Source organism: Ursus arctos, unplaced genomic scaffold (assembly GCF_023065955.2).
Source record: "Ursus arctos isolate Adak ecotype North America unplaced genomic scaffold, UrsArc2.0 scaffold_24, whole genome shotgun sequence".
Classification (NCBI taxonomy): Eukaryota; Metazoa; Chordata; class Mammalia; order Carnivora; family Ursidae; genus Ursus; species Ursus arctos.
Window position 1 is genome coordinate 32,057,808 of NW_026622919.1, and position 72,089 is coordinate 32,129,896.

At 37.9% G+C, this 72,089-nt stretch overlaps 1 protein-coding gene across 1 annotated transcript; it reads left to right on the forward strand.

The window, feature by feature from the left end:
• The first annotated feature begins 3,975 nt into the window (after positions 1-3,975).
• Positions 3,976-56,075, forward strand: GDPD1 (glycerophosphodiester phosphodiesterase domain containing 1). The gene is made up of 10 exons (XM_026517467.3): positions 3,976-4,226; positions 17,399-17,441; positions 34,241-34,376; positions 36,620-36,665; positions 42,197-42,315; positions 42,838-42,927; positions 48,094-48,227; positions 52,700-52,759; positions 54,272-54,323; positions 54,724-56,075. The coding sequence occupies exons 1-10, from the start codon at positions 4,085-4,087 to the stop codon at positions 54,844-54,846; spliced, it is 945 nt and encodes a 314-aa protein (XP_026373252.1). The 5' UTR covers positions 3,976-4,084; the 3' UTR covers positions 54,847-56,075.
• Positions 56,076-72,089: the final 16,014 nt, after the last annotated feature.

Genomic DNA, 72,089 nt, shown 5'->3' on the forward strand with positions numbered 1-72,089 from the left:
ATAAGACAAATTTCTAAAGAGTAAATTATATGCTATGGTTCCCTTTTATTCCAGTCTTAGAGGACTGTCTTAAAACAGTTGATTATTACTTCCTTTCTCCAAAGTTATATACTTGAATTTCCAGTAATTTTTATCTTTGATTTTATCCTAGCTGTTTTCTCAATATAAATGTAAGAGTACCTAGTTTATAATCCCATTTAAAACATTGGTTTTGTTTATGAACATACCTTTGTTGTTTTTGTAAAACGAATATATAGTTAACTATATCTGTAATTTTGGGGAAGAAGGCACCTGGGTGGTGCAGTCTGTCAAGTGGCCGATTCTTGGTTTTGAGTCAGGTTATGATCTCAGGGTCCTGGGATTGAGCACCAAGTAGGGCTCTGCACTCAGTGTGGAGTCCAATTGGGATTCACTTTCTCCCTCTCCCTCTGCCCCTCCCCCACCTCATTCGAGAGTGTGTGTGCTCTTTCTCTCTCTCTCAAATAAACCTTTTAAAAAGAATTTTTTTAAAGATAAGAGTAAGTTACTTGAGATTCCACTGCTTTGCCAGTACTCTGCCAACCACTTAGAACATTTTAGTGAATATCCTACTAGATATCTGTATGCATATATGTACATGAAGATATGTATTCAATTTTACATAATTGCAATCATAGAATACAAGAATACACTTGTAATGTACATTTTTTCATTCAACAACATGTGGTAGACATTTTTCCTGTCAATAAATAAAAGTCTGTTATTAATGGCCACATCATTTTCCCATATCATTTACACAATCTGTTTTTTATTATTTGATATTTGGGTTCTTTCCAATTTAGGGTTCCTACAATGATGGAACACCATGATGCTTACATATGTCTTTTTCCTTTTTTCTGGATTTTTTAAAAGATTTTATTTATTTGAGAGAAAGAGAGTGAGCATGAGTAGGGGGGAGGAGTCAAGGGAGTGGGACAGGCAGACTCCCCCCTGAGCACAAAGCCTGACATGGAGCTGGATCCCAGGACCCTGAAATCATGACCTGAGCCAAAGTCAGATGCTTGACTAACTGAGTCACCCAGGTGCCCCACATGCGTATGCCTTTTATTAATAGTTGTGAACTTTTCTTTGCAGAATAAATGGTTAGATTTTGAATTGATGGGGTAAGGGATATATACATTTTGCATTTTGACACATATTGCTAAATTGCCCTACAGAAAGTTGAGCCATGCTCTAGCCTGATATCAGATTCCCATTGTCATAGTTAGGAATCCTGATGGCAGTCCATTAATCCAATCAGCACCAGTTTTCTTATTTTGAATAATATCTCAATTTAATTTATTAATTCCTTCAGAAGTCTTGGGTAATTATCTCTGACCCCAGTGTTATATATTCCTACGCAGTTGCATCTGCTATCTAGAGCACTCATGATTTGGGCAATGCAGTTGTAGATGGGATTTAAATGACAACCTAACGAATCATTAATTAATCTTTTATTTTTCAGAAGATCAATACTATCTTCTCCAACCAATCCCTTGAACTGACTTAAAATTGGTGACCTTGTTATAACACCAGCTACTAGCTATGTAGATTTGGGCAAAGTACTTAACCTCTGCAGACATCAGTTTTTTCTTTACAGTGGAACAGGCCAGCGATCTCTGATACACTTTCTTTTTTAACATTTTTTCTCCCTATGATGATTGTACTAAATTCCATTCCTGGTTTAAATAATGTCATATTAACTTTGGTGGCTCTTATAAATTTGACTCCTTCATCCTCGAAGACAACTCTGGTCATATTGGTGTAATTAAAAAAAAATGCTTTTCTATAATCATTGCTTGCCTGTTTTTGCAGTGGTTTCAATTTTCTTGGACCTCCAATAAGGTATATGTGGTCCTTCTTGGTTACTTATTTTGATAATTATGTATACTTTTCCAAATTTGTTGGTGATACTTTTAATGCTTTCATTTTACTTCATTAGATCCTCAAAATGCCCCTGTGAGGTTAGATACTGTTATCCTCATTTTACAGATATAGAAACTGAGGCTTAAACTAAGTAATATGCCCAAAGTCACTCAGTTTGTAAATGGAATAGCTGTATCTATGAGTTCTAACTTCAGAGCTCTATCTACTAAGCCACAGGTACCTCTATTTTTGAAGTTTAAATATTCTTAGTTACATAGATTTTTTTCCCAGGTAATATTTATCATATACATGTTTTTATTCCCATTATAAATAGTAGTCACTGAATTTAGAAAACAGTGGCTATCAGGGGAGCTTTTGGTAAAGGGAAGCAGAACCATGCACACCAGCTGACACATGGGATATAATTTGACAGCCCTAAACAGATACTTTCCTTAAGGCCTAACAAGGCAACATTTTTCTACTCATGGGTTTCCTTAAAATGTTTTAATTTAAAAAGTGTGGTTATATTTGGGAATTTTTATACTTAGTTCTTTTTCTTCTATAAAGGCTTTACCATTTCTCTGGATATTTTGATATTAGATCAAGAAATAGACTTACTGTGGTGGTAAAGTGATTCAAAAGTGTTTTTCAGCTACTTTTTAAATTTAATTTTTATTTTTAAAAAGATTTATTTATTAGAGAGAGAGTGAGCAAGAGAGAGAGCACAAGCAGTAGGAGGGGCAGAGGGAGAGGGAGAAGCAGGCTCCCCGCTGAGCAGGGACCCCCCCCCCCATGTGGGACTCGATCCCAGGATCCTGGGATCATGACCTGAGCCCAAAGCAAATATTTAACTGACTAAGCCACTCGGGGACCCCTCAGCTACTTTAAAATATATATATATATATATAATTTATTTATTTTTATTTTAGAGAGAGAGCACACAAGCAGGGGGAGGAGCAGAGGGGGATAGAAAGGGGGAAAGAATCCCAAGCAGATTCCTGCTGAGCTCGGAGCCCAATGCAGGGCTCTATCCCACAACCCTGAGATCACGACCTGAGCTGAAACCAAGAGTCCAACGCTCAACCCACCAAGCTACCCAGGTGCCCCTTTTTCAGCTACTTTAAAAAATATAACGTAGGCCACCGTTTTCTAGAATCTTCATTGGAAAGAGGACTTCAACTATCTCTATTTTGACCTCAAACTTTCTAATTGATAAATTCTTTCCAGCTTATCTCTTAACTCAGGCGAAAGATCCTGAAGGCAAAGCATAACCTGATGGGAACTGAAATTACCCCCTTAAGCAATAAGGACTCCCCTGAACCAGCAATACCCCACCCATGATTGACTTTAAGACAGTGATCAATTTGACCTTCACGGCCCTCCTCCTGCGTGTAGCCACCCACGTTTGTCCCACATTTTCCTTATGTAAACCTGCAAGTATGGATGAAAGGAAAACTAGTTCGGCCTTCTGGGATTCAGTTACCTATCTAAGACTTTAAGTAATAACCTATAACCTTGTCAACAAATATTTCTTGACCGCCTATCTTGTATAAGGTGTGGGATTGCATTTTCACAGTGAAACGAGAGAGGAGTTTGTCCCTCAAATATTTGACTGATAAACTAGTACCTCTTATGGTATGTATAACAATTGGGAAAACTCTATCTTGGCTAGACAAATAGATGGGTTTATTATTTGTTTTAGCAACCTTAGCTCCTTCATTGGTAACAGTTCTTTGTACTTCCTAGAGTAGGGGCTAAGATGTGCCCTGGAATCTCTCCTTTTTTGATTTCCAATTATGTCAGGCCTTCCTGAATTCAGGCTATCTTCGAATAGCCTTTTCTGCCTGAGTGATGGCAAAGGCACTGGCAGGTTTCCCAGCTTTCGCCTCAGTTTGGAGCTTTTCTGAACCACTGCGGGTTCTACCACAGAGCTAGGTGAAAAACGCTCACTACCGGACCTCTGCAGGCTCCTACCCAGCAGCCAGAGCGCGCCTGCGTACCGCAGCCCCTTTGTTGCTCAGACGCTTGGGGTCTGGCTGCGCCTGCGTGGAGGGCTGGCGCCGACAAGTGCGCTGCACCGCTGGCACCGGCTGGGGGCGAGCAGACCTCGAGCTGCTGCCGCCGCCGCCGCAGCCGTTGCGACCGCCGCAGCGGAGTTCAGAGGGCCCGGAGGTGGGAGACTTGCCACACGGTGGCTGAGATGTCGTCCACCGCGGCTTTTTACCTTCTCTCCACCCTGGGAGGGTACTTGGTGACCTCATTCTTGTTGCTCAAATACCCGACCTTGCTGCACCCGAGAAAGAAGCAGCGATTCCTCAGTAAACACATCTCTCACCGCGGAGGTGAGAGGGGTCCCCAGATCCCGATGGCGGAGGTGGGGGAGGCTTTTTTCCCCCACTAGAGCTGAGGGTCCTTTAGAGCCCTACAAAAGGCTGGCGGGTGGAAATGCGTGAGAGTTTGAGGAAGAATGGTGTATGCGAAAGAGGGCTCCCTGGAGGTGAAGGCGATGTGAAGGGGAGGTCTCCTGAGGGGAAGATAAGGGGTCTTGAGACAGAGCCATGGTGGGGATCTGTCGAGTGCACTGGTGTCAGGTATTCTCTGAAGGAGGAAGGACTAGGGTGAAAATTAAGGGTAGATGGAGCGTTTCTCGGCAGATGGAAGGATGATCGCGAGGTCCCTTCCTAGCAGCGAGACACAGACGGGTGGGGGGAGCGCGGAGCAGAGCTGGGGTACCCCGCGGGGGAACCGGAACAGACTGCTCTGAGCGGAGCCACTGGCTGAGCTTGTAGGGAGATCCGGGGCGACGAGCATCGAGGGTTGAGGAACTGCGTGAACCTGGAGCGTGCTGTAGCCTGGTAGTCTGCAGTCCCTGGGGGCTAGTTCCCCCACCCCGTCCCCCTCTCTGAGCACTGATAATTGAGAAGAGAGGGAAACCTGGTCACTGACCTGGGGACACTTCCCAAGGTCACAGTTAGAGCTTGGGCTGGATTGGGACAGAAATTGGAGCGTCCGGGTTCTTAAGGCAGCAAACCTTGCACCTGCTTTTTTTTTTTTTTTTCTTTTTTAGCTCCACCTGCACCTCAACAATGACACTTGGTTTTCCTAAAGACAAAAAGATGATATAGTTTATGACAGGACTGTATTGTTTAAAGAAAACAAAGAAGTTATTTCTTGGAAAAGTATCTTACTAAAAGGAGCCTAGATAGTCCACCCTGTAATTTCCCTTTATTTCATTTCAAGCATGATGCACAAAATGCTGTGAAATTGAATTAAGTCAATCAATTTAACTGTTCTATACAGATGAATGTTAAATTAGGTTAAAACTGCTTGGAATTTATAGTCTAATTCTAATACTTGGTAAATTCTAGGAGTTTACACTCTAAAACTTGATTTAGTGCCATGACACCTTTTCCGACAAGAATTGGCCAGGAATACAGTTTTAAATATGACAGAAATACATTAGTATTCTTCTGTATAATTTGTACAATTTTATGTTAAACATAGTTCTACAGCGTGACTTCAGTAGTTACGCTAGTCTTACTCATGAAAAGAATCAAGGGTCTTAAGAGGTCTCCGGCTAAATGCCATGTAAATGCTTATTTGATACATAGATACTTGTTTGGTATTTTTTTTTAAGCTTTTTTATTTATTTTTTTTATTTATTTAAGTAATCTCTACGCCTGAATTCACCACCCTGAGATGAGGAGTTGCAAACTCTTCTGACTGAGCCAGCCAGGAGCCCTGTGTTTACTGATTTAAAAAAAAAAAAAGAAAAATGTGCTTACTAAAAACCCAAACCAAAACAAAACTAGATCCTCTAAAGAGCTATCTAAACTGTCATTGTGGATGATCTCAATTTTATTTTAGAAGAAATACATGTTAATTTTTGAATTTTTGTGACACTCCACAGGTGAAAAAAAAACTGCTACTCCATAGAGTTTAAAAAATGTGTGCTAGATCAATGTAGCCAGTATCAAAACCAGGATAAGCTGTATCTTCAGTTCTCACTTACTGTCAGAAATACTTTAAAAATATTTTTCCCTAGATATAAAGTCATTTTCAGTTGTTTCACTTTCACCCCTTATATAAAAATAACCATTTGCTATTTGCAGATATGGGATCAGTATTTGTATATTCAAAGATACATAACAAACAGTCATAAGAATCTTGTTAAATAGACTTGACTCTATTTACTTGTATGATGGTCCTAATGCACCTATGTTCCTATGTTGTTAGTGCTTACTATGCATTTGTTGAGTATGTGCACCAAATAATACAATTAAATCCAGAGTAATCGAGGATATATTTACTAAAAATACTTTGTAACTCAAGATACTAAGTCTCTGGAAAATAATAGTCGAGGAAGGAGTTATCTCCTTGCTTACTTTTTATTTTTGTCTTGGACACTGCCAACAGCAGCCACTAGTCTCTCTGTGTATATTACTAACATTTGGGCTAATTCTCTATTGCCCTAACTTCGAATACCTGATACTTCGCGTAAACCAGGTGTATGACCATTCCAAGACCGAAACATTGATCAATGTGACAAAGTATATACACCAGCATTGCTGTAACTGTATGATGTCTGCATTACCACCTGGGTCAGATTCTGGACCACTAGTTAGCCTTGGGAAGAAGACTTAGTTTTCTTATCTTATAAATGGGGTCTGTTTGCCTTGCTTGTCTTTGAGTTATTAGGAGGATTAGGTATATAAAATGCACTTTGAAACTGTAAAATTGTTTAGAAATATAAGCATGGCGGGCGCCTGGGTGGCGCAGTCTTAAGCGTCTGCCTTTGGCTCAGGGCGTGATCCCGGCGTTCTGGGATCGAGCCCCACATCAGGCTTCTCGGCTAGGAGCCTGCTTCTTCCTCTCCCACTCCCCCTGCTTGTGTTCCCTCTCTCACTGGCTGTCTCTCTCTGTCAAATAAATAAATAAAATCTTTAAAAAAAAAAAAAAGAAATATGAGCATGGATACAGGGATCCACATATGTATTTTATAGAACTTTGAGTTGATTGAGAAGGAATAAGATCACCCTATACTTAATGTTTTCAAAATTTTAATTAACATATTGGCTTTTGCTAAGATTGATTGTCCTTGAAAGAGGAAATTAATGTTTCAAAAATTAAATGCTGTAGTTTTGTTCTTGCCTCTTTTGAGCACACATTGTATTACATTATATTGTAATAGGATATGTTAATACATCTGCTTCCCTTACTAGACTGTGAGTTCCTTAAGGGGAGGTTTCAGATTTTATTAATGCTTCTGTCTCTAGCTTCTAGTGCAGATCCTAACATAATTAAAATAATAAATTATTGTCTGCTAATACTGCATGCTAGATCCCTCCCATGTATTTCCTAAATTTATTTGACCAAGAACATCTTTTATAACTATAATGTATTGATGGAACACCAATCAGATCAAAGATATACCCTATGAATCAAATGGAGAGCAAGCAATATTCTCAAAGGCCATTTTCTTAATTTCTCTCTGAAAGCATGAATTTTATTAATACTTTTTCCAATGGCATAAGTAACTCATGTTCATTGTAGAAATTTGGAAAATATAGAAATGAAAAAAGAAAAAAATAGTTCCTAAAACTTTACTATCCAGACATAATCTCTGTTAACATTTTGAAGTATATCCTTTAAATACCTATTTTCTGATATTTGGAATCATAGTGTATATAAAGATTTTATTTATTTATTTATTTATTTATTTAAGACACACAGAGAGAGAAAGACAGAGACGGAGCATGAGCAGGGGGAAGGGGCAGAAGCGGGGAAGGGGCAGAAGCAGGCTCCTCGCTGAGCAGGGACCCCAATGCAGGACTCCATCCCAGGGCCCTGGGATCATGACCTGAGCTGAAGGTAGATGCTTAACCAACTGAGCCACCCAAGCACCTCCTGGAATCATAGTGTACATACATTTATTTCAGATGCCAACTGAGTTGGCTAGAGGTACGATTGCAGGGAAATACGGAAATAACATACTCTAATACTCCTTAATCTATCTCCATGAGCCGAACGGTAGTAAGCAACAGGCTTAAAAAAAAAAAAAAAAAAAAAAAAGTCTATGTGTTAGGGTTCAGTGGCCAAAGAATAAAAAAAATCTCCAACCCATGAAATCCCCACCTTCCCTCTTAATCGTTAACCCTTGATCTTGAGACAGAGTATTGTCACAATCTGGGTATCCTACCACAGAATGATTTGGTAAGTAATAAGTTTGAGGCTAAGTTTGCCATTGGACATTGGCTGCTTCTGGGTCCTGAACTTTAATTGGATGTTCAAGGAAGAAATTGAAGCATCAGTTTAAGTCCCAGAAGTGTCACTCTGCAGTTGCATCCTGAAACATGTTCCATGTCAGGGTAGCAGTTCTTTCTCTTCTTGTTCCCTCACTCCTCTTTTCAGGGAACTCTTCCTCACTTTTCAATGAGGACTTTTTTTCTCTTCTTTTCTTTCTTTCTTTCTTTTCTTTTTTTTTTTTTTTTTTAAGTAATCCCTACAGCCTAAAGGGGCTCAAACTCACAACCCCAAGTTCAAGAGTCTCAAGCTTGGGGCACCTGGGTGGCTCAGTCGGCTGGGTGTCTGCCTTTGGCTCAGGTCATGATCCTGGGGTCCTGGGATCGAGCCCCTCATCAGGCTCCCTGATCAGCGGGGAGTTTGCTTCTCCCTCTTTCTCTGCCTCTCCCCCTGCTCATGCTCTCTCTCTCTCTGTCAAATAAATAAATAAAATCTTTATTAAAAAATAAAACAGTCACATGCTCTTCCGACTGAGGCAGCCAGGTGCCCTTTCAACAAGGACTTTTCTTCATTCATTTCCTCAAGTGATCCACTCATTCCTACTGACACCTTATTAGCAATGAAATAGTTTATCATTTTTTTAATAGTACTTTCCTGCTTAAGAAAGCAAACTAAAATGTACTTACTTTCAGCAATGGCTAAAAGATATATATGTCTTAAATTGTATACAAATTTTGAAAAATTAAATATAAAAAATATCATTATAGAAAAATTATTGAAATTATGACCAGGTACATAACAAAAACCACTTACCATTGAAGAGAGCATACATGTGGTAGTTACCTGGTAAATGCTGCCTGTGTATCAATATGCAGTTTGAATTCCTTCTGTGCTATTGATGTGTTTAATTTTTTCTTATACCTGTAAATACAGATTTCACCAGTTTTTTTCCTCTCGAGATACAGAAACAAGTCTGCACTGTTCCAGGGAACCCATATTGAGAAATGCTCTTAGTATACACCATCTCTACTCCTTACAAGCTCTTTATGCTCTTATGTAAATCATATATACTGTTTCCAAGGCACACTATAAATGTTGAATGAACAAATGAATTTAGAAATAAGGAAGGGGCCACCTGGGTGGCTCAGTTGGTTAAGCTCCTGACTCTTGATTTCAGCTCAGGTCATGATTTCAGGGTCTTGAGATTGAGCCCTCATGTTGAGCTCTGTGCTGGACGTGGAGCCTGCTTAAGATTCTCTCTCCCTCTCCCGTTGCCCTCCTCCCTGCTCGTGGACTCTCTGTCTTAAGAAAGAAAGAAAAAAAGAGGAAGGAAGGAAGGAAGGAAGGAAGGAAGGAAGGGAAAGAAAGAAAATGAAAGAAAAAAAGGAAAAAGGAAAAAAAGGAAAGAAATGAAGAAGGAACATATTTTGTTGCTTGATTTACTGAATGATTTCATTTTGAGTTGAGATAGGATCATATCTCACATTAGGATGTGTTCTATTTGCACTAAGCTGTCTTTTCCACTATCAGAAAATATTTAATTTTGAAGGTTTCTTTGTGTGCGTGTGGCTGATGCACATGGTCATATTTGTCATTGGTTTTATAAACATCACCCATTTATCATGTATACAAAGATGTTAATAATAGTGGTGGTTAGAGCATCTCTATAAAACAACTCTAAAATGTTTATTGGTATATAAAACATTTGGGAGACAAAAAGAAAACTAAACAGGTATTTCTTTCCTTCACAGTATTTAAATCTAATTAAACATACAAAAGAGAGTGTTTCCTTTACTTTTCCTATCCTATCAGAAATTAACTGATCATGGGGCACATGGGTGGCACAGTTGGTTAAGTCTCTGACCCTTGGTTTCGGCTCAGGCTGTGATCTCAGGATCATGAGACTGAGCCCCTTGTCAGGGCCTGCGCTCAGCGTGGAGTCTGCTTGAAACTCTTTCTCCCTCTCCCTGTGCCCCTCCCCCTGCCCTCTCTCTAAAAGAAAGGAAGGAAGGGAGGAAGAGAGGGACGGAGGGAGGGAGGGAGGAAGGAAGGAAGGAAGGAAGGAAGGAAATTAACTCATTACGAAGTAATTATGAAGCACTATATAAGAGAGGAAAAGTTAATATAGAATGAAAACGTGGGAAGTATACAGTGAAACTATGAATAAATAGAATTGGGACTTTTCAGAGAAGGATTTGTCAAAGTGAAAAATGTGAGCTGGAAGAGGGAGGCAGTATGATGTAAGCAGAGGAATTATAAACATATTAGGACAACATATAAAATCTGTGACACTCTTCTCTTTCCCATTTCATAATTTAATAACTAATTAAAAATTAAACATTTGTTTATATGTCAGATGATGATTTGCAAAGCCAGGCATTGTTTAAACTGATTATTGAAGGAAAAGGAAAACTGTGGCAAGCACGCTTCTATTAATGATAGGATAACTGGAAAGAAAAGGAGTTCAGATAATTTCATGAGACAAGAGCTACCACCAAATAATAATTCCTTAGAGAGGAATAGCATACTTTTTAATTAGTCCCTTGGTTACTCTCCAGGCTTTCACCATATGGATCTAATAGGTAATTTGTGGGTGTTATCATTGTGGAATTTATCTTCAAGCTTTATAAACAAGAAGAATATGGGAATAAGGACCAATATGAATAACTTACCTGTAAAACTGAAATAAAGGTGTTCTATGAATGGCAGCATAGAAGCTGGTAAGAGCATGGGATCTGAAATCATACAGCTCATGATTAACTCGTAGTTCCCCTCGTTGGCTATGTGACTGTACCCAACTTTTTTCTGGTTGTGGGGTTTTTAATGAAATGATATATAAGTGTGTGGCTTCTATTAATATCTTGATTGTCTTTTCATTGTTTTATTTAATACTGGCTACTAATTTCATAAACATAAAATGAAAGATCTTAAGTAATAATGTTTTCATTCTTAAGCTGCTAGGTTTAAATGAATAACAATTAAAATTAATATGGAAAGCAGACATAAAAGACAAATATGCAGACTTTGTAAATATTAGTAAAATTTGTATTAACTGTGGGAAAATTTATTTCAGAGTACTGAATCTCTATCCTATTTTTTCCTAACTCATTTTCCCCAAACCAGAAGATCATTTCAATTCAAATATAGGCAAAAGTATTAAGAGTCCATGAACCTAACACCCAGATACAAACAATTACCATCATGTACTCGCAGTTTTTAAAAAAAGGAAGTTTCACTTAAGAATATATTTGATATAGTAATAAAAATTATTTTATTAAATTTCAACTGTTGAGTATACATAACTTTTTTTTTGAAACAAATGTCTTTTTTTTTAAATTTAATTTTAAGTAAGCTATACACCCAGCATGGGGCTTGAACTCATGACCCTGAGATCAAGAGTCGCATAGTCTACCCACTGAGCCAGGCAGGCACCCTGAGTACACATAACTTTTTTTTTTTTTAAGATGTTATTTATTTGAGAGAGAGAGAGAGCATGCAAGCACATGTGCATGAGTCGGGGGAGGGGCAGAGAGAGAAGCAGACTCCCTACAGAGTGAAGAGCAGACATGGGGCTGGATCCTGGAACTCTGAGATCATGACCTGAGCTGAAGGCAGATGCTTAACTGACTGAGCCACCCACACATAACTTCTAATATTTTGTGTGACAAAACTGGAAGTACATACAAAACACTTGTTGCGTATCAAAGTACAATGGTGACTGTTTTGAGGAAAAGCACTTGTGCAATCATTTGAATTGTGAGCTGAATTCGCCCTTATTTTTTCCCCAGAACACCATTTTTACTTAAAAAAAACTGAAACTGGTTATTCAGACTTGAGTGTTCAGCAGATACATTCTTGAAAATTATAAAATGAGTCTGTCATTAGAAGAAAAATAAGCTAAGGCAGTGCCAATGATTACATTTGAGTTTTCAAGCAAAAATTAGAAATTTGGAAAACTTGTATCTTTCACTGCGAGCTTGATAGGTTTCTTAAAGATTTCCCTGATGAGGTATTAACAAATGTGATTTAAAAAAATATTGTATAGTGAAATGTGTCGGTATTTAGAAGATCACCATGATTCAGTGAATGAGTATTTTCCATGATAGAAAGCCATGCATGGGTGAAAGATCTAGTCAAAGTTCAAGATGGACTTAGGGGCGCCTGGGTGGGTCAGTTGAGCATCTGACTCTTGATCTCAGCTTAGGTCTTGATCTCAGGGTCGTGAGTTTAAGCCCCGCTGGGCATGGAGCCTACTTAAAAAAACAAAAAAAGTTTAAAATGAACCAATGGATTTTCATTTAATAAAGTATGAAAAGGTCATTCATATGGTTCAGATTCCACATTGCAAGTAACTTTTAAGAAACTACCACTTGTTAAATTTTGGTGCAGTATCAAAAAGAATCTTTCTTTTCCAACTACCTATCTGTGTGAAGGTCGATACACATACATAAAGCAGATATGAGAATGTAGCTGCCTTCTGTAAAGCATTAAAGAGATTTGCAAAAATGTAAAATAATGCCACTCTTCATTAAATATTTATGGAAGATAGTTAATTTTCAAAAAATGTTATGCTGGGGCACCTGGGTGGCTCAGTCGTTAAGCATCTGCCTTTGGCTCAGGGCGTGATCCCGGAGTCCTGGAATCGAGCCCCACATCAGGCTCCTCTGCTGGGAGCCTGTTTCTTCCTCTTGCACTGCCCCTGCTTGTGTTCCCTCTCTCGCTGGCTGTCTCTCTCTGTCAAATAAATAAATAAAATCTTTTTAAAAAAAATGTTATGCTAACCAAAAAAAAAAAGTTATGTTAACATATAATGGGCTTATTACTGTATAGTTTCAAATAAATAAATTAAAAATTTTTAATATTGGGGGCAGTAGAGCATGTAACTCTTTTTTTTTTTTTTTTATTTGACAGAGATAGAGACAGCCAGCGAGAGAGGGAACACAAGCAGGGGGAGTGGGAGAGGAAGAAGCAGGCTCATAGTGGAGGAGCCTGATGTGGGGCTCGATCCCATAACGCTGGGATCACGCCCTGAGCCGAAGGCAGACGCTTAACCGCTGTGCCACCCAGGCGCCCCTGAGCATGTAACTCTTGATCGCAGGGTTGTGAATTTGAGCCCCACCCTCCCGTTGGATGTAGAGATTACTTTAATTTTTTTTTCATTTTTACTTTTCAATTTCTGTTATGTATTTATAATGATAATCCCATATGATCAAGGGGTGCCTGGGTGGCTCAGTCGGTTAAGCATCCGACTCTTCATTTCAGCTCAGGTCATGATCTCAGGGTGGTGAGATGGAGCCCGGCCTCAGGATCTGCACTCAGTGTGGAGTCTTCTTGTCCCTCTCCCTCTGCTCCTCCCCCTGGTCACACTCTCTCTCTCTCTCTCAAATAAATAAATAAAATCTTTAACCCATATAGTCAAAAGCTCTTTGAGGTACTTAGTAAATGAATCCCAAAACCAAAATAATTGGGAATTAGCAGTTTAAGGCATTGACTGTAAAAAGAATCATTGTAATCTGAAGTGATAAGGAAGTACTTCATGGAGGAGTTGAGACTAGAATTCATTCTGGTGTTAAGGTTAAGAAATACTGGGAGGGTGTGGTGAAGAGAATGTTCCAGGCAAATGCCATGTTTTGATTTTGAGTCTCCTCTCTATTTTAAAAGTAATGCATATTCATTGTAGAGGGCTTGTAAGACATGGAAGAATGCTTATTAGAAATCATTTGTATTCCAGCCACCTGGAGATAACTGCTATTTATTTGACTTGTTAAGTTTAACTACTGACTGCTTTATTGTGCCAAAAATCAAAGAAAATGGAAAGAGACATAAGTCAACTGGAAGGAGCTAATGATATTTATTTGACTTTAATCTCCTGGTGAAGGTGGAAGGTGGTGTCTGCCAGACTTCTCCATTGTGAAGCTACTCTTTTTTCCTTTGTAAAGAATAAGTACTTTTGTAGGGCGGTTCTTCGAAACTACATAAATATCCCATTCCTCATCAGACTTTAAGTCTGTTTATTAAAATGGGCTCGGGGCGCCTGGGTGGCTCAGGTCGTGGTTTCGGGGTCTTGGTATCGAGCCCCACATCAGCTCCACACTGAGGAGTCTGCTTCTCCCTCTCCTTCAACTTGTGCTCGCTCTCTCTCTCAAATAAATAAATAAAATCTTTAAAAAAAATAAATAAAATGGGCTCAACTCTTTCTTTTCTTTTTTTTTTGGAAGGAGTCAACATCTGTTACTGCCATTATTTTGATACTAACATTGTCCCAGGTTTGGCCAGTGAGAGCTCTAAAATGGCTTCTGTGTCCATTTGACTTCCTTGGTTAATAAGTTAACAACAAGGGGCGCCTGGGTGGCACAGAGGTTAAGCGTCTGCCTTCGGCTCAGGGCGTGATCCCAGCGTTATGGGATCGAGCCCCACATCAGGCTCCTCCGCTATGAGCCTGCTTCTTCCTCTCCCACTCCCCCTGCTTGTGTTCCCTCTCTCACTGGCTGTCACTATCTCTGTCAAATAAATAAATAAAATCTTTAAAAAAAAAAATAAGTTAACAACAAGCAGTCAGTAGTTTAACTTATTTAACCTACTAATAACCATTTTAGTAGCACTATTTATCTTTTTTGGTCATATTCTAGAGTGTTTTGCTCTTGAATATTGATTATTTGAATATAACATATTTCCACAGTTTTTGATTAAAACGCCAACTAGTTTTTTGGGTTTTATTTAGAGAGGAAGAAAGAGAGAGAGAGTAAGGAAGGGCAGAGAGAGAGAGAATCTTAAGCAGACTCCACACCAGTGCAGAGCCCTGCACGGAGCTCAGTCTCACCACATTGAGATCATTACATGAGCCAAAATCAAGAGTCAGAGGCTTAACCAACTGAGTTACCCAGGTGCCCCAACACCAACTAGGTTTTTAAAAGTCATTTAATCACACACTTGGGTGGCTCAGTCGGTTAAGCATCTGCGTCTGGCTCAGGTCATGATCCTGAGATCCTGGGATCAAGCTCCACCTCAGGCTCCCTGCTCTGCGGGAAGCCTGCTTCTCCCTCTCCCCCTGCTTGTGCTCTGTCAAATAAATAAATAAAATTTAAAAAAAGAAAAAGTTATTTAACCTCAAAAGAGCATTTACTTTTTTTTCTAAAGAGCACTTATTTTGACAAAAGCTATAATCTTCAGATTTACTTCATCTGTTTTCTATTGTGCATCAACTGTAGTAACTAAAGTAAACCTAAAATCAAAGTGGGTATTTTTTTCACATGGGTATTTCTTTCTCTCTACTAAACTCTGGAACTCTAGAACATTCCAGTTAATGTATTCATTTCTTCATATTTTGTGTTTCTATTGATTATTAATTAGGTTGCCTAACAATATAAAAGAAGAAAATATTAATACTCTCACAAATAAGTCCAGATGGTATTGTATGTGAAACATTTTAATGCTAATACTTGAACAGTACCGTAAACTTGAAGTGTTTCTTTTTGCTAAAAAGAAATTGGCTGTTTTTCTGAAGTATTTGGGAAAGTATTTCCCAAGTGTTTTTCCTGTGCATTCCATTAATTATTTAGTAATACTGAAATCTTTTAGTTTTAAAATATTCTAAAACTTATGGCTAGCATGTTATGTTAATTGAGTCTACCTCATCTATATAATATTAGATAATTAGATACTTTTTATCTGTGTCCTTTTTGTCATTCCAATGTTATTCACTCATCAGTCAGTGGACATTCACCAAGTGCCAGTTACTATAATAGTGGCAATAGTAATGATAATAATTATCCTTTACTTTTGCTGAATATTCGCTATTTCATTAAATCTAATGCTGTTAGTTATAAAATGCACATTTTCTTTTCTTTTCGAGGTGGGGGATGGACAGAGGGAGAGAGTGAGAATCTGAAGCAGACTCCACCCCCAGTGCAGAGCCCAGGGCATGGCTCCATCTCGGGCTCCTGAGATCATGACCTGGGCCAAAAGCAAGAGTGGGACACTTAACTGACTGAGCCACCCAGGTGCCCCTAAAATGCACATATTTAATATGCTGCTAAGAGAGAGAGAAAATCTTGCCAAATAAACTATTACACAGCATCCATTGTAAAATGCACCGTAACTTAAAAGTTGTTAGAAACGGAAAAACTCATTTTTTGAATTCATGACCTAGGGCACCTGACATGTAAATTCATTTAATTACACCAATTCTATGAGATAGGTGCCATCTTTATCCTCATTTTTTTTTTCTTTTTTAAGATTTAATTTTGGGGGGGGGAGCATCTGGCTGACTCAGTCAGTAGAGCATGTGATTCTTAATCTTGGGGTCATGAGTTTGAGCCCCACTTTGGGGGTAGAGTTTACTTAATAAAAAAATTTTTTTTAATTCTCTTTTTTAAATGTAATCTCTACCCCCAATGTGGGGCTCAAACTCACAACCCTGAGATCAAGAGTCTCAGGCTCCACTGACTGAGACAGCCAGGCATCCCTCATTCTTACAGATAGGGAAGCTCAGCCCCAGAGAGGTTTTGTAACTTTCCCAAGGTCATGCAAATATCAAATAGATCTGAGAGCAAAGATCCTAACTCCATCTTCAACTACTGCACTGTATTGCCTTCAACCAAAGTGATTAAAACCAGTCACCACTTCTTAGTAATTCATAGGAAAAGGAGTCAGTTTAATAATTTATGATATAATATGATAAATTCTTATTAGAGCGATGCATAAGAGAGTATGGGGATGTAGAGGAGATGGTTTAACTGTTTCTGGGGAGGTTTATATGTACCAAGTCCTCTTCTGTCTTTCCTATGACAAGCAGATATTGTAGCTTAAAAAACATGTTTAGGTTCTAAACTTTCTGTGTTGCTGTGGCTTTGTTTTAATCTTTGATTCTTCCTGGTGCAGCCAAAAAGCAACTCAAAATACCATTACACTCTTTAAAAAACTTGTAATGTCTACACAGTATATAAACATCAAGATTCACTAGATGTATCTTATTAAAGTGAATTTCTGGAAAAATTAAAGAGTTCAAATTAGGGGTGCCCGGGTGGCTCAATTGGTTAAGCATCTGCCTCCAGCTCAGGTCATGATCCATCTGGGGGTCCTGGGATCAAGCCCCGAGCCCCACTCAGCGGGGAGTCTGCTTCTCCCTCTCCCTCTGCCCCCCCCATCCCTGCTCGTGTGTGCATGCATGCTCTTTCTCTCACATAAATTAATAAAAATCCTTTAAAAAATTTTTTTTAAAAAATTTTAAAGTTGAAATTAGCCAAGTAAATGAAATTTAATATTTTCACAGGTGCTGGAGAAAATTTGGAGAATACAATGGCAGCATTTCAGCAGTAAGTATAGAAAAAGCTATTCTTTTATAGTTTAACTTTGAAGTGGTGATGATTCACAAAGTGAAGATAGTATACATGTCGCATCCGCTTGTGATACTTGTTTCTATTTTATTAAAATCCCCCTTTTTTTAAAATTTAGCTAGTCTGAAGTGTTACAAAGAGTGTGTAGCTTCTGCATAACAGAAAAACTAGATCAGAGTTGTGGGTAATCAAAAGATACTATAGTTCTAAGGCTGAAAGAAGGCGTTTGTAACAAGGAACGCACTGTGTGTAATGCTAATTAGTCTTGGAGAGAAAGAGAAAAGGAGAAAATGAAACAACTGTTAACACTGGTTGCTGTTTATGAATAGGATTATGTGTCTGCCCTGTAGTTCTACAGACCTGAACCTGTCATCTGGTCTTTTCTTGTTTGAAGCCTTATGAGTGTTGGTCTTATTTTTTTGAATAAGGTAAATTAGATTTTCCCCCATGTTTCAGTTATTCATATCTCGTATAGATCTCTTTTAGAGCACCTCACGGAGAAGCCACAGGAGAGACAGGAATGAAAGCTGATTGATACCTTGTTTTCCGTCTTAGAGTAAATGATCATCATTAGTCTGTGGTGATGGTGAACACTGTTTTCTTTTCCCTGAAAAGTAAGGCAGAGGATATGAAAAGTTAAACTCCATGGGAGACATTTTCCATATTTAGTAAGAATAATATTTTCTTATATATTTGTTGAGCCATTTTTATGCATACAATTGGGACTGAGAAATCAGAATTTGGCTTAAGTTTTTGTTCTGTTTCTCATCATTTAAAGGTACCTTAGAATTTCGGGGCACCTCGCTGGCTCAGTTGGTAGGGCATGTGACCCTTGATCTTGGGGTTGTAAGATCGAGCCCCACATTGAGCATGGAGATTACTTAAAAATAAATAAAATAAAAATAACAAAGAGAGTTTATTTTTCCTGTTATCAGGTCCAAATGTACTGCTTCTCCATATTCTAGTTTCATCTGAATCCTATCCTCCTGTGTTTGCCTTTGCTTGTTCTTCCTGTTCTCTAATACAACACCTTTAACTATAATCCCCAAATTTTCTAAAGCTCTAAAAATGCAAACACTTTCCTCCTGTCTGTGGAAAAAAACCTTTCCAGATTCTGAAACAAAATAATTTAAATTACTTTAAGTCAAAATAAAAATAAAACAAAATAAATTACTTTTAAGTTATCTTCTCTACTGAGATCATATATGTAGCTATCTTCAGATATATATATATAATATAATGTATAAATCTAGATATGTATATATATATATAATATATATAATGTGTGTGTATATGTATATATATAATTTTATTTGTGCAGTTTACACTGAGACACATACACACATACACACATACCTCCCTTCATATACTATGATTTATCAAATATTTGTTCCCTGGGATGTAGTGATATATATTGCCTGGGGGAAAAAATGCTTATAACTTTGAGTGATCTTAGCATTCTTTATATTTAAGGTATATTCTTTTATAAGTTTTTCCCCATATTTTTTTGTTAAATTTTTTCCAACCACCCTTGTTTATGAAATTAAAATACTCGATTATATAATAAACTGTTTCTAAGAATGGTACATTTGTATAATAAATTATTTCTAAGGATGGGGTATAAATATTTTTATCTTTGAAGATTTTGATCATCTGAAAAGTTTTTGGTAGTCAAAGAATGTCTTACTTAGATGGTTTTTACTTGCTAGATACATTTCCCATCTTCAGCAGCTTTTTGTTTTGTTTTTTTAAGATTTATTTATTTGAGGGGCACCTGGGTGGCTCAGTTGGTTAAGCAAATGCCTTCAGCTCAGGTCATGATCCTGGAGTCCCAGGATCAAGTCCCGCATTGGGCTCCCAGCTCAGCAGGGAGTCTGCTTCTCCCTCTGACCCTCTCCCCTCTCATGCTCTTTCTCACTCTCTCTTCTCAAATAAATAAATAAAGTCTTTTAAAAATTTTTATTTATTTGAGAGAGACAGCTCGCAAGTATGTGTGAATGGGGGAGAAGCAGGGGGAGAAACTCTCAAGCAGATACCCCACTGAGCATGAAGGCCCAGTTCCCATGACCCTGAGACCCTGAACTGAAATCAGGAGTCTGACATTTAACCAACTGAGCCACCCAGGCACCCCTTAATTTTAACCTCTTTTAAAAATTTGTTGTTGGTGGTGGTTTTGTGTTTTATCTTATGCATCAGTGCTCTTGCTATCAATAAATACTTTTGTTTTCATTTACAACTATTCTATTAGTTCTTTAACTGCTAGGATACCTAGGAGGTTTTTGTTTTTAATACCTACTTTATGAGGAACAAGAAAAAAGTCATGTAAACATACTATTTTCACAGTACAGTATATTAAAACTGTGGAGTTATAATACCCCAATTGGCAAAAGACAGATACTGTGCTTAAATATGGTATATCTTTGATAGGATAAGTAGTTGAGGGAGAAACAGTAAAAATATAATGAGCAGCTAAAACTTAGATCTCATTTATGTGCGTGTATAGATAAACACTTCACGAAGTATACATATTATGACATGGAAGTGAAGACAAGAAGATATTAGAGAAAGTATAAATAATTGGTAGGGGAAGCCTGGTTAAGATTAACCAGAAAATTGAAAAGATACTAGGACTAGAAGAGTTATCATTTGGTACAGAGGAAGAAACTATTTTTATTATTTTTTAAGATTTTATTTATTTGAGAAAGAGAGAGTGAACACAAGCTGGGGGGAGAGGCAGAGGGAGAGGGAGAAGCAAGACTCCTCTGCTGAGCAGGGAGCCCACCTCAGGGCTTGATCCCAGGACCCTGGGATCATGACATGAGCTGAAGGCAGATGCTTAACTGACTGAGCCACCCAGGCGCCCCAAGAAACTGTTTTTAAAACGTGAAATGTTTGGGGCACCTGGCTGTCTCAGTCCAGAGAACATGCAACGCTTGATCTTGGGGTTGTGAGTTCAAGCCCCATGTTGTATATAGAGATTACTCAAAATAAATAAATAAATAAATAAATAAATAAATAAATAAATAAAATAAGGGGGTAGGGGAAAAAACATGAAATGTTTGAGATTAAGATGTGAGGGTATGTAGACGAGATATATCTAGAAACTGAAAGGACTTTAAGAATGTATGGAAAATTTATTCATTATAGTTGGTCTAAAGAAATAATTAGGACTGGGGCACCTGGGTGGCTCAGTCAGTTAAGCGTCTGCCTTCCGCTCAGGTCATGATCCCAGTGTCCTGGGACTGAGCCTCGCATCAGGGTCCCTGCTCAGCAGGGAGTTTGCTTCTCTCTCTCCTGTGCCCCTTCCCCTCCCTCTGTCCCTTCCCTGCTCATGCTCTCTCTCAAATTAATAAATAAGATCTTAAAGAAAAAATTAGAAAAAAAAAAAGGATTAGGACTGAAGAGAAATAATTATATCTCACAATTTCTTCCTCCCTCCCTCCCTCCCTTTTCTTTTTTCCTCCCTTCCTTCCTCCCTCCCTTCCTTCATTCCTCCCTCCCTTTCTTTTCTTTTCTTCTTTTCTTTTCTTTCTTTTTCCTTCCTTCCTTCCTTCCTTCCTTCCTTCCTTCCTTCCTTCCTTCTCCTCTCCTCTCCTCTCCTCTCCTCTCCTCTCCTCTCCTCTCCTCTCCTCTTTTTTTCCTTTTCTTTCTTTCTTTCTTTCTTTCTTTCTTTCTTTCTTTCTTTCTTTCTTTCTTTCTTTCTTTCTTTCTTTTTATATGTCACAATTTATAAAAAGTCCTGTAATGTGGTTTACAAAATGCTTTCACAAACACCTTAGGTTATGAACATAGCTCTTCTGTGATTCCTTTGAGAGCAAGAATCCTTCCATATTGATCTCTCAAGCCCTGACACCTAGTTCTGATGCTAATAGACTCTCACTAGTTGCTTACTGAACAAGATATGGAATGGAGCACTTCAGAACAAAGCAGAATATTAACAGAAGACAAATGAAGGAGACAGAACCCCATCCTTAATAAGCATAAAACCTAAAAACTAAGAAATTGTACTATACACACACATACACACAGAGTCACTAAGCCCTTGAGTATGTAAAATCTAGCTCTTAAGAGCTAATAAAACTAGGTTATTAAACCAGGCCGCCTTTGTAAATACCCATAGGACAATCTGATCCCCGTGGTATTAACATGAATGGTACAAGAAAGAAACAAATTGTTTTAGCAGTGCTGGAAGTATAAGTTGGCAGACAGTCAAAGTAATTAATCAGTGACCTGGTTCTCATGATACATTTTTCAGAATATCTAATTAATACAGTACTAATTTCTCATCTATGAAATGGGAATAATAACAAACCTCAGTGGTGCGAGGAATAAATGAGATTCAAAAAAATTCCTTAAAATAGGGTCTGTTATTTATTCATTTTTGGACTTACTATTTTTAATTTTTTCCAAATTTTTATTTAAATTCTAGTTAATTAACATGTAGTGTATACGGTCTGTTTTAAACTGTTATGTATTGTTTCTGTGAAATTTCAAGTAATTTCACATCTTTTAGAGCTAGAGTTTTTATTTCTTTTTCTGGTAATGTTGAAGCCTTGGTTTTCCTTTTTCTCTGTTTGTAATCAGCTTGTCAGAAAGTCAGCTATATTGGGGCACGTGAGTGGTTCAGTTGGTTAAGTGTGGGACTCTTGATTTCCACTCAGGTCATGATCTCAGAGTCATGAGATGGAGCCCCTAGTGGGGCTCCGTGCTCAGCAGAGAGTCTGCTTGTGATTCTCTCCCTCTCTCTCCCTCTGCCCCCCCCCCGCCCCGCTTGTTCACACTCTCTCTTTCTCCAAGATAAATGAATAAATCCTAAAAAAAAAAAAAGAAATTCAGCTATAAAATATCTGGTGCTTCAATTGAAGTAGATGCATATTATTATTTATGGGACATTTTGAAGGCCAAAGTGATAAAAATTCCTTTTTCTGCCTATGTTCTAGCTATCTGTGTATCAAATTTGGGATAATTTTATTAGTATAATTTACAGATTGTCCTGACTGCACTTACTTACTATTGCTCTAAATTTTTATTAGCTTATTGATGAGAGATGAGCATACAATAAATAGAAAATATTTTTTATATAATTCCTAAACATTTCTAAAAACAGCCAACATTTTAGCTGAAGGCAAACTTCAAACTTAGAAAAATTTCTTTTGTAAAATGTATAAATTTTTTACTTTCATTTTTAATTTTTTTAAATTGACGTTTAAAATTTTATTTATTGTGCTTGCTTCAGCAGCACATATAATAAAATTTTCTTTCTTTTTCTTTTTTTAAGATTAAATTTCTTTTTTTCTTAATTTTTTTTAAGATTTTATTTATTTATTTATTTATTTGACAGAGAAAGAGAGAGCCAGCGAGAGAGGGAACACAAGCAGGGGGAGTGGGAGAGGAAGAAGCAGGCTCCCAGCGGCGTAGGGAGCCTGACGTGGGGCTCGATCCCAGAACTCTGGGATCACGCCCTGAGCCAAAGGCAGACGCTTAACGACTGAGCCACCCAGATGCCTTTCTTTCTTTCTTTCTTTCTTTCTTTCTTTCTTTCTTTCTTTCTTTCTTTCTTTCTTTCTTTTTTTCTTTTCCTTTCCTTTCCTTTCCTTTCTTTTCTTTTCTCTTCTTTTCTTTTCTTTTCTTTTTTCTTTTCTTTCTTCCTTTCTTTCTTATTTTAAGTGGGCTCCACACTCAGGAGCCCAATGCAAAATTTTTAAAATTTTATTTATTTTTTATTTATTTTTTATTATTATTATTTTTTTAAGATTCTATCCATCCATTCGACAGAGATAGAGACAGCCAGTGAGAGAGGGAACACAAGCAGGGGGAGTGGGAGAGGAAGAAGCAGGCTCACAGTGGAGGAGCCTGATGTGGGGCTCGATCCCGCAACGCCGGGATCACGTCCTGAGCTGAAGGCAGACGCTTAACCGCTGTGCCACCCAGGCGCCCCTATTTTTTATTTTTTTAAAGAGTTTATTTATTTATTTGAAATAGAACACATGTGAGAGAGAGAGCATAAGCAGGGTGGAGGGGCAGAGGGAGAGGGAGAAGCAGGCTCCCTGCTCATGACCTGAGCTGAAGGCAGACACTTGATCCACTGAGCCACCCAGGCATCCCACAGAATTGTTTTTAAATACAGGAAAATATAGATAACCCCCTGCTCTTACTCCCCTTCACATAGTCATACAAAAAAGATAACAAAAGAAGGTAAGATATGCACATGACTAAAATCAGTAATAGCAATTTTTTTAAGCTATATAAAGGATTTTAGGATTTTATTTCAAAACTGTTTGCTGGGGGGCGCCTGGGTGGCACAGCGGTTAAGCGTCTGCCTTCGGCTCAGGGCATGATCCTGGCGTTGTGGGATCGAGCCCCACATCAGGCTCCTCCGCTAGGAGCCTGCTTCTTCCTCTCCCACTCCCCCTGCTTGTGTTCCCTCTCTCGCTGGCTGTCTCTATCTCTGTCAAATAAATAAATAAAATCTTAAAAAAAAAAAAACAAACCTGTTTGCTGGCTACATATTTTGCTGACAGTTTCTACATTTCTTATTCTTTTTTAAAAAATTGAACATCGTATGATAATAATATTTAGGGAAATTTAAAAATACAAAAAAGTAATCCTACCAAAAATTGTTTTTGTTTGCTTATTTCTTTTTGCATTTTATTTTTACACATTTGTGGTTCTAGCAAACACACAACTGACTAATAAATATTTCTGTTTTAAAGGTGGATATCCTTTAGAAGAGGACACATAAAGTTAGTTATTTACATCTTGATAAGAATTACATTAAGGAGCCAAGTTAGTTTGTTTTAAAAACATCCAGAAACTTTTACTCAATTGCCAAAACTTTATATCTTAATTGATATATTTTTATACAAATTTATATTTGTATTTTTATATTGTGTGTTTCAAGTTTAAGTATAAAACAGAAGGTACATTCACCCCACTTAGGAGATCACAAGCCAAATAAGAATCATGAGTGCTTATGTATTTAAAAGGATGTTCAGTTTTTCTTAGATTAAACTCCTGCTGTAATTCATTCTATTGGTGATGAATAAATTGGTGTTCAAAATGTTATATTTTAGATGCAATATATTAATAATGGAAGTATCCTTATTTTGCCATTTTAGAAGTTTATATTCTGAAAACAAATGATTCCAGATGCCTGGGTGGCTCAGTTGGTTAAACCTCTGCCTTCGGCTCAGGTCATGATCCCGGGGTCCTGGGATCAGTCCTGCATCGGGTTCCTTGCTCAGCGAGGAGCCTGCTTCTCCCTCTGCCTGCTGCTCCCCTTGCTTGTGCTCTCACTCTCTCTCACCCCACCGACAAATAAATGAATAAAATCTTTAAAAAAAAATAATAATTCAAGCAATCTATGTGAAGTAAAAAATTGGCCAGCTCAAATCTCTAATTCCATTCCCGGAAATACCACTTATTAGAGGTAAGCACTGTGACGATTTGGCCTCTATCTTTCTAGTCTTTTTAATATATGTTTTTAAACTACCCTTCAAGTAAAACATTATTTTTCCAAATTAAACAAAATTATTTATGAACTTTATTTTACATCAGTAGAATCATACCATACCTACTTTTTTCATCCAGATATACTTCAAAAATGCCATTCCAGGGATGCCTGGGTGGCTCAGTCAGTTGAGCATCTGCCTTCAGCTCAGGTCATGATCCCAGAGTCCTGGGATTGAGCCCCACGTCCGGGCTCCTTGCTCAGCGGAAAGCCTGCTTCTCCCTTTGCCTGCTGCTCCCCCTGCTTGTGCGCTCTCTCTCTCTGACAAATAAATAAATAAAACCTTTAAAAAAATGCCATTCCATGTGAATATTTTTTTCTTTTACGTGTAGTACTTACCATGGATATGATCATCACTGATGATCATTTAGGTGCTAGCTGGATAATAATTAAAATTTAAAATGTTAATAGATCTCTAATAGATAAGTGAAACATGGCTTCATTCCACTCATTTAGAAATGTGTTGGATACGTACAATATACCCAACATCATGAACATTAGAAAGTATAGAGCAGGCATAGGCTTTTCCTCTCTAGGAATTTAATCTAGTTGTAGAGACCTGACCTCATATAAAACCACTAGTAAACAATTTAAGTGCATGAGAACATATTGCACAAACATAATTTATCTACTTTTATATCTTCTCACCCTATTCTGCTCACCACAGCTCTTACTCCTTCCATTCTTGAATTTTAAAAAGAAAAAAAAAAAACTTTCTAAAACTTTCTCCCTGCTTCACCCACGTTTACTTTTTCTTCGTCTTGAAATGTCACCCGTGGTGATTAGTGGATAAAGAGCTAGGTGGGCATTTTACATATACAGAGTGTTTTAAACAAACACCTTTGGAGTACCAGCGGTGCAAGGTCCTGTGTCTAGGCGCTAGGAATACAACAGTAAACTAGACATAGTCCACAAACCCTTTGCTTAAAGAACTCCTGTCTCATTGGGCAGGGAGGAGATAAATGGATATATTCAAAACAGCATGGTAAACACTATGACAGAGTAAACGGGGGGTACTATGGGAAGTCCTGGCAATTTAGCAGTATGTAAACTGGTGACGCAATCTAATCTGGGGGGATTGGGGAAGATAACCTGAAGTGGTGGTTTCTAAGCTTAGACCTGAAGGGTGAGTAAGAGTTAGCAGAAAAAGGGAGGAAGAAAAGCTTAAAAAACAAAACAGAACTATTATTGTGTGTATATAATATACATTCCATAAAATGCACTAAGTGTACAGCCCAGTAAATTTTAACATAACGTACATACCTTTGTAACCATCACCCAGATAAAGACATAGAACATGTCTAGCACTCTTGAAAGTTCCTTGTGACCTTTCCCAGTCCACATTACTTGCCCCTAGAGAGCCATTATTCTAATTTCTATTCTGATAAATTGATTTTGCTTATTCCCGATAACATAAATGTAATCATACAGTATTTACACTTTTGTCTCTGGCTTTTCTTTCTTCAGTTTATATCTGTACAATTCACTCATGATGTGTGAAATAATGTTACCTGTTTTTTTAAAGATTTTATTTATTTATTTATTTATTTATTTATTTGAGAGCGAGAAAATGAGAGAGAGAGAGAGAGAGAGCGAGAATGAGCAGGGGGATGGGCAGAGGCAGAGGGAGAAGCAGGCTCCCCACTGAGCAAGGAGCCCAGTGCGGGATGGGACTCTGGGACTCGATCCCAGGACCCTGGGATCATGACCTGAGCTGAAGGCAGATGCTTAACTGACTGAGCCACCAAGTGCACCTGTTATCTGGTTTTTAATAGCCAAATGCATTCATCCCTCTCAGATATATACTTAGCAGAAGTGGAATTGCAAGATCATAGGGTAGATCTGCATTTATACCTTTCAAAGTGATTGTACCAACTGACACTCACACCAGCAATATAGAGTTCCAATCCTCCACTGTATTGCTAATTTGTTGTCAGTCCTTTTAATTTTAGCCATTGTAGTGGATATGTAGTGGTATCTCATTGTGGTTTTGATTTACATTTCCCTGTTGAATTTTGATGTTGAACATCTATTCATGCACTTACTGGCCATTTGGAAATCCTCATCTGTGAAGTGCCTGTTCAAATTTGCATCTGTTATTTTATGGTATATTGTTTTTCTGCAAAAGACATTTCAGGCAAAGAGAGTATTGAAAGAGTGTGGGGCTGTTTGGAGTGTAAGGTACAAGATGGGGAGGAGGTGTAGAGAGCTAATATTATCATCACTGTTTTGCAAATAAGGAAACTGAAGCATAAAGAAGCTAAATAACTTGCCTAAGTAAGTGGCAGAGCCAGTGTCTGTGCTCTTTATCCCCAATTTTATTGAGATATAACTGACAAATTATACTTCAAGTATACAAGATGATGATTTGATATGTGTATACATCGTGAAAGGATTCTCACCGTCAAGGTAATTAACACATCTATCACCTCACATATTTACCCTTTTTTGGGCAGTGTTTGTACTCCTAACCACTGCGATATTCCCTTTATAAAAGTCATAGGATCTTGAATGTGAAAGGGAAACTTAGAGGTCGTCTGATCTAATCCTTTCAATTTTTTTTAATTAAAAATTTTTTATTTTATCATGGTAAAATATATATAACATAAAACTTACCATTTTCACTGTTTTTAAGTGTATAGTTCAGTGTCATTTAAATACATTCATGTTGTTATCTCCAGAACTTTTTCGTCTTTCCATACCAAAACTCTGGACCCATTCAATGATACTTCCCTAAACCCCTTCCCCTCAGCCCCCGGTGACCACCATTCTACTTTCTACTTCTATTAATTTGATTATTTTAGGTACTTTTATATAAGTGGAATCATTAAATATTTTTATTTTTGTTTTTGGCTTTTTTCACCTAGCATAATGTCTTAAAGATTCACTCACTCATATTGTGGCATATATCAAAATTCCCTTCCCCTTTTTTTTAAGATTTTTAAATTTTTAAGTAATCTCTCAACCCAACATGGGCCTTGAACTTACAACCCTGAGATCAAGAATCACATACTCTACCAATCAGGCTCTCCAGAATGCCCTTCCTTTTTAAGGCTAAATAATATTTCTTTGTAGGTATAAACCACATTTTGTTTATCTATTCATTAGTTGATAGACAAGTTGCTTCTGCTTTTGGCTATTATGAATAATGCTTCTATGAACTTGGTTGTGTAAATTTTTCTTTAAGTCCCTTCTTTCAGATCTTTTCTGTGTGTACCTAGAAGTGGAATTGCTGGATCATATGGTAAATTTATGTTTAATTTTCTCAAGGAACTGCCATTTTATATTCCCACCAACAATATATAAGGGTTCCAATATCTCCATATCCTGGCCAATACTTTTTTCTTTTTCTCTTTTCTTCATTTTTTTTTTTAATAATAGCCACCCAAATGGGTGTGAAACAGTGTCTTATTGTGATTTTTTTTTTAAAGTTTGTTTGTTTGATTGTTTTAAATAATCTCAGCACCCAATGTGGGGCTCAAATTTACAACCCCAAGATCAAGAGTTGCACACTCGTCCAGCTGAGCCAGCCAACTGCCCCTGTGATTGTGGTTTTGACTGGATTTCCTTAATGATTAGTGATCTTTCCATGTGCTTATTGGAATGTCTTCTTTGGAGAAACTTCTATTCGAATCCTTTCCTTATTTTTGTTTTTTTTTTGTTTTTTGTTTTTTGTTTTTTGTTTTTTGTTTTTTAAAGAATTTATTTATTTATTTGACAGAGATAGAGACAGCCAGCGAGAGAGGGAACACAAGCAGGGGGAGTGGGAGAGGGAGAAGCAGGCTCATAGCAGAGGAGCCTGATGTGGGACTCGATCCCATAACGCCGGGATCACGCCCTGAGCCGAAGGCAGACGCCTAACCGCCGTGCCACCCAGGCGCCCCTGAATCCTTTCCTTATTTTTGAATCAGGTTATTTTGTTGTTAAGTTTTAGGAGTTCTTTATATACACTGGATATTAATCCTTTATCACATAGATGATTTGCATGTGTTTTCTACCATTCTGTAGGCTACCTTTTTTTTTTTCACTTAAAAAAAATTTAAATTCAATTAATTAACATATGATGTACTGTTAGCTTCAGACATAGAGTTCAGTGATTCATCAGTCTTATATATTACCCAAAGTCCATTACATCACATGCCCTCCTTAATGTCCATCACCCAGTTGCCCAATCCCCCCACCCACTCCCCTCCAGCAACCCTCAGTTTGTTTCCTATGATTAAGAGTCTCTTATGGTTTGTGTGGGCTACTTTTTTACTTTGTTGATTGCATCCCTTGATGCACAAAGGTTTTAATTTTGATGAAGTACAGTTTGTCTTTTTTTTTCTTTTGTTGCCTGTGCTTTTGGTGTCATAGCCAAGAAATCATTGCCAAATCCATGTGGTGAAGTTTTCCCATGTGTTGTCTTCTAAGAGTTTTTTCATTTTAGGTGTTATGGCTAGGTATTTATCAATTTTTAGTTTATTTTTTGATATGGTGTTAGGTAAGGATCCAACTTCATTCTTCTACATGTGGATATCTAGTTTTCCCACCACCATTTGTTGAAAAGACTGCCTTTCCCCCATTGAATTGTTGAAAATCATTTGACAATATATGAGAGAGTTTATTTCTGGACCCTTTATTCTGTTTCATTGATTTACATGTCTGTCTTTATGCCAGCACCATCTTTTTTTTTTAATTCTTATTTTTATTTTTTTTATTATAAGAATATATTTTTTATTATATTATGTTAGTCACCATACAGTACATCCCTGGTTTTTGATGTAAAGTTCGATGATTCATTAGTTGCGTATAACACCCAGTGCACCATGCAATACATGCCCTTCTTACTACCCATCACCAGCCTATCCCATTCCCCCACCCCCTCCCCTCTGAAGCCCTCAGTTTGTTTCTCAGAGTCCATAGTCTCTCATGCTTCATTCCCCCTTTGATTACCCCCCTTTCTTTATCTCTTTCTTCTCCTATCGATCTTCCTAGTTCTTATGCTCCATAGATGAGAGAAACCATATGATAATTGTCTTTCTCTGCTTGACTTATTTCACTTAGCATTATCTCCTCCAGTGCCATCCATGTTGCAGCAAATGTTGAGAAATCGTTCTTTTTGATGGCTGAGTAATATTCCATTGTATATATGGACCACATCTTCTTAATCCAGTCATCTGTTGAAGGGCATCTCAGCTCCTTCCACGATTTAGCTATTGTGGACAATGCTGCTATGAACATTGGGGTGCATACAGCCCTTTTCTTCACTACGTCTGTATCTTTGGGGTAAATACCCAGTAGTGCAATGGCTGGATCATAGGGTAGCTCAATTTTTAACTTTTTAAGAGACCTCCACACTGTTTTCCAGAGTGGCTGTACCAACTTGCATTCCCACCAACAATGTAGGAGAGATCCCCTTTCTCCACATCCTCTCCAACAATTGTTGTTTCTTGCCTTGTCAATTTTTGCCATTCTAATTGGCATAAGGTGGTATCTCAGTGTGGTTTTGATTTGAATTTCCCTGATAGCTAATGATTTTGAACATTTTTTCATGTGTCTGTTAGCCATTTGTATGTCTTCATGTGTCTGTTCATATCTTCTGCCCATTTTATGATTTGTTTATTTGTTTCTTGTGTATTGAGCTTGAGAAGTTCTTTGTAGTTCTTGGATACCAGTCTTTTATCTGTAGTGTCATTTGCAAATATATTCTCCCATTCTGTGGGTTGCCTCTTAGTTTTTTTGACTGTTTCCTTGGCTGTGCAGAAGGTTTTTTTTTTTTTTTTTTTTTAAATGATTTTTTATTATATTATGTTAGTCACCATACAGTACATCCCCGGTTTCCGATGTAAGGCTCGATGATTCATTAGTTGTGTATAACACCCAGTGCACCATGCAATACGTGCCCTCCTTACTACCCATCACCGGTCTATCCCATTCCCCCACCCCCCTCCCCTCTGAAGTCCTCAGTTTGTTTCTCATAGTCCATAGTCTCTCATGTTTCATTCCCCCTTCTGATTAGCCCCCCTTTCTTTATCTCTTTCTTCCCCTACCGATCTTCCTAGTTCTTATGTTCCATAGATGAGAGAAATCATATGATAGTTGTCTTTCTCTGCTTGACTTATTTCACTTAGCATTATCTCCTCCAGTGCTGTCCATGTTGTAGCAAATGTTGAGAACTCATTCTTTCTGATAGCTGAGTAATATTCCATTGTATATATGGACCACAACTTCTTAATCCAGTCATCTGTTGAAGGGCATCTCGGCTCCTTCCACGATTTAGCTATTGTGGACATTGCTGCTATGAACATTGGGGTGCATATGGCCCTTCTTTTCACTACGTCTGTATCTTTGGGGTAAATACCCAGTAGTGCAATGGCTGGATCATAGGGTAGCTCAATTTTTAACTTTTTAAGGGACCTCCACACTGTTTTCCAGAGTGGCTGTACCAACTTGCATTCCCACCAACAATGTAGGAGGGATCCCCTTTCTCCACATCCTCTCCAACAATTGTTGTTTCTTGCCTTGTCTATTTTTGCCATTCTAACTGGCGTAAGGTGGTATCTCAGTGTGGTTTTGATTTGAATTTCCTTGATGGCTAATGATTTTGAACATTTTTTCATGTGTCTGTTAGCCATTTGTATGTCTTCATTGGAAAAGTGTCTGTTCATATCTTCTGCCCATTTTTTGATTTGTTTATTTGTTTCTCGTGTATTGAGTTTGAGAAGTTCTTTGTAGATCTTGGATACCAGTCCTTTATCTGTAGTGTCATTTGCAAATATATTCTCCCATTCTGTGGGTTGCCTCTTAGTTTTTTTGACTGTTTCCTTGGCTGTGCAGAAGGTTTTTATCTTGATGAAGTCCCACAGGTTCATTTTATCTGTTTCTCTTGCCTTTGGAGATGTGTCATGAAAAAGGTTGCTGTGGCTGATGTCATAGAGGTTGCTGCCTATGCTCTCCTCTAGGGTTTTGATGGATTCCTGTCTCACATTGAGGTCTTTCATCCATTTGGAGTTTATCTTTGTGTATGGTGTGAGAGCGTGGTCAAGTTTCATTCTTTTGCATGTAGCTGTCCAATTTTCCCAGCACCATTTATTGAAGAGACTGTCTTTTTTCCACTGGATGTTTTTTTCCTGCTTTATCAAAGATTAGTTGCCCAAAGAGCTGAGGGTCCATTTCTGGGTTCTCTGTTCTGTTCCATTGGTCTATGTGTCTGTTTTTGTGCCAGTACCATTATGCCAGCACCATCTTGCTTTGATTACTGTAGCTTTATAGTAAGTATTGAAATCAGGAAGTGTGAGTCTTCCAACTTTGTTCTTTTTTTTTTTTTTTAAGATTTTATTTATTTATTTAACAGAGAGAGAGAGCACAAGCAGGGGGAGCAGCAGGCAGAAGGAGAAGCAGGCTCCCTGCTGAACAGGTAGCCCAATGAGGGACTCGATCCCAGGACCCTGGGATCATGACCTGAGCTGAAGGCAGACGCTTAAACAACTGAGCGACCCAGACACCCCTGTTCTTCTTTTTCAAAATTGTTTTTACTCTTTGGGTTTCCTTGAGATTTCATATGCATTTTATAGTTTTGTTTTGTTTTGTTTATTTTTATTTTTATTTTTTTAGTAATCTCTACACCCAACATGGGGCTCAAACTCGCAACCCAAAAATCAAGAGTCACATGCTCTTCCAACTGAGCCAGCCAAGTGCCCCTCAGGCATTTTAGGATGGAATTTTCTATTTTTGCACAAAAACATTTTGCAGAATTATTGCGATTTTGATAAGAATTACATTGAATGTATAGATTCATGTATCTTAATAATATTAAGTGTTCTAATCCATGAACATGGGATGTCTTTCCATTTATGTATATCCTGTAATTTCTTTCACCAGTGCTTCATAGTTTTCATTGTACAAGTCTCTTACTTCTGTGGTTAAGTTAATTCCTAAGTTTTTTGTTTTGTTTTGTTTTGGTTTGGTTTTGGTTTTGGTTTTTTTGGGGGGGGAAGAGGCAGAAGGAGAGGGAAAGAGAATTTTTTTTTTTTAAGTTTTATTTATTATTTATTTGAGAGAGAGAGAGTGAGAGAGAGCATGAGAGGGGTGAGGGTCAGAGGGCAAAGCAGACTCCCCACCGAGCAGGGAGCCTGATGCAGGACTCGATCCCATGACTCTGGGACTATGATGTGAGCTGAAGGCTCAACCAACTGAGCCACCCAGGAGCCCTGGAAAGAGAAAATCTTAAGCAGGCTGCATGCCCAACACAGAGCCCGATGTGGGGCTTGATCTCACGACTCTAAGATTATGACCTGAGCCAAAATCAAGAGTCAGACATTTAACTGACTGAGCCATGCAAGCACCCCACTTTTTTATTCTTTTTGATGCTATTATAAACGAATTGTTTTATGATTTCCTTTTCACACATCATTCATTGTTAATGTATAGAAATGTAACTGATTTTTGTGTGTTGATTTTTTTTTTTTTAAGATTTTATTTGAGAGAGAGAGCGTGCACAAGTGGGGGCGTGGGGTGAGGAGCAGAGAGAGAGAGGGAGAAGCTGACTCCCCGCTGAGCAGGGAGCCCAACACAGGGCTCAATCCCAGGACCCCAAGATCATGACATGAGTCAAAGGCAGACGCCCAACTAACTGAGCCACCTAGGCACCCCGGTGTGTTGATTTTTTTATTCTGCAACTTTAGTGAGTTTATTAGTTCTAGCAGTTTTATTTGTGTGTAGATTCTTTAAGATTTCTACATACAAGATCATGTCATCTGTGAACAGAGATAATATTACTTCTTCCTTTCCAATTTGGGTGCCCAACCCCCTTCTTTTCTTGCTTAATTGCTCTAACTGGAATTTCTAATCCTATGTTGAATTAAAGTGACAAAGGCTGGCACCCTTTTCTTGTTCTTTAATCCTATCATTTTATAGATGTGAAGATGTAGGCCTAGAGAAAGGCGTTTACTTGCCCAGAGTTATACAGCAAGTTCATAGCAAAGCAGGAAGTGGCATCCAGACCTTTTTAACTTCTTTCCATTTCCAGTATTCTTCCCATTATATTAGGTTGATAGCAATATGGATAGCTGATTATAGAAAGGGGCAACATGATTCTCTTATTTTGTGTTTACTTTAGAATATGACATCAATAAATCATAATAGATGACAGTGTAGAGAAATTTTAGTGTTATGAGATGTTTTGCTATTTGATTTGTAACTCCTAATTTTTACATCTGATGCATATAATGTAAATTAGGTTTACGTAACTTTCAGAATGTTATTATTCTTCTTTGCATTTCTTCAGTGCAGTTACAATTGGAACTGATATGCTGGAATTGGACTGCCATATCACAAAAGATGAGCAAGTTGTAGTGTCCCATGATGAGAATTTAAAGAGATCAACTGGGGTCAATGTAAACATCTCTGATCTCAAATACTGTGTAAGTAAAAATGCATGATAAACTAATATCTAGTAGATATTAGGGCCTGTAGGATTTTTAAAAGCAACGAATCCCAGACAGTGCTCTAATAAATAGTAAAAAATAAATGATAGTGATTAAATAATGAATGCCAAAGGAAATTATAAAAACCAATCTAACTTCCAGTGAGGATTTATACTCACTTCAGAAATCTGTGGATATATCTTTGGAGACTTATAAGTATTTTAACAAAATTACCAAAGTCTGCAAATGTAAAACTATTGGAGTTCAACTTGCTTGAAGTATTCTACAATATATTTGATTCAGATTAAATATATGAATTAGTTTTAGTCTTCAAGTATAGGAAATCTGATTTTAGTAGTTTACATGCCATTATAGTAAAGACTGACAAATGGATGGAAAATAATGCTTTATTTTACCACCTAAAGAAAACTTCTGTTAACGGGATACAATCTGTATGTGTACCCTGTATGTTTTTTGCCTAGTTGTGATCCTACTGTATATTATATATATTGTGTTTTTGAACACTTTAACGTTATGGCATGATACACATTTTTCCATGCTTTTTTAAAAAAAGATTTATTTATTTTAGAGAGAGAGAGTGAAAGCAGGGGGAGGGGTAGAGGGAGAGAGTGAATCCTCAAGCAGACTCCCTGTGGAGCCCGACGTAGGTCTTGATCCCAGGACCCTGGGATCATAACCTGAGCCAAAACCAAGAACTGAATGTTCAACCAAGTGAGCCACCCACACACCCCTGCTTTTTCTTTTGTTTTTTAAATAGGCTTTAGTTTTTAGAACGGTTAATTGGTTCACAGCAAAACTGAGCAGAAAGTACAGAGTTCCCACATAGCTTCTGACCCTACACAGGTAGTTTCCCATCAACATCCTGCACCAGAGTGGTACATTTGGTACAATCTATGAACCTACACTGACACATCATTATCACCCCAAAATCCATAGTTAGCATTAGGGTTTATTCTTAATGTTGTATGTTCTGTAGGTTTTAACATATGAGGACATGTAGGTTTTAACATATAATGACGTATCAACTATTCCAGTGTCATACATAATAGTTTCACTGCCCTAAGAATCCTCAGTGTTCTGCCTGTTCATCCTTCCTGCCCCCCGGTCCCTGGCAACCACTGATCTTTTTATCGTCTCCATAGTTTTACCTTTTCCAGAATGTCGTATATTTGGAATTGGGTGGTATTTAGCCCTTTCAGATTCCATGCTTATTTTTCATAAACATTTCAAGTGACTGCACTTTCTCCATTGAGTGGATATAGGGTTATTTTTAACTGTTCCTCCTCTGTCGTTGGGCATTGGAATTAGTTCTCAGTTTTCCCCATTAGAGATAACACTGCACTGAACATCTTCATGCATAAAGATGAAGCTTTCGCTATATTTATATGCTTACATAGAGTTTTTAAAAGATATTTAGGAAGGCATATATATAAATATATTTATATTTTCTGAAAGTATCTATATAAAAATAAAAGTTGTCTCTATTTGTAGTATATGTGCTGCCAAAGCAAACACAAATTATTTCTGTTTTTAAAATTATTTCCCTAAATAAACTCTCAGCAGGGAAATTATTGGCTAAAAGATTAGGACTATTTTAGTGTCTTAATATATATTGAAAGTTGTTATTGCCAGCTTGCTTTCTAGAAGTGTTGAAGAGTTCCAAAATCTGGGGCACTGGGCTGGCTCAGCTGGTAGAGCATGCAACTCTTGATCTTCGGGTTATGAGTTCAAGCCCCACGTTGGTCTGAGATTACTTAAAAATAAAGTAAAAATTTCTTTAAAAGTTCTAAAATGTGGTGTTAGAGGAATTCCCATTTTGCTGTACCCTTACCATTATTGGGTATTATAACTATACCAAAAATTTCCTAAATTTTAATTTTAATTAGCATTTATTTGTGAGTTTAAAGATTTTTCTGTATGTTAGTCATTTCTTAAAATTGTCTATTCTTGACACGTGTCTACCGAGATATTTATATATTTATTATTGAGAAAAGGTCCACATTAAATAGTACAGATTTCTTTGCTTGTAACTTGTGAAAGTAAGAAGTTATATGGTTAATTTGCTGTTCAGGATGTTCGGCTAAAGCGTGCCCTACGTAAACGTAGGTAATGGTTTTATTCTTTTATTTTTTGAAGAAGCAAATCTTTGTCTCACTGTAAGACACTAAAATACTTCTAAATTTTTGAGAGCTAACTTTTTTCAATCGTATCTTTTAAAGGAGCTCCCACCTTACCTTGGCAAACTGGATGTCACATTTCAAAGAGGTAATATTTCCCATTTGCAGCTTACATATTTACATTAAAGTGTATTCATTTACACTGAGAATTAGATATACATGTGTGTTTTCTTCTGATAGTAAGTTCCAGCTAAAAGTACTGCCCTCAATACTTACTCTCTCAGACCTACAAATCTGAAATCGTGACCCTGAGATGAAGGCTGGAGATTTAACTGACTCGTTCTATTTAAATTTATGTACAGTTAATTTAAGCCTGAATACTAATTACAAGAAACCCAGATATTATTAGGGCTACTTTGCAATTCTGAAGCTTCAAATTCTAGAGGATTACTATAACTTGTAGTAATAATCCATCACAAGTATATAAGAAGAAAAGAAAAGAAAAGAAAAGAAAAGTAAAGAAAAGACAAGACATTGGAAAGACCCCCTTTCGGATCCTTACTGATTCTGTAACATTTGATTTTATGTCATTTCACTGCTCCCTATCTTAAATTATTAGAGAGAATCCTATTACTCAGATACAACACCCATTTCCTGGTCATTGTCCCTTTGTAATCATCAGCATAGCAGTTTTCTCTCTCTTGAGCGAGTATTTCTCACAAAGGAACATGTTCCTCGGCCCAGCTTGTTGGATTTGTTAGAATGGAACATGTCAGAATGGAAAATACACCAGCTGGAGATACAGGTCCCTGAGCAGGTACAGGGTCCCACACTATCACGATTCAGCCTCATGTTCTGAGTGATTCAGATGTAACTTGGGAAAACTACAAGATGCTACATGTTCTGGTCCTCAGTGTGGCATGGTTTGCATATCGTTAAAACCTTGGTCAAACGTCAAGGATCTAAAGAACTCTAACTGCTCTGTGAACTAGATTTAAAATTGGTCAGTATCATTTCTCCTTGATTGGGAAATTTAAGAAAGCCAAATAAGAATCAGAAAATTGTTTAAATTAGTTATTTCTAAAGGATGTTTAGATCTGAAAATTGTCTGATTTTACTTTCCAGGTAAGTATCATTAAGCTGTGTTGGTTTGCAGAAACATTTTTTTGCATTCTTGTGACTAACAGGATTATACTTGCCAAGCTGTTATATTTGCGCCAATTATGGATTTGTGAAAGTTAAAAACATTTCATAAGTCAAGGTTTTTTTGTTTGTTTTGGGGGGTTTTCGCTTTGTTTTGTTTAATTTTTCCCCTTGTAGAGCGAAGCCAAAGACTCACAAAGATTAAAAGATCCTTTGAGGAAAAAAATGTTTTAATTTTTGTTTTCAGGTTTTATACCTTCCTTCCTTTTTTTTTAAGTTTTTATTTATATACCTTTGTCATAAAGTCATAAAACTTTTGAATATGCAGTGACCTTTGAGACCATATAATTCTATCTCCTCCTGTTTTAGATATGGAAAATAAGGCCTAAAGATGTAAATTAACTTGATTAAGGTCATACAACAAATAAATGACAGAGCTAGGACTAGAAACTAGGTCTCCTTCTAACCAGGCCAGTGTTCAGCTGCACTATGCTGCCTCTCCATCTGAAGAGTTTCTCTCTCCCTCTCTCTCTCTTTTTTTTTAATTAACTAGGTTCCTTGCCCAACATGGGGCTTGAACCCACAACCCTGAGATCAAGAGTCATATGCTCTACTGACTGAGCCAGCCAGGTGCCCCTAAAGAGTCTCTTCAAATGCCTTACTAGTAGCAATGCCATGTACTCTCAAGTTTTAGACACCTATAAAAGTAATTAATTTTTGTTCATATCGCATTCAGTTTATCACAATTAAGACTCTGCCTCAGATATGAAGTTTACTGCATTTGAAATAGGCTAATATATGGTCCTGTAAAAGCTCGACTCAGATTAGGCAGATAGTTGTTCTTTTTTTTTTTTTTTTTTTTTTGGTCCTATTCCCCTGCTCAGAACTGTTGCTTACTTTTCTTTAAATACTGGAGAGAGAGAGCGAGAGAGAGACAGACTACCAACTCTCAGAGGAATACAGATTTTAGGCCTCTTGCTTTCTTTGTGATTCACAATTTTACTGAAGAAGTAATTTTTTTAAGGTGCTTTGATGTGTCACAGGCTACATTAAAAAATAAATATAAAGAAAATATAAAAATGTAAAAAAAATAAAAATGTGTTAACCAAAGGGTTTGTTATTATCTATCTTGAGTACTTGAAAGTAGCCTTTTTTCATGAAAAATACATAATTTGGATAATCTAGAGTTGGCCAGAATAATCAGTTTTAAAGTTCTAGCACGTTTATAGAGGCTACTTCATTCATTCCATCACCCAGCACATCTTACAGCATACTCCTTGCCTATCCCTCTTGTTTTCCTCTCTCTCTCTTTGTAGTATTTCCCTGGTGGTTATCTTCTGCCCTGAAAAATACTGGGGACAGACTTCTCTCTCCAGCTCATTTTCTACCTTCTATGCTGGCTGAAGCATCTAATGTAAATATCTTCACATCACTTTAGCATGCGTTTTTTTTTTTCTTAGTTATTAACATAACTTTAATTTCCTTGTTCCTCCCACTATTAGATGCAATATTATTCTTACTGTATAACATTCCAAAGTTAGTTTTATCTGTTTGACTTTTTTCTAAGTTGATCCTTGCAAACATCTTACGTTGGTGTAACAATTGCCCATGGCCATTTTTTTGACTGCCAAATTAATTTTTCCACACTTAACAAGCTAACAAAATGTTTACTTAACTAAAACAGCTCTGTTTAAATGGAGTGTAGTGATAGAGATGTTCTGTATTTGCACTATCAGTTATAATAGCCAATGACCACATGTGACTGCTGAACACTTAAAATGTGGCTAGTCCACCTCAGGGACTGAATTTTTAGTTTTATTTAATTTTAATTTAAATAGTCCTATGTGGCTAGTGGCGAGTCATTCCGTGGTTCTGCTTCTCCTGGGTCTTACCTTCTTTCAGTGTAGATCTGTTTTGTCCTTGTGGCAGGGAACATGATCACTGACAACTCATTCATATCCCGCCTGCACATTGACCCAAGATTAAAAAAGCAATCTGCCCTTTGAACTTCAAGGGCAAGTTCTAGAGAAAGACACTGATTGGCCCAGCATGGGTCATGCGTCCATCCTTGAGATATTCACTGTGGACAAAGAAATAGGCTATTAGAATAGACCAGACCTAGGTCATATGCTTGCCCATGAGAATAAAGGGGGAGTGGGTCCTGTTTCTGAGAGCCCAAACAGAACAACGGGAATAAAGGTGATGCAGTTTTCCAAGGGAAGGAGGGGTGCTAGGTAGGTAAAAAGCCAAATTCTTATATATTAACATAATTTTTTTAGTTCAATTCGGTAGTCTACAATAAGTCTAAACTTAGTTATAAGTGCTAGAAATCCATCTCAAGATAGTTCAAAAGAAATTTTTTTTAAGAATTTTTTTTTTTTTTTTTAAGAATTTGGTTCTCTTAACTAAAAAGCCTAGAGGTTCTATGCCTTCAGATGTGACTAATTTCAGTTGCTCAACTAGTAATTAGTCTCTATCTCGGTTTCTTGGTCTGGTCTCATTTATGTTAGCTTTGTTCTCAAGCACACCTTCAAGACATGAAGGTGGACTCTGACAACATCAAAAGTACACGATGTACTCAGCTGAGGACTTCAGGAGACCTCTCTTCATGTTCACAGTGTTACTCTTAAGGTCCATGTGCTCTCTTGGTGGCCAGGGAGACAGAGCCAAAGGATTGAGAGTCTGTCAAAATGATCCAGAGCCCCATCTGAATTACAAGGAGTAGTAAAAAGGCAATAGGAATGGAATACGGAACAGATAAAACAGTAACACATTTTTCCTTTTTTTTTCTCATTTGCATGCTGCCTCTTCATATGAGCCTTTAGTATAAATAATTTTTTGACATGGGTTTAATTTACTTTGTTGACACGCTTTGTACAATGAAGATGAAATAAAGGATCGGTTACTGTTTTGTTATTCACGTAGTAGTGGGATTGAAGTTTCAGGTGGAAGGGGAAATTTTATGATACTTACATAGCATGCATAGTATACTCTGTAAATGACTCAAGGCAAAAGAGATTAGGGAAGGAATAAAGAAAATAACTCTCAGGAAAGGTAAAAAATGATTAAAAATCCTATTCTAATTTTTTTGTGACTCAGTTTTCTTTGAGTAGCTGCATTGATAGAATTCTTTTAACACATTCCTGAATTAGCATGTATTTCCCTTGCCTGAACATACATATTCTCTATCTCTGAACATTTCAATGGTGATATCATAGCAAAACTTTCCAAACAACCTCACTATCCACTAGTAGAGTATAGGGGATTTTTCCCCCCTTATACCCTCTAGGTTCTCACCAAGGATCTGTAACAAAAGAGAGATTAACAAGAGAAGAACAAAATGAGTTTATTAATATATTTTATCGTGGGAGAAACTCAGGGAGGAGTAACTCAAAGGTTGGCTAGAACTTGAGTTTATACAGCATCTTTAAAAAATCCAGTACCTTTTCAGAGAATTGACAAGACAAATAAAAAGGATTTTGAGTTTCTAGGGTAGCAAATCATGGGAAGATAAATATATGGGTGAATAGGAAGATAAAGGCCAGTCATTAGTTGGTTATGCATAGTTCTGTGGTGCTGATAAGGGTCTAAAGTGGTTGATGATTTACGTTTTGTCCAAATTTAAGTCTTTCTAGCCAGATGGGAAAGACAGAGCGCTTTTCTTGTATCTGCTTCAACTCAGTTGCCTTCAGTTCAAAATCATCCTTACGCCAAAGTGGCATATTTTGGAATGGCAAACTCTGTTACCTTTCTGGGGGAATGCTTAATTTAAATAATTAAATTGTTGCATAGCTAATTAATGGAGCATTTTAAAACCATTTAAAATAATAATTATAGAATAAGATTGGTGGGTTATAATAATGTCAGTGTCATGGTTATAATATTGTACTATGGTTTTACAACAGGTTATCTTCAGGGGATCTGGGTAAAAGGCGCACTAATCTCTATTTTTCTTACAACTCCAAATGAATCTATAGTTTTTCATAAAACTTTTAAAGTCATAATTCTAAATTATAAATATATATTTTTAAAAGATTTTATTTATTACTTTGACAGAGAGAGAGACAGCCAGCGAGAGAGGGAACACAAGCAGGGGGAGTGGGAGAGGAAGAAGCAGGCTCTCAATGGAGGAGCCTGATGCGAGGCTCGATCCCGTAAGGCCAGGATCACGCCCTGAGCCGAAGGCAGACGCTTAACGACTGCACCACTCAGGCGCCTCTAAATTATAAATGTATTAACATGCAATATTTATTTTGTACGTACGTAAAAAGGTCAGGTTAAGATCTGTAGGTACACTATAAGTCTATTAAATTATGCATAGGAAAAAAGTAAAGAACGTATACTAAATGGTCGCAATGGTTATATCTAAATTGTTGGATTTTAGATGACTTTCTTTTTCTTCTTCTTTTCATCATTTTGTAAATGTCCTATATAAAAACATACTATTGTGAAAACAATACTTTTATTTTTTTCCTTAATCATCGAAAAAGTGAAAGTTATCTTTTAAAAATACCTTTAAAAATCTTGCTTTCTCAGCTTGCCAATGTGAAGGAAAAGATAACCGAATTCCATTACTGAAGGAAGTTTTTGAGGCCTTCCCTAACACTCCCATTAACATCGATATCAAAGTCAACAACAATGTGCTGATAAAGAAGGTACGTGAGGCGTTGCCTCTTCTGGGTGTGTTGCATCGGATTTCACATTAAAATAAGGCTAGATAGAGTAGGTGACTTCATAGACTGATAAGGTTCAAGGAAATGTGATACTCCAGGGATCAGTATTGTTTTAAGTAATGTCCTGCTAGAAGAAATCATTTAACTGCCGGAAGACCTATTTTCAGAGTAAGCTGTCCTGTCCCAGTCGTGGATAAAAGCGAGCTCCTGTGAGCCAATTGTTCTGGCATCGATATAATTAACTTCTTCAAATTTACTTGCTTCCTTTGTAATTCGTTTATATCAAATGACTAAACAGTTACATTCCATTAGATAAATCATAGAATGGTAAAATGTAAGTAATTGCTTATATTTTATAAAATAATGTGAATTCAGATGTTGTTTCTTCCTGAAGTTCATTTTATTCACTGGCAGAAGGTCAGTTGTAATCTGTTTTTGAAGTGAAGTAACGTAGGTGGATTTACCAATAGGCACAGGCATAAACTTTTGCATTTTTACGCATAGGTTTCAGAGTTGGTGAAGCAGTACAGGCGAGAACACATAACTGTGTGGGGTAACGCCAGTTACGAAATTGTAGAAAAGTGCTACAGAGAGGTAAGCTTCGGAAATGATAGAGAATGACCTTCCTTGCTGTTGTTGTGTATCTATAAATGTTATCACAGTAACAATCTTTAAAAGTATCTTATTTCCAAGCCTCGCTACAAAGACAGATGGTCTGGGTGGAAGCACCTAATGAGAGGTTTACTAATAGAGGTAATGGATTTAATAGAAATAATGTGCTTGGGCTGGCTCACAGAATTCTTATTTTCACATGCTAATATAAGTTGTTTGCCAACATTTTATTATGTACTTTATGAAACAAATATGATTCCTGTCTTTTAATGTCTGTTTTTTGTTACGTTATTGAAATTTGTGTGTAATTTTAAATTGAGGAAAGGATTTAATCCTTCAACTCTACAGTTTAAGCTTCTTTGTTCCCTACCTCCCAAATAGAATTCATCAAATTAAGCCAGGATCATACTTATCAGGTGGTCTATAAAAGTAGGGCCATCTACCCACTGACATTTTTCTGTTTGAAGAAAATATATCTATAAAAAGTTAATTTGATATATTTTGACATGGTATGCTAAGCCTCTATAAGCAAGTTTAGCTATATACTATCCCTGTTATAAGTATAGCTTATGTACTACAGCAAGTATAGCTAGGAGAATATGAAATTAAAAATGTTAAAAAACCTTGAGCATTAAAGACTCTCTCTTCAGAATACAAGTGGTAGTGCAGAAGAAATACTGTGACACAAATAGCAATTCAAAATACAAAGATTTCTTTTGGGAAGGCCTTCCTTCCTAGCAAAGAAGGCGAAAATATAGATCCAGAATTGGCACCGTTATAATTAAAAGTACAATTGAAACCCTCATTAAGGCAAGTAAGTTTTATTTATGTGCCACAGGCTGTCTGAGATTCCAAGGTAGCTTGTGTCCAAAAGGAGAAAACAGAGTGATCATTGGGATGAATGGCTTCAGATTGCTAAGAATTAGTGCTAAGTCTTTTCTGTAACTAATCATTGTCGGATGGTATTTTCACAAGTCATTAAAAGTGCCCGTACTGGAGGCCTCACGACCTGCTGGTTGTTTTACATCATCCAAATGTTTAAAAAAAAATAAAAAATAGTGATAACGGCAAATGCTGGACAAGATGAGGAGAAGCTGGATCTCTCCTACATTGCCAGTGGGAATGTAAAATGGTACAGCCACTCTCTTCATCGGTTGGGTAGTTTCTTATAAACTAAACATACACTTACCATATTAACCAGCAGTCTCACTCTTGGGACATTTATCTCAGAAAAATGAAAACTTATGCACATAAAAACCTGTATATGAATGTTTATAGCAGCTTTATTTATTATAGTAAAATACTGGAAACCAACCAAAATGCCCTTCAGTGGGTAGATGTCTGAAAACTGACATATCCACATGATAATACTATTCAGCCATGAAAGGAAATGAACTACTGATACCTTTAATAACCTGGGCTGTCCTAATCCTCAAAGACATTTTACTTAGAGAAAAAAATAAACCTCAGAAGCTTACATACTGGAATCTCTATCTTGAACACCTGAAACTAACACCATATGTTAATTAACTGGAATTTTAAAAAAAAATTTTAAACAAAGAAACAAAAAACAAAAACAAAACAAAAAGGTTACATACTGTATGATTCCCTTTATGTAACATTCTCAAAACTATACACATGAAGAGCAGATAAGTGGCTGCCAGGGGCAGAGACTGGGGGTTGGGTAGAGAGTGGGGGCAAATACAACAAAGAGGTAGCAGGAGGGAGTTCTTATGTGTGATGGAATTGTTCTGTATCTTGATTGTGGTGGTGGTTACATGAATTGATACACTGTTAAAACTGCACTAAACCAGGGTGCCTGGGGTGGCTCAGTTGGTTAAGCATTTGCAGTTGGTTGGCTCAGGACATGATCTTGGGGTTCTGGGATCGAGCCCCGTATCTATCTCTCTGCTCAGCAGGGAGTCTAGTTCTCCTTCTGTGCTCCTTCCCTCGTTCTCTTTCAAATAAGCAAATAAAATCTTTTTTTTTTTAAAAGCTTTTATTTATTTATTTGACAGAGATAGAGACAGCCAGCGAGAGAGGGAACACAAGCAGGGGGAGTGGGAGAGGAAGAAGCAGGCTCATAGCAGAGGATCCTGATGTGGGGCTCGATCCCACAACGCCGGGATCACGCCCTGAGCCGAAGGCAGAAGCTTAACTGCTGTGCCACCCAGGTGCCCCGCAAATAAAATCTTAAAAAAATTAAAAAAATAAAAACCACACTAAACCAAACACATGCACAAATGAATGCAAAATTTTTAAAAGTGGTGAAAACTAAATAAGGTCTATAGTCTGATTAACAGTGATATGCCAGGCCAGGAGGGAGAAGGAAGGAAGGAAGGAAGGAAGGAAGGAAGGAAGGAAGGAAGGAGAGAAGGAAAGAAAGAAAGAAGGAAGGAAAGAAAGAAAGAAAGAAAGAAAGAAAGAAAGAAAGAAAGAAAAGAAAGGAAAGAAAGGAAAGAAAGAAAATAAAACAAAAAACCCCAGTGATAGACCCGTGTCAAGTCCTGGTTTTGATACTGTACTACAGTTACATCAAATGTTACCATTTGGGAAAGCTAGGTTAAGGGTACATGGGACTCTGTTTTTACAACTTCTTGTGAATCTATTGTTTCAAAATAATAAGTCCACTTTTGACCCAGAATCACAGAACTTTTCCCTTGATTCACATATTTTTCTCGAAGCCTGTGGCTTTCTGTCATTTTAGAATTTAAAAACTCCAAAACGTCCTGCAGTAATTTTTGAACATCATAGTAAAAATGTCTCAATCATATTTGTTCTTCACATTATGAACATGCCATATAATTAAGTCATGCATATTTTTTTTAAAGATTTTATTTATTTATTTGACAGAGATAGAGACAGCCAGCGAGACAGGGAACACAAGCAGGGGGAGTGGAAGAGGAAGAAGCAGGCTCATAGCGGAGGAGCCTGATGTGGGGCTCTATCCCAGATGGGATCACGCCCTGAGCCGAAGGCAGATGCTTAATGACTGCGCCACCCAGGCGCCCCTAAGTCATGCATCTTTCACAATTCTTAAAGTATGATTTATAAGAATTCTGCATTAGCCCTTTAATTCCCAAATGCTTGAAACTAAAAATATAAAAACAAAAGAAGAATGGGGCACACCGTGGGGAGGGGAAAACATGTGGCCCTCAGTCCCACAAAATGACTTTTAATTCGTTCTTACTTAATGCAGTTCTTAAGCTTGGCTGTATGTTGGAATCACCTGAAAAGTCTCAAAAAAAAAAAAAAATACTAATGCCTGGGTCCCATTCCATAAATTCTGTTTATTTTATTCAAGTATAATTGAAACACGATTGGTATTAGTGACTCCACAAATCTATACATTATGCTGTGCTCCCAAGTGTAGCTACCATCGGTCACCATGCAATACCATTGCAGTACTATTTACTGTATTCCCTACGCTGCATCTTTTATCCCCATGACCTGTTCATGCCGTAATTGGAAGCCTGTATCTCTCACTCCCCTTCTCCCATGCCCCTACTCCCCTCCCCTCGGAGAACCATCAGTCTGTTCTCTGTATTTATGGGTCTGTTTCTGCTTTTTGTTTGTTTTTTCGTTTTGTGTTCTAGATGCCACATATAAGGGCAATCATATGGTATTTGTCTTTCTCTGTCTGACTTAATTTCATTAGCATCATACCCTCTCTCAGTCCATCCATGTTGCAAATGGCAAGATTTCCAGATGTTCTAATTTAGAAGCTACAGAGTGGCCCCAGCTGTTATGTCAGTGGTGGGCAGGCATACCAGACCCCGCCCTCTCCCACCCCGGGCAGCCTGGCATGGCTTTCCAGAAGTACCAGTTATTGTTTTTAGTTCTCTGGGTCCAAAGTTGTGTAAGTTTTGGGGGTCGGCCCCAACCCTGTTTTTCCCGTGAGCTCTGTTATTCTTAGTGCATGAATTTGCAGAAATCAAGTTTTTCAGGGACTCATACAATGTCCACCTGTACGAGAAACACCTGTATATAAATAAGCCTAAAATGTTACAAAGCATCATGTGAACACAGGGGCAAAAGAATCCTCAAACTAACTTACTCTTTTTTTTTTTTTTAAATAAAGAAGTGGGTAATTTAGAGGTAATATTTAAAATAAATTACTTTTCTGCATGACTTTTTCAATATATTACTTTTGTATAGAAAAAAATCAACTTCAGGATTCGTGGATGGCTCAGGCGGTTGAGTGTCTGCCTTCCGCTCAGGTCATGATCCCAGGGTCCTGGGATCGAGTCCTCCATCGGGCTCCCTGCTCAGCAGGGAATCTGCTTCTCCCTCTGCCCCCCTCTCCTGCTTGTGATCTCTCTCTCTCATGCTCTCTCTCTCAAATAAGTAAATAAGATCTTTAAAAAAAATCAACTTTACCATAGTTTCTGTTTGTTTTAAAGACAAATATAGGAGGGGCTAGGGGGATGGGGATATGAGGGGCCGTTTACTGAGCACAGAATTTCAGTTTTACAAGATGAAAAGAGTTCGTATATGAATAGGAAGTTTGCATTCTAAGGGTTTTGGGATCTTGAACACATTTTACGATAGAAATCTAAAATGGTGGCTAGATTCTTGGACTAGCTTACGAAATCCTATTTATATTTGATGCAAAATGTAGTTGAAAGATGACATATTTGCAACAGTGTTTATATTTTATCTATAGGTATATCAATATCATATCCTGCTTAACTAATATATAACTATATCTACTGATAGGAACACCTGTATTTCTATATATGGATATATATGAATAAATATAGATCTTTAGTTACATATTTTTTGAATGGGAGTCGAGGTTACTGAATATTTCATTTCTTCATTTCTTTATCTATTCCATTAGGTTCAGTACTTTTACTCTCTAGCAATAAGCACTATCACCAACAGACAGAAGTGGTGTTGCAAGCAGAGAACAGGGAATAGAGAAATTTGAGTATCATCAATTAACAGCATAGGGCTCCACGACGATCCTGACCCACTTGGCAAGGACTAGCCCTTTTTAAGTGTGGTGGGTTTGGAGATGGATATTGATAATCCAAGGAGTACATTTAACAAGTGTCCAGATGGTCTTGGAAATTTTGAGGATGTGAAAGAATCCTCTTTATTTGAGCAGTTGTAAAGTAACATGATATTGCTTGTGTCTTTTAGAATTCAGATATTCCTATACTCTTCAGTCTACAACGTGTTCTGCTCATTCTTGGCCTTTTCTTCACTGGCCTCTTGCCCTTTGTGCCCATTCGAGAACAGTTTTTTGAAATCCCAATGCCTTCTATCATACTGAAGTAAGTGGTTACTCTGTTTTCATCAGTTATTATCATAGGGGGACTAAGATCAAGGCTCATTAATATCAATATAAATGACAAAGAACAGATTGCTATAGGGGTGCCTGGCTGGCTCAGTCAGTAGAGCATGTGACTCTTGATCTTGGGGTTGTAAGTTTGAGCCCCACGTTGGGGATTTAAAAATAAAATCTTAAAAAAAAAAGAAAAAGTATAGATTGCTAGATATTTACATGTTGGATTAACTGACCTGTATTAATGCTTTTTGATATAATTAAGACGCATTTTTGTAAAATGAATAATATAGGATTATAAGTATCTCATCTGGACCCATTTCAGGTAACATGACTTTCTGTGCCTGTGTACTCAGAAGTCAGGTACAAAGAATTGAACTTAACTGTTGAAGCTTAATAATTCTTTTATTCTAACATGTAATAGCAATTGCCCTCCAACTTCCCTAACTTATTTATACCTCATCACAATATGCAGCTGAAATTCCACTAAACTCCAAATTCTCGGGGCACCTGGCTGGCTCAGTCAGAAGAGCATGCGACTCTTGATCTCAGGGTTGTGAGTTCAAGCCCCATGTTGGGCCTAGAGATTACTTAAAAAAAAAAAAAATTTAAATTAAATGTGATCTCACCTGCATGGAAACTTTTTTCATCCCCAAACAGAACTTTAAAAGATCAAGCTGAACGTTAGTGCAGCAGTCATTAGGAAATATTGGTAAGAGAAACAATTTGGTCGGTACCCTTGTATTCAGCATTTATGTTTCACGCTTGTTTTCCAATTTGAGTTTCTTCGTGATGAGCATGTTTATTTTATCTATTCCCAATTATATTTATGGACAGTCTTTGTAGCTATTTCTCAGACAAAACAGAAATCACTTCTTGCCTACAAAGAAACCATTTTCATTTGCTGGATTAAAATGATTCCTGACCATTTATTCCTAAAAAGTACTTAGGCTTCCTCTGGCTTGGCATGGACTGTTGTCCTCTCTAGCTTATCTCCATGTGTTCCTTTTAGAAGCAGGTATTACTGAAATACAGACAAATGAACAAACATCATAGAATTAATCTTTTCTCTAAAAAGTAATTGTGGATTAAGACAAGGTAGTATATTCTGTGTGTTTTATTTTATTTTTTTTTAATGGATGACAGTGGGTACTTCCTAAGACAGCATATAATTTGTTTAACCAGGTAATTAGTGTTTGAGATACTAAATCCCTGAGATTCCAGAAGTTGCAACCCATACTTCCCACCTAGGCTACAGTTAGGGAAAAGAGGATTTTATTTAGAGAGCTAATAAAAACTGAATTCAGAGAGAAAGAAAAAAAAAGAATTTAAATGTGGAGACTCAGAATTATTCCTATAGACAGGAGGAATTAGAAAGAAAACAAGAAGTGAAGAGCCAGGGGGAATGGAAATCACTGAGTGCTGTTAAACGTAGAAGCTGAGAAGTTTTTGTAGTAGAGAGGCTAACCAGAGATTTGCTATGGGTACAACCCAAAGTTAAATGGCACGGGTAGCTGTGCTGCTCCAGGCACCTGAGGAAATTGAAGAAGAAACTCAGCATAGGTCCAAAGGTCATATATAGAAAAGGTAATTAAAAAGAACAGGGCCTAGGTTCAATATTTGCAAATCAAACAATGTGCTACATCACATTAATAAAAGAAAGGATAAGAACCATATGATCATTTCAATAGATGCAAAAAGCACAAGACAAAGTACAACATTTATACATAATAAAAACCCTCAACTTAATAAAGGCCATATATGAAAAACCCATAGTAATGTCATCCTAAATGGGGAAAAACTGAGAGCTTTTTCCTCTATAGTCAGGAACAAGACAGGGATATCCACTCTCACCAGTTTTATTCAACATAGTATTAGAAGTCCTAGCCACAGCAATCAGACAACAAAAGGAAATAAAAGGCATCCAAATAGGCAAGGAAGAAGTAAAACTTTCACTATTTGCAGATGACACGATACCATATGTAGAAAACCCAAAAGACTCCAGCAAAAAACTGCCAGAACTGATAAACAAATTCAGCAAAGTCACAGTATACAAAATCAATGTACAGAAATCTGCTGCATTTCTATAAACCAATAATGAAGCAGAAAGAGAAATTAAGGAATCACTCCCATTTATAATTGTACCAAAAACAGTAAGATACCTAGGATAAATCTAACCAGAGAAGTGAAAGACCTGTACGCTGAAAAGAAATTGAAGATGACACAAAGAAACGGAAAGACATTCCATGCTCATGGATTGGATGAACAAATATTGTTAAAATGTCTATACTACCCAAAGCAATCTACACGTTTAATGCAATCCATATCAAAATACCACCAGCATTTTTCACAGAGCTAGAATGAACAATCCTAAAATTTGTATGGAACCACAGAAGACCCCAAATAGCTAAAGCAATCTTGAAAAAGAAAAACACAGCTGGAGGCATCACAATTCTGAACTTCAAGTTATATTATAAAGTTGTAGTCATCGGAACAGTACTGGCACAAAAATAGACACACAGATTAATGGAACAGAATAGAAAATCCAGAAATGAACCTACAATTATATGTCAATGAATGTTTGACAAAGCAAGAAAGAATATCCAATAGGAAAAAGATTGTCTCTTCAACAAATGGTGTTGGGAAAACTGGACAGCAACATGCAAAAGGATGAAACCGGACCACTTTCTTACACCATACACAAAAATAAATTCAAAATGCATTACAGACCTAAATGTGAGACCTGAAACCATAAAAATCCTAGGAGAGAACATAAACGGTGACTTCTTTGACATCAGCCATAGCAAATTCTTTCTAGATATGTCTCCTGAAGCAAGGGAAACAAAATCAAAAATACACTATTGAGACTACATCAAAATAAACTTCTGTACAGCGAAGGAAACAATCAACAAAACTAAAAGGAACCCATGGGATGAGAGGAGGTATTTGCAAATGACAGATCTGTTAAAGTGTTAGTATCCAAGTATATAAAGAACTTATAAAACTCAGTACCCCAAAAATGAATAATTAAAAATGGGCAGGAGACACGAATAGACATTTTTCCAAAGAAGATACACAGATGGCCGGCACACACATAAAAAGATGCTCAACATCATTCATCATCAGGGAAATGCAAATCAAAAGTACAAGGAGATACGACCTCACACTTGTCAGAATGGCTAAAATGAAAAACTCAAGAAAAACAGGTACTGGCAAGGATGTGGAGAAATGGGTGAATCCTCATGCACTGTTGGTGGGAATGCAAACTGGTGCAGCCACTGGGGAAAACAGTAATGAGGCTCCTCGTAAAGGTAAAAATAGAACCATCCCACAATCCAGCAATCATACTATTAGGTATTTCCCCAAAGAATACAAAAATACTAATTCAAAGGGATATAGGCATCTCGATGTTTATAGCAGATTATTTACAATAGCCAAGTTACGGAAAACAGCTCAACTGTTCATCAATAGATGAATAGATAGAGAAGATACGGCATGTGTGTGTGTGTGTATGTATACATGTATACATACACACACACACACACGCAAATGGAGTATTACTGAGCCATAAAAACAAATGAAATCTTGCCATTTGCAATGACATGGTTGGAGCTAAAGAGTATTATGCTAAGCAAAATAAGTCAGTCAAAGAAAGACAAATACCATATGATTTCATTTATACGTGGAATTCAAGAAACAAAAATGAGCAAAAGGAAAAGAGAGAGAGAGAGGCAAACCAAGAAACAGACTCTTAACTGTGGAGAACAAACTGATGGTTAGCAGAAGGGAGGTGGGTAGGGGATGGGTTAAACAGGGGATGGGGATTAAGGGGTGCACCTACTGTGATGATCACCGGGTGATGTATGCAGTTGTTGAATCACTGTATCGTACACCTAAAACTAATACTACACTGTATGTTAACTAACTGGAATTTAAATAAAAACTGAAGGAAAAAAAAAAAAAGAACAGGACCCAGGACTTCAAATATTGAAAGAGGAAGAAAAAACATGCTGTTAGGGTTTTTTTAGTCACATTCTTGCCCCATATATCTTTTAATTTGTAGTAAAGTTTGGTTGTATGTTAAGTTTACTATACACTAGAGCTCACTTCAGCAGCCCATATACTAAATCTACTATCTACCAGGTTATAGCAGACCAAGTGAGAGAAAGAAGCTTTACCAAAAAAGAGAAGAGATGTGAGTCCCAGGCACCCAGGGTCTAGAAAGATACCTTCCATTATTTTTTTTCACCTTTGAGTAGTGGTGGCAAAAAGTCTCAAAATCAATAGAAGCAGAGAACACAAATGGGCTTTATTTTCATTTACTTTTTTTTTTTTTTAACAAATATTTTTAAAGCGCATACTAAGTGCAAGGCAACTGTTTGTTTTTGGACTCATTTTATTTTATCACACTGATCTCTTCCTGTGTTTCTAATTTATGATTCAAATTTTATTTCGCCTCAGGCTAAAAGAACCACACACTATGTCCAGAAGTCAAAAGTTTCTCATCTGGCTTTCTGATATGTAAGAATTTTAGTTTCTTGATCTATGCGTTATTGTTTTAGCTATCTCTATGAAACACTATGCTGATAATTGAGAGGAAGCTTTCTACATGTGATTTGTAACAAGGTCACGATGAGCACCTACTGCGTAGGTTGGATGTATATGAATCATTTAGAACTACTTTAATTACTAGTCACAAAACCTTAAGAGGAATCTTGAGAGAGAGTCTCATCCAGCTTCAGGAGAAAACTGAGTGCCCTCCTAACCAAAGGTAAATGATTAACTTAGAGTTGTCTAGCTAGTGAGTAGAAGAGGTGGCATGTATAACCGTTCCCTTCTACCTACTTGCTGTTTTCACTAACCTGCAGTCAAAAACATGGTGGAAAGAAGTGTGTATAGCAATACAAGTATATGTAAAAGTGTATATTGACTGGTGGCACATTTCTCTGAAAAATCTGCACCAAGATTTGCTTCTTAATGGCAGACAGGAAGCCCCACCTTTACGGTGGGCATCTACTTTAATGAAATTACTTTCATTTCTCAGACATGTTGAGTTTAATTTTAGGTAAATACTACAATGCTGTGCTGTATTTTGCTTTAAAATGGGACTCAGAATGCTTAAATAATAATCCTAAATCACAACCTTTTAAATTACTAGCTTCTCTTTCAAAGAGTTGGAAAACTAGTTTTATCTTTTCACTGTGCCACGGGGTTTATTCTTTTTTTGCTTTATTCCTGATTTAATTTCTGGTTTTCAAGGATGCATTTTTAATTGGTGTTAAATGCATATGATTTTTAGTTTTGTTATTTCATCATTTTAATAGACATAAACAGAATAGAAATAATATGTGTAACTTTCCAGTATAGTTCGTTCCCATCATGCTCAAGTGATTTATATTCTAAGAGTTCACTTTTTTTGTTTGTTTTGGTGCAAAATGGTGGTTTATTAAAGCACAGGGACAGGACCCGTGGTCAGAAAGAGCTGTTGCCTAAGAGTTCGCTTTTAAGTCAATTATTTAGCACTTTAAAAAAAGTGCAGTTTTCCTATTTATAGTGTAATTAATGGACATTAGTTTTCTAAGATAGCACATGAAAGACTAATCCATTATGTAAATGAACTATGATATTATGGAACTTGGCCCAAGTTCACTGCCTTATTTTAACTTAGAAAGTTAGACTTCTTAGCTCCCTCTCACTTGTTATGGTGTCAACAGAGAAAGCGAGGAAGCCTCTTGTCTATGGAGTGGCATCAAGGAGATTGGATCTCCTGAGGATCTAGTTACAGAAGGAATAGAAAGGAGGTTCTGGTAGTCCACCAGCAAAGAGCCAGCAGTGAAGGGAGATCCAGCATTTAGAACATAAATGCATCCACTGCAGTTATTACTGGAGGCCATTGCTTTATTGCTGCTTAAGCATTGGGATTAAATTCAATTAGGAATTATAAACTCTAAATGGACAAAATTAGGACTAAGGACTAATAGTCCTTAGTTAGAGCTAAGAAGTATCTAAATCTGTTCTGCTTTTCTTTTCCAGTTTACTAATGAGAAAAGCCTTGTTTGACCACCTCACTGCCAGAGGCATTCAGGTAAGTTTCTGGAATGATGCCTTTTGGAAACAGTGTAGCTCACCAGTCTAACAGTAGTTGTAAAGGGCAGGAACTTAATTTGGTTCCAGCTCTGATGCTGCTGCTTTACTTTAAGATCACATAAGATCTTAAGCTGTGCTTTACATTTCACAAGAAAGCATTGGCATTTTAGCAGCTGGAGTCCGCGTATGTATAGGTGAGAATACCTGAAGCCAGAGGGTGGGACAGTGTATATTTAATGAGTAAAGTAAAAAAAAAATTTTAAAGGGTTCAATGATTTCCTAAAATTACAGGTTTAAAAGGCTGTTTCTAAGTATGCTGAGATTGTAGTATATAAAGGCTATTATAAAAATAATTTTCTGTTTTAACCTTTCATACTTCTCATGCTTCTGATTTTCAGGTGTATATTTGGGTATTGAATGAAGAACAAGAATACAAACGAGCTTTTGATTTGGGAGCAACGGGGGTGATGACAGATTATCCAACAAAGCTTAAGGATTTTTTACATAATTTTTCAGCATAGAAAAGGAGGTACTCAGAAGCAAAGAAAAGATGAAAAGACCTAAAGAAAAAAACAAGTTTGCCATCATTCCCTAAGCCATTTCCAGAATGGTAAAGGTTTAATCATTTAAGTTTTTATTACCTCATTTTTAAGCTTGTCTGAGAATGTAGAAACTATATATTGTATATTTATTTTAAAGAATATTGCATATTTTACATTTGTAAATAGTTTGTTTAGAAAGATAACTGGTTATGAGATATAAGTAGAAGATTATTGATCAAGAGTTCTGTATATGATGCAGTATTCTACTATTATAAGTAATTGTGAAATCAAAGACTATTGGATAAATTTGGTATTAGCCTTCACTGGAATAAGATCAACTAATTAGTAAAGCAAAATTATTGAAGGCCGCTACAGCCATGCTGAGTTGTCTCGTTATTTCTAGGTACATCTTAGTTTAAAAGGAAAGAAAATACAGTGGGAGGAGAGTTTAGAAATCAGTGAGAAGCTCTACATTGTTAACAGAAAGCAGACTCAAAAAGAAAAAAAAAAAAAGAACTGAGACTATGGATCAGAAATAAAAACTGTAGACAATTAGATTTCTTGGTTGCTGTTGTTAGCGGGGACATTCTGTTTGGAATCTTCTTCAGGTGTCACAGTGTTGCCATGTCCTTTCTTTTTGGAAGACATTAAAATTGGACTTACTAAATGTAAATTAAGACAAGACCCAAATAGTCATATATTTGTGTTTCCTCTAAACATTATGTTTCCTCTCAACAAAATTTTCCTTCTTTGGTGATGACTAACTGTTTGGGCCTACATCTATATTTTAAATAATGTCTTGAATCCAAATAATCATATGAAACTGACAAAAGTACATATCATTGTTTTTAATACGTACTGTATAAACCACCTGTTCCTGACCTTTAAGGTTTAATTCTTCTGAATATTTAAGTGGAAGCAGAATTTCTCAAAACATTAGGCATCACTTTCTCAGCTTTCCTGATATGACTCCATGTAAATCTTTTTCTAATCTTTTTGACTAATTTTCATTATCTCTTTGGGAGGTAGATACACTCTGGAATAACAAGGGTCTTTAACCTAGATTGCATCTCTCACTTGGAGCCCGCCAGCTAGCCGCAGTGAAGGATGACCATACTCCCACCCGTCCCTTGATGACGTGAATAACGTTTGCGCTTTGTTTGTTTGTTTGTTTGTTTAAACTGTAATAAAGTTTTACAAGAACAAAATAAGGGTTCTTCATTGCTTTTTTGCAGTTGTAATTCCAAATATGCTTTATAGATTTTGGGGGAGGCAGAATTTAATGAGGTGATAAATTGATAATGTGAGTAAGCACACCTGAGATTTCTCTCTAGAGTAAGGAAAGCAAAAGAAAATATGGAAACTCTCTTACGGTAAGAAGTTGCGTCTTGGCATCTGAACAAGTGCCTTGGGCAGGTAATCCATTAAATCCGTCGTTTTCACTTTCACTCACTATACTTCATGGTTACAGTTGCTGGGGATTATTTTGATCACTTTGATATGATTCTTTTTGTTATTTCTTCTTTTTGTCATTCCTTCTTTTTGAATTTTGCTTTTTTATGATTCAGAGCAGTTCATAATACAGGGCCAGCATATATTTTGTGTCAAGCAGTAGAACAGATAAAGTACCCAATATGGTAAAGATGTTTAGAAAGTCATATTTTAAAAGTTTGCTAATTTTGGGATGCCTGCTGGCTCAGTTGGTAGAGCATACAATTCTTGATCGCAGGGTTGTGAATTTGAGCCCCATGTTGGGAGCAGTTTACTTAAAAAAAAAAAAAAAGTTTGCTGATTTTCATAGTCAAGGTGACTTTTATTCACTTAATATAAGTATATAGTATCTATAACAGGAGAGTTGATATTCATGATCAGATAACATCTCACTACTGCTTTTCTGATTGGGGCATCACATTTTATCTATCTACTTATTTAAAGTAATCTCTATGCCCAATGTGGGGCTCCCCAAGATCAAAGAGTCACATACTCTACCAACCGAGCCAGCCAGGATCCCCTGGAACATCACATTTTTTTTAAAGATTTTATTTATTTATTAGAGAGAGAGTGGACTTGTACGCAGGAGCAGGGGTGGGGGGTGGGGCACTGGGGGAGAGAGAGGGAGAAGCAGGCTCCCCGCTGAGCATGGAGCCCTACATGGGGCTTGATCCCAGGGCCCTAGGATCATGACCTGAGCCGAAGGCAGACGCTTAACCCACTGAGCCACCCAGGTGCCCCACGGAGCATGACATGTTAAAAGAGCTTAAACACTCTTTCATTTTGAGATAGCTATTGCTAGGCATAGTGAACAGCATGGTGGGAAAGTGAGAAGTGGTGACAAGATGTGATTAGACCCTTCTACTGGGATGAGGCTGGCAGTAAACATGACAGGCCTAGCTATAGGTCTAGTCCGGCCTACCAATAGGAGCCCAAGTTTATGGCAAGAGGCAACAGTTGGCCAGGCGTTTTAGTAAGCAATTGGGATGAGGGTGTTTTAATATGAAGTAGTGAGAGCTTCCCTGTAGGACTAAAGTCCTGGGCCTGTTACCAAGGCAAAATAGAACACAAGGTACGAGAACTAGGACCCAGGTCTTAGAAAGAAGCTCATTTAATAGAAATGAAGAACAGAGTGATAACACTGGACTAAGTTGGTACTGAGTCCCAAAACTATTAAACCTCTCGTTTCTAGCCAGGACTGGTTCTAGAAATGGGAGTGGGGCCCTGACAACAGGTGGGCATCTATGAGCCACAACTGTGGAGAAAAATGGCTGCAATGGTTTGGGAAAAGAGAACTTAAAACATAAATTGTAGAATCTTGTAGTATGGGAAATCATTAACAGAATGATTCATAACATGGATGATTCTGCTTAGAGCTGTGCAACATGGTGGTGCTAGAAAGGTGCATTTAAACAATATACGTGGAGGGGCACCTGGGTGGCTCAGTCGGTTAAGCATCTGCCTTTGGCTCAGGCCCTGGTCTCAGGGTCCTGGGATTGAGCTCCACGTCAGGCTCCCTGCTCAGTGGGGAATCTGTTTGTCCCTCTTCCTCTGCTCCTCCTCCCTGCTCATGCTCTCTCTCTCTCAAATAAATAAATAAAATCTTAAAAAAAAAAAAAAAAAAGTTCCAATTGAAGGAAAGTCATGAACGCCAGGTTGAAGAGTTTGTTCTGAATAGAACCTCTTTTATTTTTTTTTTTTTAAGATTTTTATTTATTTATTCGATAGAGATAGAGACAGCCAGCGAGAGAGGGAACACAAGCAGGGGCAGTGGGAGAGGAAGAAGCAGGCTCCTAGTGGAGGAGCCTGATGTGGGGCTCGATCCCATAACGCCGGGATCACACCCTGAGCCGAAGGCAGACGCTTAACCGCTGTGCCACCCAGGCGCCCCCGAATAGAACCTCTTTTAAGTAGGTGGCTAAACTCAAGACTAAACACAAGAACCGAAACTGCTAGGCAATAATATGACATAATCACTTCAGTACCAAAAGGAAAATGTAATTTGCCGTCAGACCAGGCACCAAAACAAGATCAGAACTAAAGCAGTCAGATCCAGGAATCAAAGATATCAGAATGCTGAGAGCAAACCAAGACAATTCCTAAAGCCATGAGTGATGTCTAGCTTTTCTAACTCTTACATAGCAGACACACTGGAGAGTAGGAACATCCTACAGTATGAAGGAAAGATACAAGCCTGTGTCAGAGAACAGTCCAGAAATCAGGTCAGAAGGCTAACCAGATCCAGTTGATCTTAAATTGCACAAAAATTAATTTGGCAATAGTCTACAGAAGGGAGACTCTTGCAGCAATCCAGGCCTGAGGTAACAAGGGTCCAAAGGAAAGTAGTGGCAACGTAAGTAGGGAAACAATGAATCTACGTTTCTCTGAAGGGAAGAATTAGTAAGAGTCGGTGACTAGAGCTTAAAAGGAGAAGGGAAAGTCAGTACTCATTCCAAAGCTGTAAGAAAATGGGGAACTCGAAGAGGGGAACCAGTCTGATGGTAAAAATGATGACTGTGTTGAGCTCTTTAAAATGACAGAGTTTGAAATGACAGAAAGACATCTGAGTGTCTGTGCTTTAAGTATATTAGCCCTTGGAGGAAAGGATAGTTGGAGAAATAAGATTTAGGAGTTTTGTATGCTTTATAGGGATGATTTTGCAAAGCTAGTACTTTAGAGGTGGTGTTAGTTCCTTCTCAGTATTCTACTTGCAACTCGAATAGGTTGCTATGCCATACATTGGTCTCGTTTGTCCAGTGGTTTTAAAATTTAGATGTAGGGTTTCATCATAAGATAACAAGATGGGGCCTAGATAGCTTCCGCTGGGTGAATGGGGTGATTACGCTAAGAGGAGGCTGAGCAGGTATAGCTCTGTGTTACCCATTCCCAATTTGATCAGAACTGCTCCACTTTTATTCTGTTTCACATGTGAGTTCCACATAAGGTTTGATTTAAAATAGGAGTTTTCTGCAAAAAAAATTTTTGGCTCTTATAATCTTTGATCTAAGAACTTTTTCCCTTTCAGGCTTGAATAGAACCTCTCTTTCCTTCTTCCCTCCCTCCCTTACTTCCTAACTCACTCCAAGCCTTTTTCTTTTTCTTTTTTTAGATTTTATTTATTTGCGAGAGAATGTGTGTAGGCGCAGGGGTGGGGGGCAGGGGAAGTGGGGCAGAGGGAGAGAATCTTAGACTTCGCACTGAGCTGAAATCTTTTTCTTAAGGTTTTATTTGTTTATTTGAGAGAGAGAGAGAGAGAGAGAGCACAAGCAGAGGGAGGGGCAGAGGGAGAGGGAGAAGCAGGGAGCCTGACGTGGGGCTCAATCCCAGGACCCTGGGATCATGACCTGAACCACCCAGGCGTCCCTGACACTATGTTTAAATACATACTTTCATTCAGAAATTCCAGTGCTAGGAATAACATCCTAAGAAAATAATAGGATAAATGCCCCAATGGTAACTATGCAGAGTGAAAAACTGGAAACAATGTAACTCTGCAACATTAAGGAACTAGTTAAATTATAGATACATACAATGATCTCATATTACTGTTCTATATCTACTAATACCAGATATTATTCAGTGAAAAGACTAAGTCATAAAGTTGTATACTGTGTGAATAAAAATATACATGTTCATTTTAAAACTGAAATGATATCAAAGTTTCAGTTGTGATTTTTATGATAATGGGATTATGAGTGACTTAATGTTACTCGTCCAGTTTTCCAGCTTTATCTACAATGAAGAGACATCAAATCTAATTCATCAAAATTAATGAAAAATCACTTAAAAATAAAAGCCTGTCCAGCTACTGTAGAATTGTTTGTGTCCAGGGTCTTAGCAGGAGACTCCTCTCCAAATCTGGCTTGCTTGCTTTTTCTCTTTCTTTTGTCCTTTTCTTTCTTTTCTTTTCTTTCTTTCTTTCTTTCTTTCTTTCTTTCTTTCTTTCTTTCTTTCTTTCCTCTTTCTCTCTTTCTCTCTTTCTCTCTTTCTTTCTTTCTCTTTTTTTTTTTCCTGGCGTTCTTTCTTAAGGAAAGAAACCTTTGGGCAGACAGCCTCTCTACTGCCCTGCCCACTACTCCCTTGCAGTGTATTCAGTAAACTTCTACTTCCTTTGGAAAAAAAAAAAAAAAAGAAAGAAACCTTTAACTGCCAACTTGGAATTAACCGAAGAATCCAGGTTTCCTGCTTAGTCAACAAATCAGGAAATGGATTATGGCTTTGCTTTGGAAATGATCCAGAGATTGGAAATGCATAATTTTAGGGAATTCATAATTTCACAACTCAAAGACATTTACTTGTTATTAATTTTTTGCTCTATTCCATTATTTCTCACGGTGCATAATTTTAGAGGTTTTTACATGGTTATGATATATTGTATAAATACCTTTACATCTTGTGGTTTTTTTCCCACTTCATATAATATGAACAGTTTCCCATGTTATAAATTCTTTTAAAAATATGGAATGCTGGAGGCCCCTGGGTGGCTTAGCCGGTTGGGTGTCCGACTCTTGGTTTAGGCTCAGGTCCCAATCTCATAGGTTGTGGGATTGAGTCTAGTCAGGTTCTGTGCTCAGTGGGGAGTCTGCTTGAAGATTCTCTCCCTCTGCCCACCTCCCTTGCACGCACATCAGCGTGCTCGCTCTCTCTCTGTAAAATGAATAAATCTTTAAAAAAAATATGGAATACTGTTTAACCAAGTAGATGGGCCATGATTTACTTAACTATTACCCTGTCATTAGAAATTGAAGTTGTTTCTAATTGTTTATTAGTATAAATAATGCTGTGATGGACATTCTTAGGTACACCTCATTCCCTCACATCCAATCATGAAATCCTAGATATCGAATCTATTTACTTTTTCCCAGCCCCACTGCCACCATCCTAGTACAAGCCACCATCCCCTCTAGACTGAAGGGGTACAACTGCTTTCTTTTTTCTAATTTTAACGTAATTTATTTTTGAATAGGTAATATAGTCACTGGTTCATAGAATATGAAAGGGTATACAGTGACATTTCTCTTTCCTCCCATCCGCCAATCACTGGATTCCCTCTCTGGACAAAATAGGAAATTGATGTTGTCATTCATTTATGCAGAAAATATTTATTGAGCACCTCCTGTAGGTTAGTCGCTTAGTAGTTCTGGGGGTATGGTATAATAGTAAGCAAGAGAGACATGGTGTATAGGCTCATGGATCTTACATTCTGTTTGAGAATTTAAACAAAAACAGTGAACAAATATGATAACTTCAAGTTGAAGCAAACATTCCGAAAGACACAAACAAGGACTGCAATGAGAATAAAGTCGAGCTTATTTCAGGTAAATGGTCAAGGTAGGCCCCTTTGAGGAGGTGGCATTTACACTGAGTCTAAAGCAAGAGGAATGAACCATGCAAAGAAAACGAAGAAGACTGCTCTAGGCAGCTGGAAGAGCTAATGCAAAGGCCCCGAGGCAGGAAAGAGCTTGGAGGGCACTAAGAATAAAAAGAAGAGGAGAGAGAGAACACAAGTGGAGAGACAAGCTTTGCATGGGAAGAAAGACTTTTCCTCCATTGTAAATGAGAAGAATCAAGGTACAACTAAAAACAGGGCTTTATAGTTTGGGCGGTGGGAAAATCAGAATTTTCATCCAGTGGTTTCTAATTTCTCCATGACAGCTGAGCCAAGGTCTTTGCTAAAACTGAGAATGGAAAAAGAGGTACAAAAGTCTTGAGGAAAGAGAAGGCTTTCTGTCATAGTCATCTTTGGGAGTGGGAATGTGTTCCTATTAGAGAAACAGAGCGGGGTTCCTGGGCTGTTCTGAGGGCTGATTTGAGGCTTGAGATTCTGTATTTGAAATGAAATCAATCAACTTGGCTGTAATTTCTGAAGTCATTCACTAAAGAGTTGACCAAGAGAATAAAACAAAAACAAAAACAAAAACCTCTTGAAGGAAGTGAGTAGGGAAGAAGAGAGCAGAGAGTTAAGCCTTAGATATGCCCAAAGAAGACAAAGGAGGTGTGGTCTGAGAAACAGAAGTAGGAAAGTACAATGTCCTTGATCCCATGAAAACAGGGATTTTAATAAAGAAGGTGGTTATCAGCAGTGTCCAGAATAGGACACTGAGATCAAGGAAAGCAGGGGCAGGGCAAGGATGACTGACTGCATTTGGTTTCAAAGGAAGCCTCCTTAACTATGGTTCATTTATCTCTATAGCTGATGGAACTTATGGCAGATTGCAAAAGAATGAAGAGGACTGAATGGTACTAAATGAGGCAAGTAAGGGCTCCTGGGTGGCTCAGTCGGTTAAGCATCTGCCTTTGGCTCAGGTCATGATCCCAGAGTCCTGGGATCGAGTCCCACATCGGGCTCCCTGCTCTCTGGGGAGTCTGCCTTTCCCTCTGCCACCCCCCTCCACTGTGTTCTCTCTCTCTCAGATAAATAAAATTAAAAAAAATAAATGAGGCTAGTAAAAATCAGCCATTTATTCAAAGGAATTGGAGAACCAGGACATTTGAAAAGGTGATGTGGTATCAAGTGGGTTATGTTCTTTTTTCTTTTTTTAAGATTTTTATTTACTTAATTGACAGACACAGTGAGAGAGGGAACACAAGCAGGGGGAGTGGGAGAAGGAGAAGCAGGCTCCCAGCAGAGGAGCCTGATGCGGGGCTCGATCCCAGAACCCTGGGATTCATGACCTGAGCCAAAGGCAGACGTGTAACGACTGAGCCACCCAGGCGCCCCTAAGTGGGTTGTGTTCTGGATGGGCAGGCTTATTAATGTATGAGAACAACAGGGAAGTCGTGGAGAGACCTGGAGAGACTGAGAGAGAGAGGACACATGAGCAAAGATCTCTTTCAATCAAGACTGAATGGGTTGTAACCCATTCAATAAATGTTTATGAATCCCTGCCATGCTGGACGCCTGGCTTACAGCTGTGAAGCACACAGAATGACTCCTGTCCTCCTTAGTGTTTATGGTCCAGTTTGTAAACAATTGAGCTAAGGGAAAAGGAGGAAGAGGTTATTTTTTGTTGTTGTACTACAGTGAAGAATGGGAGTATAAAAACTGGGACGTTGGGATACTTGGGTGGCTCAGTCGGTTAGGCATCTGCCTTTGGCTCAGGTCATGATCCCCAGGTCCCGGGATTGAGCCCCATGTCAGGCTCCTTGCTCAGTGGGGAGCCTGCTTCTCCCCCTCCCTCTGCCGCTCCCCCTGCTTGTTCTCTCTCTTTCTCTCACAAATAAATAAATAAAATCTAAAACAAAAAACAAAAAAACAAAAAACAACCTAGGATGTTGGGGCGACCACGTGACTCTGTTGGTTGAGTTGCGTCAAGACCTGAGCTGAGATCAAGAGTCAGATGCTTAACCGAGTGAGCCACCCAGGTGCCCCAAGAGAAATCTCGTATTAAAAGGACATCAGTCCTATCAGATTAGGACCCTACCCTTAGGGCTCCATTTAACCTTAGTTACTTCCTTAAAGGCTCTACCTCCAAATATAGTCACACTGAGGGTTAGGGCTTCAACATATGAATACTGGGGGCACAATTCAGTCCCCCTAAAATTCAGGGGAGTCCATAACAGGTGGGGATGGGGCAAAGTGAGAGAGCTGGAGATCGATTATGTGTGGACAGGAAATTTAGTATGGCCCAGAACTATCAGAAAGAAGCTGATGTTTATTTCTTAGTTTTCTAGGATAACTAATTGGAGATTTAGACAGCCTATACCAAACAAGCCCATAGACTGCTAGAGAAAAAAAAACCACTTTTTCAAACATTTAAATTCAAAATAAGCTCAAGTAACAGTGATGTGAAAGTCTGTATTGCTGAATAACGGTAATATATTACATTTATGTAAGTATTTAGATTTTGTTCATTTTTATATATGTTCTCATGTATTTTTTACAACAACCTGGTAGAGTAGGTTGATCAACATTCCCATACTTGAAACTGAAATTAGGGAACTGACATGGTCACCTAGCTAGAACTGGTGTGGCTACGTCTTAACCTTCCCACTCACTCTGATTTTTCTAGTTCGTCTTCAATTCACCATTCAATACTGAGAAAAACATCAAAAACCAGGTCGAAGGGAAGGTTATAATGTGATACTATGAAAAGTGAACTTTCTAAATAAAAGCTACAAAGGAGAAAATCTCAGGCATCTGGGTGGCTCAGTGGGTTAAGCAGTCAGGTCACGATCCTGGAGTCCCAGGATTGAGTCCCACATCGGGCTCTCTGCTCAGTGGGGAATCTGCTTCTCCCTCTGACCCTCCCGCATCTCGTGTTCTCATTCTCTCTTTCTCAAAGAGATAAAAATCTTCTAAAAATAGGAAAATCTCCACATGTCAAATGCATTTATTATTCTCTGACATGGCTTCAACAATATTGGTAGTACCATGGAAATGGGAATCGATGGTCGATATTCCTATCAGTAACTGATCCTATTGACAGTGGGAGCAGATGGAAAACTGCCACCACTTTTTTGAGAATTGAGAAATCACAGATAAAAACAAAAAGTAATTTAATATTTGTGAGTCTAACATCCAGAATTGACAACCATTGATATATTATTATATGAGTCTTTGTTTTTTCTTTTTTTAAGATTTTTTTTTTTTTCAGTAATCTCTACACCCAACCTGGGGCTCAAACTTACAACCTTGAGATCAAGAGTCACATGCTCCACTGACTGAGTCAACCAGGCACCCCTGAGCCTTTGTCCTTTCTAACGGAAAAAATAAAAACTTACAGACAAATGTTATCTAAGTCCTATTATCAGTCTCATTCTTCTTCCAGTTTGGCCAATGAGAGAGAGTGAAGAGAGAGATTGGTATCGATTTTTTCTATAAAATTGCTTTGGGTGGGGAGGTGCCTGAGTGGCTCATTCAGGTGAATGTCTGCCTTTGGCTCAGGTCATGATCTCGTGGTCCTGGGATTGAGCCCCACATAGGGCTCCCTGCTCAGCAGAGAGCCTGCTTCTCCCTCTCTCTCTGCCGCTCCCCCACTTGTGCTCTCTCGCTCTCTCTCTCTGCCAAATAAATAAATAAAATCTTTTTTAAAAAATTGCTTTGGGCTGACTGAGTCCCCTGACTGAGGGCAAGCTTATTTCAAGTTGGCTCTGTCTCCAGGACTCTCTCCTTTTAGGTGCCAGTAACAGCTCCCAAGATTTCTACATTTCATGGGTTAAAGAGCCTTGGGCATTTGACTATCCTTGTTTCCTCATATCTTTGTAAATGATCTCTTATTAAACAATACTCAAATTATTCTAAGTTGAGTATGAATCTGTTTCCTGCTTGTTCCCTGACCAATTCACCTGGGAAGCTAGCCAAAATGCAGATTTTCAAGACTTTTTCTCCCTTTCCTTTTATTAACTCACTTAATTATTCATTCATTCAACAAATATTTGAAAAAAAAACACAAATATTTGAGTGCCCCATGTGCCGGCACTGGGCAAGGTGCTATGTGTACAGTGGTAACAAGACACATGGGGCTCCTGGGTGGCTCAGTCAGTTGGACGGCTGGTTTTTTTTTTTTTTTTTTAAGATTTTATTTATTTATTCGACAGAGATAGAGACAGCCAGTGAGAGAGGGACCACAAGCAGGGGGAGTGGGAGAGGAAGAAGCAGGCCTCTCACGGAGGAGCCCGACGAGGGGTTCGATCCCAGAACGCTGGGATCACGCCCTGAGCTGAAGGCAGACGCTTAGCAACTAAGCCACCCAGGTGCCTTGAGTGGCTGGTTCTTGATTTCAGTTCAGGTCATGATCTCAGGTCCTGGGATAAAGCCCCACATCCAGCCCCACATCAGGCTCCGTGCTCAGTGGGGAGTCTCCTTGAGGATTCTTTCTCTCTCTCCTTCTGCCCCTCTCCCCACTCACATGCTCTCACTCTCTAAAATAAATAACTAAATCTTAAAAAAAAAAAAAAAAGACATAGTTCCTGCATTTGGGATAAGACTAGCAATAAAGAGGCAACTTATATATGGCGAATTATGATGTGATTGAGGGTTAAGGGGGCAGGGGGCAACTTCAGATTCATTGACCAGGGAAGGTCTCTCCGAGGTGACATTTCAGCCTGAAGTATGAGATACAACATGAGGGGAAGAGTGTTTTAAGGCAAAAGAAGTGCAACAAGTAGGAAAGTGCTTGGTGTTTTCAAGGAGAAGGGAAGCCAGTGTGCTCGGAGCCAAGTAAGCTGGAGATGCAATGTGAGGCTAGAGACCTAGGCAGGAATCAGATGTATAAAGGCTTTTCCCACAGGCCACGGTAAAGAATTTGCATTTTATTCTAGGTTCAATGAGGAGCCATTAAAGGGTTTTAAGCAGACAAGTGATGTAGTATGTTTGTAAAGATTGTTCTTCCTTCTGAGTAGAAATAGATTGGAAAAAGCAGAGATGCAGCAGTGGGAGTGGAGATGGTAAGATGTGGCTGGATTTCAGATCTATTTTGGAGGTAGAAGCAACAGACTCAGTGGGTGAAGAAAAGGGAAGAATTTTAGGTTGATTGGGAAGCTTTGCTTATATAACTGTAAGAGTTGGGTGGCAGAGCCGTTGACTAAAATGAGAAAGGAACATATTTCTGGAGGGAATATGAAACGTTCTGAATCAAGTGACTCTTTGGGAAACACTATCCAGAGCATAGGTCTGGATGCTTTAAGCTGTACAACATAGCTAGACAACTCCAACCCTCCTTTGGAAAAAGGAATGGAATTAACCTTTATCCAGCATCTTTCACACCTATCATCTTATTTAATCTTTATCACAGTCTTGTGAAATAAGTGATTTCATCTCTGACTTATAGATGAGGAAACTGGACCTCCAATGGGTTGAGTGACTCACACAAGATTGCACAGCTAGTGAGAGGACAAACCTGATAAGCAAACCTAGTTCTTCAGAAACCAGGATCAACACTGTTTTCACCACACAACACTGCTGTTCACAGGCTGGCTCTTTCTCCCTAACCATAAGTCACTGAACTTCTTAAATATGACCATAGGAAGGGTGCAGCAAAAAGGAATTAAGGGGCACTTGGCTTGTTCAGTCAGTAGAGCATGGGATTCTTTTTTTTTTTTTTTAAGATTTTATTTATTTATTTGACAGACAGAGACAGCCAGCGAGAGAGGGAACACAAGCAGGGGGAGTGGGAGAGGAAGAAGCAGGCTCCCAGCGGAGGAGCCTGTTGTGGGGCTTGATCCCAGAACGCTGGGATCACGCCCTGAGCCGAAGGCAGACACTTAACAACTGCGCCACCCAGGTGCTCCGAGCATGGGATTCTTATTCGCAAGGTTGTGAGTTTGAGCCCCATGTTGGGCGTGGAGCCTACTTTTAAAAACAAACAAAAACAACCATACAAAAACAATCATACTGGGTCTCATATAATTGTTTTCCTTTATCTTCCAAGCAAGAGTTTTGAATAAACAAATTAATATTTAGTATACGTCAGGGCTGGGCCCCAAATGCTGTATGGCGTTACTCAGAGGATTTTTTTTTCAATAACTCTCTTTTTTTTTTTTTTAAAGAGCACATGCGCTTGTGACCAGGGTAGGGAGGAACAGAGGGAAAGAAATAGAATCTTAAGCAGGCTCCATGCTCAGTGCAGAGCCAGACGCTGGGCTCCATGTGGGGCTCAATCTTACCACGCTGAGATCATGACCTGAGCAGAAATCAAGAGTCAGATGCTTAACTGACCCAGGAGCCCAAGGAATTTGAGTTGTAAGAAATTCAGGAGCTTCACCTTTTCTGTCCTCTGTGATCTCTGAGGTCAAATACTGAAGCTCACCAATGATGAAGCTATAATTTTGTGTACTTCAGTAAAATTCAGATGAACTCTGTAACTCCTCACAGAGTCATTCCCAGTTAGTCCCTTCTTCTCTGTAGCTGATTCATTTCCCCTTTTCTTGGGTATTCCCACAGTCATCATTTTTAGGTCATGTGATTATGAAATAAGAAATATGTAGGCAGCTTTGCAAAATGAAACAGGATACACCCGGCCCTATTAATCACTTAGCGCAATCTGAATTTAACCTATCCAAAACTTAGATAAATGATATCATCATGGAAGAAAAATACCTCTTGGCTCAGGTGGGAAATGCTGAGAAGAAAAATAGCAATATTTTTCTCAGGAAAAAAGGATGTCTTTTTCTAAATTCATCAGTTTTTGGAATTTCTCCCAAATAATTTGTTTTAAAAAGTTACAAGAACAGGGGTGCCTGGGTGGCTCAGTCAGTTAAGTATCTGCCTTCAGCTCAGGTTATGAGCCCTGTGTCGGGATCCCTGCTCAGTGGAGAGTCTGCTTTGCCCTCTCCCTTTGCCCCTCTCTCTGCTCCAGCTCGCTCTCCCTCTCTCATATAAATAAAATCTTTTAAAAAAATAAAATTTTAAAAAAAGTTATGAGAACAACAACAACAACAAAGTCACAATCATTAGAATGGCTACCATAAAATTTTTTTCAGAAAATAAGTGTTGATGAGATTGCGGAGAAAGTGGAACCCTCGTGCACTGTTGGTGGGACTGTAAAATGGTGCAGCTGCTATGGAAAAATAGTAGGGCAATTCCTAAAAAAAAAAAAAAAATTAAAAATGGATTATCCTATAGTGATTCCACTACTGGGTACATATATAAAAGAATTGAAAATAGGGATTTGTCATCAAGATACTTGTACACCTATGTTCATTCTTCCCCACAGTCAATGGGCAGAAGTAACCCAAGTGTCCATTGACAGATGAATAGATAAAACATGGTATACATATAATGGAATATTATTCGGCCTTAATAAGGAAGGAAATTGGGCAATTTGCTATAACATGGATGAACTTTGAGGATGTTGTATTAAGTGAAATAAGGCAGTCACAAAAATACAAATATTGTATGATTCCACTTATATGAAGTACCTAGAATAGTTAAATTCATACAGACAGAGAGTAAAACGGTGGATGCCAGGGACTAGGACAGGGGGGAATGAGGAGTTTGTTTAATGGGCAGAGTTTCAGTTTTGCAAGATTAAAAGAGTTCTGGAAATAAACGGTAGCGATGGATGCAAAACAATGTGAATATATTTAATACCACTGAAATTACACTTAAAAATGGTTAGGATGTGGGCACCTGCCTGTCTCAGTCGGTAGAGGGTGCCACTCTTGATTTCTGGGGTTTTGAGTTTGAGCTACATGTTGGGTGTAGAGATTACTTAAAAATAAAATCTTTTTTAAAAAAATGGTTAGGACAGATTAAATAAAGATATGGTTTAAAAAATAAGCTCAAAATAAATTTTTAAGAAATTTCTGGTGGTGGATTATTAGGGTTTTCTATCTATAGAGTCATTACAGAGGTTCTGCCTATGGCTGTCCAGTTTTCCCAACACCATTTGTTGAAAAGACGCTTTTTTCCATTGGATATTCTTTCCTGCTTTGTCAAAGATTTGTTGGCCATGTAGCTGTGGGTCCATTTCTGGGTTTTCTGTTCTGTTCCACTGATCTATTTGTGTGTTTTTTGTGCCAGTACCATACTGTCTTGATGATTACAGCTTTAGATGACTACGAATATAGCTTGAAGTCTGGAGTTGTGATGCCTCCAGCTTTGTTTTTCTAAGATTGCTTTAGATGTTTGGGGTCTTTTGTGGTTCCACACAAATTTTTCCATAACAAATTAAAATGGTAAATTTTATGTTATTGTAATTTACCACAATTTCAAAATTTCTTTAAATTCTTTTTTAAAGGTATTTAGAAGGCCTAGTAAGACCTTGGCAGCTATCTTCCTTGGGAAGACAAATGTGTATTTCACCTGTCTTTTAGAATTTGAATGAATGAAAATATTTTATATTTTTAATATTTTTAGAATTTTAAGACTTTTCCATCCCCTATTCTAAACATACCCAAATAGGGGCACCTGGGTGACTCAGTTGGTTGAGCATCTGACTCTTTTTTGTTTTGTTTTGTTTTTTGAGAGAGAGAGTGAGCATGGGGTGGAAGGAGGGGCAGAGGGAGAGGGAGAAAGAGGATCTTTTTTTTTTTTTTAATCTTATTTGTTTCAGAGAGAGAGAGTGCACAAGCCAGGGAGACAGACCAAGGGAGAGGGAGAAGCAGGCTGCCCCTTGATGTGGGGCTCGATCCCAGGACCCTGGGATCATGACCTGAGCCAAAGGCAGACGCTTAACTGATGGAGCCACCTAGGCACCATGAGAGAGAGAGGATCTTAAGCAGGGTCCATGCCCATCAGGGAGCCTAGTGCAGGGCTTGATCTCACAACCCTGAGGACATGACCTGAGTGGAAATCATGAGTTGGATGTGGGGCACCTGGATGGCTCTAAAATAAATAATTAATTAATTAATTAATTAAAAAATACCCAAATAGAAATACTTCTATCCGCAATAGAAGAATATTTATTCTCTAATTGTTCTCTTCTAATGATTGGGAGCTCTCATAGCCATGGAAAGCAGACCTTGATGCCCACTTTGGTTTGCAACTCAAATTCCCTATGCTTTGCTTCTTTGCCACCTTTAATCTACAAGAAAAGCCCAATGAAATGGTCATCTTGTTGCACCAGAGTTAGCCCTATCCTGATACCACCATTAAAATGATTACACTTTGTTAATGAATGTGATTTTAGTGTCTTTGTTCTAACTTACTCTACTTTTTCAGTACATGTCTTCTGGTCTTCAGGAAACGTCAGAGGGTAAAAGTGTTCTGTTTTTTAAATCCCAAAATTATAGGTACCTGTAGAGGGAAAAAAGAAATGGTTCTTTCATTCCTCATCCAGTTCCACATCCCAGAGATGACAATCGTCTGTCATGTGTTCAGAATATTTTCAAGAATAAACAAATCACTCTGTTTTTAATCACAAATAATATCATACTATTTATATTGTTCTATAGCTTATTTTTCTCATTTTGTAATCTATTCTATGTTATTTAATTATCCAAAGATATTCTATTCACAGGATATTTTGAGGCATTAGTGAAAACACAGTGTAGGCTACAACAGCGGATTGTGAAGGATTTTCATGATTTTTTTGTCTTGCCACTTCCTTATCCCAACAGTGAAAGCTTTCACAATTCAAAGATTTGATATGACTAATATCTAAACATGAGCTCTGGTAAAACAAACTTAAAATCTGGCAAATTGCTTTTGAAGAGGTCTATAGGCAAACATACAAGTTAACGAGCTTTACTGTATTTTGAATTTCTGTTGTCTTTCTTTAGGGTTCTTGAATCTAATTATTAGCACTAATTCCTGAAAAAGCCCTATAGCCAACAGAAGTCTTGTAGCCTCACTCATACCCTATTTCCAACTGGGGTTGATTGCTTCTTCTTGCAGGAACTTCTTTGTTCCATGTTCTTCCTTTTGCACTCCATTTGAAATGTTGTTCATATTTTGCTACCTGACCTGTACTTCCCTATGCAACTGGTATCTGGTTTAGGGTAAAGTCTGAGATTCTGCCAGGCTTGGTAGAAATAACTTCTATGGGCTGCCTGGCTGGCTCAGTCAATGGAGCTTGTGATTCTTGATCTTGGGGTTGTGGGTTCGCGCCCCATGTTGGGCGTAGAGATTACTTAAAAATAAATCTTAAAAAAAAGGAAATAACTTCTACGATATTTCTGACATATAGTCACTCAGATTCTAAGTGGAAATGTCAGTATGTACCCTATCAGCAAAATCTCAAGGACTGGAGGAGTATTCGCAATAATTTTACTGTAGAAGATCTGCACTGTGTTTCTACATCATCAAGATTAAGAGACTTATATAAAAAAAAGATTAAGAGACTTAT

Bases quoted from the DNA above. Each gene is read 5' to 3' on its own strand.
- GDPD1 (XM_026517467.3), top strand. From the start codon at position 4,085: ATGTCGTCCACCGCGGCTTTTTACCTTCTCTCCACCCTGGGAGGGTAC. The intron at 36,666-42,196 runs GTAATATTTCCC...TTGCTTTCTCAG, and splicing joins GGATGTCACATTTCAAAGAG to CTTGCCAATGTGAAGGAAAA. The intron at 48,228-52,699 runs GTAAGTGGTTAC...ATTTCGCCTCAG, and splicing joins ATGCCTTCTATCATACTGAA to GCTAAAAGAACCACACACTA.